Genomic DNA, 72,089 nt, shown 5'->3' with positions numbered 1-72,089 from the left:
AGAGTTCTTGTTGTTTGTTAATTAGTTAGTTAACCCGCAGTGTCAATGGACTGGAGTTACATATGAAATGAATTGCCCTTAATTGTCCTCCTGGGCTCTAGCCAAAGATCCTCCACCCTAATTATGTTGTTGCAGTACCTTTGTGCAGCCAATGTGGACCAATCGATGTGGTATTGATCTTGTGTGAAGGGGACCTGGTGGAGGATATGCGTCATATATGCTGGGTCTTCTAACATACAAAAGTGACGTAAATGACTTATGGTTACCGTGACGGAGTCTAAGTCAGTGGTACTTATTATTATTATTTTTTTTTTATTCCATTCCGCCCCTCATGAATCTCAACAATTGTGTAGCTCTCTTTCATTTGTCTCCCAAATCCCACCCCGTCTAAAAGATAAATAACAACAATAGTATGTTTTATTACAAATGTTTTACTACAAAGTTGGCAATCATAATTATGTTCTGCCAGGACAGAGTGATGGATTTTTCTTTTCAGATTCCTCTCATTATATGGAAATGTATAATTTGTACCAGCAGACCATGCCCACCCTAAATTCTTGTCAAGACTCCCTCGGGGGCCAACATGGCTTCTAGGTTGAGGACCACTTCCAGGACCACTTCTAGGTTGAGGACCACATGTTGAATGGCAAAATCGTCCTTCTGGAATGCGTAAAGAAGAGACCCGAGGTTACGTTCTTGGAGGTGAGAGAAGGAGAACATGCCATTACAGGGGACTGAAGGAACAAAGGGTTCTTAGGGTGAGTTCGGGAGGGAGGAATAGAAGTTCGGACGGTGGGATGGGGATGATCATGCACACCTTGTGATGGTGGGTTAATTAAAGTTTAACACGTTGATACAATTATTATCTATAGAAAATTAAGGCACGATACAGAGCATGTGCCTTCAACCGAAGCAGGAACAACACTGCCTAACACAGCGTGGGCACGATTAATCGCGCGGGAAATACAATTCCATTAGCACAAATCCGCTAGATGGCCTTATACAGAGGTACATACACATATTTATATAGCGTTATATACACAATACACCATATAATATTGTAATCACAATACTTCCGATTACTACAATCTGAAGAGATTCGACTGGAACCAGCCATAACAAAAGGAAGCGATGAGGTGTTATGATATGCAATAAGGGAACAGTGTGGAGAGTGTAGTGGCAGATGTTAACCCCTCTCCCTCCCACCAAAGGGGTAAATTTACTACGGGGGCGAGGTAAACATGACATGTTAGGGGGTAAATACATCATACCTAAGGATTGCAGTTTGCAGTCGAAATATATAGATTCCCTGCCTCCAGTCTTTTTTGCTCCAACTGTAGTTTTCACACGATTTTGTAACATGTTATACTTGGCTGGACATATACACATAGGTGAAATGTAGTTTTATTATGAAAAACATGTTTCGTGGAGAAATCAAATGTTATGTTTTATATAATTTATTTTTTCCTGTGACTTTATGTTAGTTATTCATGTTCCGAGATAAATAGATAAATGTATAAAAAAAAATGTTGAGCCTTGATGGTCCAGTGCAGGAACACCTGTCTGACCCCTGGAGAATGATGCCCTCTGTACCTCTCCACTATGGCCCGACTCGGCTTGGAATAGTGTGAAGGGGACGCACTGTATCCAGCATACTGGAACGGCTGTGGATGTGAATGGAGCCTGAAACCAATGCTTTATCATACTGGTATAAAACACCTCTGATATCCGCCACTGATGCAAACCGGGTTGAGATTGGCAGTTCTAGATCTTCTGATCGCCTATAGTGAAAGGTGGAGGGCATAGTTTATATATAGGATGGTAAAAAGGATGGGTGGGGAGGGAGGTACTATACATAGACGTATACTAAATAAACAACGGGAAATATGGCATACATCTGATAACTCACAGGCCACTTCCAGATGTCCTCTAAGACTGCAGGGTAGAGTTGGGGTAGATGATTTTGCGTAAAGGGTCGGAGGTTGGGCAGGGTATAGTTCTCCCGTTGTGTTACAGACCGTCACAAGGTTGAATAAATAAAAATAAGTAAATAAACAAATAAATGAATCTACCGTAGCACGTGGGCAGAGGTCGAGACGTGGGGAAAGAGGGGGAGATTAGGCAAGTTCTGTAATATGGATCTTGAGATTACGGCTGGCTGTTGCCGAGAGTGCGCCCACCCAAGGTGCAGGAGGAATGAGGAGCCCCGGGAAAGGAAGGCAAACCAGGACTGGTGCGAGAAAGGGGGACAGATTATCCGTGGAGGAAGAGGAGATAGAGGAAAAGGAGAAAGAGAACCTACAGGCGTAGGTGGATTACGAGTAGGAGGAAGAAGAGGAATAGTTAAAGAAAAATGAAGAAACAGAGGAATATAGGATGATAGTGAGGAAGAAGAAAGGGATAAAGTGTTTCGTAATGTTTATTTAGTTGTGTAACTGTTCTTTTTATTTGTATTATATATCTTTTTTCATACAACTTTTTTTTTTTTTTTTTTTTTTTTTTTTTTTTTTTTTTTTTTTTTTTTTAATAAAATTTTTTTTTTTTTTTTTTTTTTTTTTTTTTTTATCGAGATCGGGGCAGTTTCCGGCGAGATATTTGGGTTGTATTTTTTCCTGTAGCCTCTGAAGAGGTTTCATGACGTCATTGTTTACGGTAAATTTAAAACCACCAATCGTGGTTTCGTTCCCACAATCGCTACGTACCTCTGACTCCTAGCGTCTGAAGAACTGATATGAAATACATTAATATGTACATGACTGATATTGATTATGCGATATATTAACTTGATAAGTCGATTATTTTTATTATACACAGATCATTTTACAAACACACAACAACTACAGAACTCATGTAGGGAAATACTGTATTATACTGTAAAATATTATGTATCAGGTTATTTATGTGTAAGGCCAGGACTTGAAATATTTTATTCGTTTATTTGCGTTTTTCTAGAAGATTCTACACGCTGGGCATTTATCTAGTTCATGATTCCATTAGAGGCTTAGGGGATTTGTCATACATAAATGTTACATAAAGAAACGAGGTAACGGAACCTTGACTATAGTCAGCGCAAGGAGAATTGGCCGATAAGGCGGGGCTAGGAGATTTCCCGGTGTTGCCACATGTGGGCATCCATGACGAGAACGTGCATGTGGATGCAATGTTTTCTGAATGCAGTATGAGGGGGGCGGGGCCAGAGATTAGATGTAGCGGCAACGTCGCTCTCTCATGCACATATGCCATATCTAGACTTAAAGAAACGAAACCTTTGTATAGAAAACATTGCTTTGATTTTTACCTCAGTGGTGGTGTGTGACAAAAAATTATATAATCATATGAGGCAACATTATAAAATTATAAAATAGAATTATAAAATAAAATGAAATTATAGAATAATTATATGTGGCACCACAGGGGAACTCCCAGTGCTCCGCCCTAACGGCCAGATCTCAGTGCAACGGTTATAGTAATACGAACGCTCAGGGGTATTGTGGGATATCATGCGGAGTTGAAGTCAGGACTCACCCAGGCCTTCCTCCCTACCAGGGAGAAAAGGGAATGTAAACAAACATTAGGCAGAAAAAATGATACGAATCTATCAGGCTGGGTCAAACAAAGTCTTTGTAATAGGCTATAGATATATAATAGTGAATATAATACAATTGCGAAAGGAATTGTGACCGAGTGCTCTCTCCCAAAGATAAGGCAAATGTGTTAGTAACTAGGTTAGGTGTTGAATTCGTCGTCGTGGCTATCCCTCTCTCTTCAGAGGATGATGGTCTTCGTTCTGGTCTGAGTGTGGTTATTTGTGCACCCGAAGGATCTTCTGCACGTTGTTACTTGCGGGAGATCTGGTTTCAGTTGGAGTTGCCTCTCCTTCCTCCTTCTTCGCTTTTCTTCCATCTCTTCACATCGGTTTGTTTCGAATGTTGTTGTTCCTTCGCGAATGGTGGACCTCCAGAAATTTCGGTCTCTTGCATTTTCTTCCCAGTTGTTGAAGTCGATGTTACACTTTTTCATGTTGGCCTTCAACAGATCCTTGTATCTCTTCTTCTGTCCTCCTTTCTTCCGATTCCCTTCTTTCAGTTGAGAATAGAAAATCTGTTTTGGTAAACGGTCGTCGGACATTCGAACAACATGCCCACTCCATCTCAGTTGACTTTTGATGATGTGAGCCTCAATGCTTGTTGCTTTGGCTGCTTTCAGGACGCTGACATTAGTTCTTCTGTCTTCCCAACTGATGTTCAGGATACTTCGTAGACATCTTTGATGAAACTTTTCCAACGTGTCCAGATGGCGACGGTACGTTGTCCAGGTTTCGGATGCGTACAGAAGTGTTGGGATGACTACTGCGTTGTACACGGCCATTTTGGTGTCGGTTCTGATATCATGGTCTTGAAAGATTCTGTTGCGGAGACGACCGAAGGCAGTTCCTGCACACTTCAGTCGATGTTGACTCTCAGCACTCAGGTCAAGATTTGATGATAGATGACTACCAAGATAAGGGAAATGATCCACGTTTTCGAGGGTTGTTCCTCCAAGCTTGATTGATAGTTCTCTTCTGGTTGGATCATTAGGAGATGGTTGATATAGTATCTGGGTCTTCTTGGAGTTAATGATGAGACCAAGAGAGATGTATGCTTTGTTGAAGGCATTCAGGATCCGTTGAAGTTTCCTCTTCTGAAAGAGCTACAATGCTGTTGTCGTCTGCATATTGGAACTCAATCAGGGAGCAGGAGGATGTCTTGGTTTTGGACTTGAGACGGGCAAGATTGAACAGCTTCCCCTGGGATCGATAGACAATTTCTATTCCTGATGGGAGATCATCCCTGATGATGTGCAGGATGGTGGCAATAAAGATGATAAACAATGTTGGGTCGATTACACATCCTTGTTTTACTCCCGTATTTACTTGGAAAGGATCAGTTGTTCCGTTATTGACCAATGCAGTTGCAAACATGCCATCATGGAGGAGTCTTAGGATGCGAATGTACTTTGGAGGGCATCCATAGGTGGAGAGAGTGTTCCAAAGAAGTTCTCTTGACACAGAGTCGAACGCCTTGGTCAGATCAATGAAGGCCATGTACAATGGTTGGTACTGTTCACGGCATTTTTCTTGGAGTTGACGCAAGGTGAAAATCATATCAGTTGTTCCCCGAGTCGGTCTAAAACCTGTTTGGTTCTCTGGAAGGATTTTCTCAGCCAGAGGTTTTAAGCGGTTGTTCATAATCCTACAAGTACCTTACCAGCAGTTGCCAACAGGGAGATTCCCCTGTAATTTCCACATTCAGATCGTTCTCCCTTCCTCTTGTAGATAGTTATAATGGCTGAATCTCTGAGGTCAGATGGTAACTCCTCATTGGTCCAGATCTTGATGAGGAGCTGGTGCAGTTGGTAGTGGAGTAAGTGTTGAATTATATAACCCCCTAACACACTACCTCTCTAGTACCCCATTATCTCATAGATATTCATCCAGGACGGGTATAGATAATTTCTAATAGTTTAAATCAACTGTGTCTAATGTAATAGTGAATATAATACATGTACATTTTATTCTATTTTATTACAATTTAATAATTAATTGTATAGATCAATAAATCAACAGATTGAAAACTTGAGATTTTCTTTAATTACCCAACCTGGAGTATACATAACATCAAAACGGCCTTAAAGGGGGAGAATGATGTAAAACAGTGGTTATTCAAGAATTACCATATGGGCGAATTATAATTACGTTGTTGGAATTTTGGGTGGTGGCAGCGATTACTATTAAAAACAATTAGACTTAATATCGGATTTCCCAAATCACCATTACAAAGATATATTTGACTGTCATCATCATACGTGGTGCTCTTGGTTAAACACGATTTTATGAAGGTGTGCTATACATTTCGGCCATCAGATCATTGGTATAACAGTGGTGGGATTAACGTCCACTCGTGAATAATAAATATAATAGATGCCCCGGTGGCACTTCATATGTTTATATGCTGGTAATAAAAAGGGATTAGGGAGAAATGTCAATGTAGTTGTATTGGGAGACCTAAATGTTAGGTTAGGAAATGAACCAATTGACGGAGTGATTGGGAAGTATGGAGTCCCAGGTAAAAATTGTAGTGGAGAATTGATAGTGAAGATGTGTCTTGAAAGAGAGTTGATGATAGCAAATACAGTGTTCAAGAAGAAAGTCAAGCATAAGTACACATGGGAGAGGGTGGTGGATGGAAGGGTGGCAGATAGAGCGTTAATGGACTATATAGTGGTGACCAGGAGTATGGTAGGAAGGGTTAAGGATGTACATGTTCTAAGGGGAGAGAGTGGGGGAATATCAGATCATTTTCTGGTGGAGCGTAAATTAAGAGTGGAGAATAGGTGGAGAAAGGGGAAAAGGGCAGAAGGTAGGGAGGTACTTAGAGCAAACTGCTTAAATGAAGAAAAAAAGGAGAATAAGTATAAGAAGAAGTTGAGAGAGGAGTGGGAGAGAGTAAAGGATAGAGTAGAACTAGGAGTGGAGGAGGAATGGGGATGGTTCAAGGAGGGAGTCATAAGGTGTGCAAAGATGGTGTGTGGAACAAGGAGGGCGGGAGGAAAAAGAAGGAAGGGTAGTGAGTGGTGGGATGAGGAAGCAAAGAAAGGTGTAGAAGAGAAGAAGCAGGCATTCATAGATTGGCTACAAATCAGGACGAGGGAACCGTATGAGAGGTACAAAGTAAAGAGAAAGGAAGTTAAGGATAAGATAAAGGAAGCAAAGAGGAGAGCAGATGAGAAATGGGATAAGAGTATGACAGAAAATTTTGAAAATAATAAAAAGATGTTTTGGAAGGAAGTTAAAAGAGGAAGAGGAGGCGAATCAAATAGAGAAGAAAAAGGTAAAAGGTGCAGATGGAGAGATGATAATGGAAGAGAAGGCAGTGAGAGGGAGGTGGGCAGAGTATTTTAGGGAGTTGCTAAATGTGAAGGAGGATAGGGAGGGAAAGGCAGTTGCAGTGGGAAGCGCTAAGAAAATGAGAGTGATGAGTGAGGAAAATGGAGGAGAAATAGGGAAGGATGAAGTGAAAGCAGCTGTTAAGATGATAAGAGCAGGTAAAGCACCTTGGTTGGATGGATCCCGTGTAGAATGTCTGAAAAAAGGAGGTACAGTTATGGTGGACTGGCTGGTGAGGTTATTTAATGTTTGTTTAAGAGAGGGTAGAGTGCCAGAGGACTGGAGGAGTGCCTGTATAGTTCCGCTTTACAAAGGAAAGGGGGGACAAGTGTGAGTGTAGTAGTTACAGAGGGATCAGCTTATTGAGTGTAGTTGGGAAGGCTTATGGGAGGATCTTGATTGAGAGGATTAGGAGAGGAACAGAGGGAGTAATTGGTGAGGAACAGTGTGATTTTAGGACAGGTAGGAGATGTGTAGATCAGATTTTTGTGATAAGACAGATATGTGAGAAAGCTATAGGAAAAGGTAAGGATGTTTTTTGGGCTTTTATGGATCTAGAAAAGGCTTATGACGGGGTAGACAGGAAGGCACTGTGGGAGGTATTGCAGATATATGGGATAGGAGGAAAGCTGTTAAGAGCAGTCAAGAGTTTTTATGAGAGTAGTAGAGCTTGCGTTAGGATTAGAAATGGAGAGAGTGGATGGTTTGAGGTAAAGGTGGGACTTCGTCAGGGGTGTGTTATGTCGCCCTGGCTGTTCAGTCTTTTCATGGATGGGGTGGTGCGAGAGGTGAATGCAAGGGTAGTGGGTCAGGGGTTGGAGAAGATTAAAGAAAATGGAGAAAAGTGGGAGGTGAGCCAGCTGTTGTTTGCTGACGACACTGCACTTGTGGCAGGATCAGAGGAGGGATTGAGGAAGTTAGTGATAGAGTTTTAGAAGGTGTGTGAAAGAAGGAAGCTGAAGATAAATGTGGGCAAAAGTAAGGTGATGAGATGTACAAGGGGAGAGAGTGACAGTAGGCTGGAAGTGAGCATTTAGGGTGAGAAACTGGAGGAAGTGGATAGTTTCAGATACTTGGGTGCGAATGTGACAGGAAAGGGAGGAGTGGAGGTGGAGGTAGAATGTAGATTGAGAGAAGCGAGTAAATGCCTTGGTGGATTAAAAAGTGTAATGAGAAATAGACATCTGGGAATGGATGCTAAGAGGAGGTTATATGAAGGAGTGATTGTGCCAACAGCAATGTACAGGGCAGAATCATGGAACATGAGAGAGGAAGAGAGGAGTTTGAATGTGTTTGAGATGAAATGTCTGAGAAGTATGATAGGCATTACTAGGCTAGATAGAGTGAGAAATGAGAAGGTGAGGAGGAGAACAGGGGTGGTAAGGGAGCTGGGAGATAGGGTTGATGAAAGAGTATTAGGATGGTTTGGACACATGGAAAGAATGAGTGAAGAAAGATTAGTAAAAGAAGTATGGAAGGCGGAGGTGGAAGGAGTGAATATGAGGGGGTGTCCTAGGATGAGATGGATGGATGGGGTGAAAGGGGCTTTACAAAAGAGAGGAATGTCTGTAGAGGAAGGACGGGAGAGGACAGAAGATAGGGGTGAATGGAGAAGGGTTGTGTATAGATGAGGCTGTGATGCATGAGGGGGAGTGGGTGGGGGATGGGGGGTGAGGAAGTATGTATGAGAAAAAAATTGACGCAGCCCGAAGGGATTTCTCCCTGTCTTCTCCTTTTCTGCATGAGGGGACGGAGAGGGGGGGTCGCCGAATTTATGAAGTGGCCTTGCTATGGATGTGCTGTGTCTTGCGAAACTGCTTCTGACCCAGGGCAGTGGACAGGATGCGGGGATGACCCGTCATCCAGGAGGTGCCAAGATAGGAGGGAGGGAGGAGGGTGGAGGGGAGTGGAATATATGGGAAATGAAATGGGTGGGAGTGATTTCTATGCCTTTTTCTTTTTGGCTACCCCCCGTGTAAGGGGGAAAAAGCCTTTGGTATATGTATGTATTTATGTAATAAAGAAATTGTAAGGACATGTCCAAATAATTCTCCAAATAATTCACCTCGTCGTTCTTTCTTGTCTATTCAGATTTTCATATGAAATTTTCATTTTATCTTTTTTCTTTAAGACGTGGAAAGACGTTCAAAACATTAGTGACTAATATTTCTCAGCGCGTAAAATCACAAAAATCTTTCTCAAGAGTTTTCAGAGATGCCCATCATCCCGTATATCAAATAAGCGTGAAGAAAGCAGAAAACATGGGTAATTTCATTATATTTCGATGATGGGAGTGGAAGCCGTCGACGACGACGTCTTCATCCGGGACAGCATCAGTAGCTACACCACTAGAGACAAGACCAGTAGCCACATGTATGAATCAGTCTTTGAGAATGCAACGCACGGGTATCGAGACTGCATAGGTCACAATACTCCTCCAGATTCTTCATTTTCAAAGCCTTTTTTCCTTTTTAGCAATTATTATATAGAAGTAGCATGCAGCACCTCGTACATTATAACCCATGACTAACAAAACATAATTAGGAACATCATATGGTAAACAGAATCTCCCAAGATAGGAAACAAAATATAAAACGGACCGCGCGTGGCAACACGGCGATGTTCTACATACCTTACACCACATTTGAATCTGTATGAGTACATTTTCATACAAGACGGGTATACGCTTACAAAAAACAAAAAACAATTGAGAAAAGATAACACAACTTAACATCTTGATATAAAAATACATACTTAAGTTCAGTTTTAATAAATATTTTCCCTATATATTTCTTATATAATGCTGAATACGAGGGGTAAGTATGACGTCACGATCTACCGTTGGTTGGCGCGAATATTCTCTTGGTTCCACGAAGACAATAAGATAATTCCTGAAATACAGAAATGACATTGCAATATCAAAATTTAAGTTTAATACGATGTTATTCGATTTCCCCTCAAAAAGTATATTTTTACAAATGTCTGTATAGTAACATGTAGGGACGCGCATCCTAGGGAAGGAGGGCGGAGCCAGTCATGACGTCACGTGGCAGTGTTGAACACAGAAAATTGATCCCATACACTTAAGCAGAAACTATAATGAAATGCCATGATAGCATATAAATCATTATCTTAATTTATTGATTAATTTATCTATTTATTTTGGATTATTTCTAGTTATTCTACATATTTAGAATATACCAGTGAAAGCTTAAAAAAATCTGTTCGTGAGATGTTAATATTTTGTAAGAAATTATATTATGAAGGGCTGCTGAAGGAATTAAGACAACACACACACACACACACACACACACACACACACACACATATATATATATATATATATATATATATATATATATATATATATATATATATATATATTATAGATTTTTTTTAAACTGAATTGGATACTATTGACTGTAAAAGGCGGGATTGCATTTGTCTTTTGCAAAGGTCCACCTGTTTCTGCTTTTTGTGTTAATTCTATTGGAAACCGATAAATAATCACGTCATGTCCCTTTCCAAAACATTCCCTTACTGCGCAAGAGCTGAACACAAAACCAAGATCTAAGAATATAATTTAGACCTTGCACAAAACAAACATTGAAACGAGCTGGGAAGAGAAGTAAGGATGACCAGTTCACGCATGCCCGACCAAAACCTTACTAGACCATTTCACACGATGAACCGAGTTGAAAAAACCTCTGCATTACGTCACAGAATTCCATGCAAACAGGGATGTATTTTTTAAGTGTCCCGGAATTTGCTTTATACACTCCATGCATGAGACTATACGTTCGATGTAGTGACGTCATAGCTGTGAACTGGACGTCTCTTCCATGTTTCTCCGTTGAATAGTCACGTAAGTACAAATAGAATGTCACATTTTCATATGATGACTGCCCCGCAAACCTATGAAAAATGCAGAAAAATAGAAAAATAGTTGTGTTGTGGTATATATAAATATATATATATATCTATATATATATATATATATATATATATATATATATATATATATACACATACACACACACACACACACACACACACACACACACACACACACACACACACACACACACACACGAATATATTAACCAATAGACGGAGTGACTGGGAAGTATGGAGTTCCAGGAAAAATCGTGGTGGAGAGTTGATGGTGGAGATGTGTCTAGAGAGTTGATGATAGCAAATACAGTGTTTAGGAAGCATAAGTACACATGCGAGAGGGTGGTAGATGGAAGAGTGGTAGATATAGCGATAATGGACTATATAGTGGTAACCAGGAGTATAGCAGGAAGAGTTAAAGATGTACATGTTCTAAGGGGAGAGAGAGGGGGAATATCATATCATTTTTTGGTGGAAGGTAAGTTGAGAGTGGAGAATAGGTGGAGAAAGAAGAAAAGGGCAGAAGGTAGGGAGGTACTTAGAGCAAACTGCTTAAAGGAGAAAGAAAAGGTGAAGGAGTATAAGAAGGAGTTGAGAGAGGAGTGGGAGGTAGTAAAGGATAGAGTAGAACTAGGAGTGGAGGAGGAATGAGGATGGTTTAAGGAGGGAGTCATAAGGTGTACAAAGATGGTGTGTGAAACAAGGAGGACAGGAGGAAATAGAAGGAAGGGTAGTGAGTGGTGGTACGAGGAAGCAAAGAAGTGTGTGGAAGAGAAGAAGCAGGCTTTCATAGATTGGTTACAAATTAGGACGAAGGAATCGTATGAGAGGCACAAAGTAAATAGAGGAGAAGTAAAGCGTTAGGTAAAGGAGGGAAAGAGAAGAGCAGATGTGAAATGGGGTAAGAGTATGACAGAAAATTTTGAAAGCAATAAAAAATGTTTTGAAAAGAAATTAAGAGAGGAAGAGGAGGCGAATCAAGTAGAGAAGAAAAGGTAAAAGGTGCAGATGGAGAAATGATAATGGAAGAGAAGGCAGTGAGAGGTAGGGGCAGAATATTTTAGGGAGTTGCTAAATGTGAAGGAGAATGGGGAGGGAAAGGTAGTTGCAGTGGGAAGCGTGCTGAGTGAGGAAAATGGAGGAGAAATAAAGAAAGATGAAGGGAAGGCAGTTGTTAAGATGATGAGAGCAGGTAAAGCACCTGGTCTGGATGGATGCCATGTAGAATGTCTGAAAAAGCAGGTACAGTTATGGTGGACTGGCTGGTGAGATTATTTAATGTTTGTTTGAGAGGGTAGAGTGCAGAAGGACTGGAGGAGTGCCTGTATAGTTCCAGTTTACAAGGGGGACAAGTACGAGTGTAGTAGTTCCAGAAGGATCAACGTGTTAAGTATAGTTGGGAAGGCTTATGGGAGGGTCTTGATTGAGAGGATTAGGAGAGGAACAGATGTAGTAATTGGTGAGGAACAGTGTGGATTTAGGACAGGTAGGGATTGTGTAGATCAGATCTTTGTGGTAATACAGATATGTGAGAAAGCTATAGGAAAAGGTAAGGATGTTTTTTGGGCTTTTATGGATCTGGAAGAGGCTTATGACAGGGTAGACAGGAAGGCACTGTGGGAGATATTGCAGATATATGGGATAGGAGGAAAGCTGTTAAGAGCAGTCAAGATTTTTTACGAGAGTATTAGAGCTTGTGATAAGATTAAAAATAGAGTGGTTTGAGGTAAAGGTGGGACTTCGTCAGGGGTGTGTTATGTCGCCCTGGCTGTTCAATTTATACATGGATGGGGTGGTGCGAGAGGTGAATGCAAGGGTAACGGGTCAGGGATTGGAGATGGTTAAAGAAAATGGAGAAAATGGGGAGATAAGCTAGTTGTTGTTTGCTGACGACACAGCGCTTGTAGCACGATCAGAGGAGGGATTGAGGAAGTTGGTGACAGAGTCTGGGAAGGTGTGCGAGAGAAAGAAGCTGAAGATAAATGTGGGCAAAAGTAAGGTGATGAGATGTACAAGGGGAGAAAGTGGCAGCAAACTGGAAGTGATTATTAAGGGAGAGAGACTGGAGGAGGTGGATAGTTTTAGATACTTGGATGCGAATGTGGCAGGAAAGGGAGGAGTGGAGGTGGAGGTAGAATGTAGATTGAGAGAAGCGAGTAAATGCTTTGGGGGGTGAGGGAGTATGTATGAGAAATAAAGGATCGCAGCCCGAAGGGATTTCTCCCCGTCTTCTCATTTTCTGCATGAGTGGACGGAGAGGAGGGTGGGTTGCCGAATTAATGAAGCGGCCTTGCTGTGGATGTGCTGTGTCTTGCGATCTGTTTGTGAGCCAGGGGAGTGGAAAAGATGCAGGGATGACCCGTCATCCAGGAGGTGCCAAGATAAGAGGAAGGGAAGAGGGTGGAGGGGAGTGGAGTGTGTAGGGGATGGAATGGGTGGGAGTGGTTTCTATGCCTTAATTTTTGGCCACCTCCCGTGTAAGGGGGAAGAAAGCCTTTGGTATATATATATATATATATATATATATATGTGTGTGTGTGTGTGTGTGTGTGTGTGTGTGTGTGTGTGTGTGTGTGTGTGTGTGTGTGTGTGTGTGTGTGTGTGTGTGTGTGTGTGTGTGTGTGTGTGTGTGTATTTACCTAGTTGTATTTTACGGGAAGGGGAGCTATGCTCGTGATGTCCTGTCTTCATTGCACACACCACTTTCTCATCTAACTTGTTCCAAATGTCTATTACTCTGTGAGGAAAGCTGTTCTTTTTCAGATCTCTTCTATAACTGTCTTTATCTATTCTCTTTTCGTGTCCTCTTGTATTTCTACTATCCCATTCTATTAGATCCTCTCTATCAATAGTTTCTATGCCTTTCATGATTCTATAAATATTTATCAAATCTCCTCTCTCGCTTATTTGCTTTAATGTATGTAGTTCAAGTTTTGCTAGTCTCTCTTCATATGATAGTTCTGAAAGTATTGGTGCCAATTCTGTAATTTCTCTTTGTATTCTTTCAAGTTTTGTTATATATTTTTTGTAATTGGTGACCATGTCGTCGCTGCATATTCCAATCTTGGTCTTATGAAAGTGACTAGTATTTTCTTCACCATTTCTTCATCCAGGTATGTTAATGCCACTTTGATTGTTCTTATTAAATTATAAGTTTCTCCAAAAATCTTATTTATATGTTTCTCAGGGGACAATTTATAATAATGACTCCCAGGTCTTTCTCATTTTCTACTTTTTTATTTCTTCTTCTCCCAATTTATATGATCCCAATATTCTTTTTTTTTTTTTTTTTGCTTCTGCCAAATTCCATTATACCACACTTCTTAATGTTGAATTCCACCTCACACTTCCTACTCCATTCCCATACTTTATTGAGATCACTCTGTAGCGACTCACAAACTTCTCCAGTATTCATTTTTTTCAACAATTTTGCATCATCCGCAAAGAAGCTCATATAACTTTCAATTCCTTCATCCACATCATTAGTATATATAGCAAACATTATTGGGGCCAGAACTGTTCCTTGTGGAACACCACTTATCACTTCATCTCAATTAGAGTGTTTGTCTCTTATTACTACTCTCATTTTTCTTTCGTACAAGAAGTCTTCCATCCACTTCAGCAGTTTGCCCTGTATTCTTCCTGCAGTTTCTAATTTCTTAAGCAACTTCTTATGTGGCACCTTATCAAAAGCTTTTTTTTCAGGTCTAGAAATGCACAATCAGTCCATCCATCTCTTTCTTATATTACATCTATTAGCTTTGAATAGAAATACATTAAGTTTATGACGCATGATCGCCCCTGTCTAAATCCAAATTACCTTGGATTTAGTACGTTTTTTTTTTTTCGTTTTTTACCCATCTACTTTTGATAATTCTTTCACAATTTTTTCTATCGTACTTGTTAGACAGAACGGTCTATAGTTAGTAGGGTCTTCTTTGTTTCCCCCTTTATATATTGGTACTATATTTGCTCTTTTCCAATCTTTTTGAATTTTTCCTTCTTTCAATGAACTGCTTATAGGCTATGTATTTTGTCTGTTAGTTCATTCCTGCATTCTCTCAAAATCCAGTTTGCTATTTCATCTAGTCCATGCGATTTTCTGACATCGAGATTACTCGAGTGTTTCATTATTTCATTCTTTGATACTTCTATCTCTTTCATAGGGGGGACTTTCTCCTCCCATTCTATATCTCTAGGTTGCATGTTCTCCCTTGTAAACACTGATTTAAAATGCTTGTTCATTATTTCTGCAATTTCTTTTTCCTCAGTGCATTCAACTCCTCCTTGCCGTAGTTTCTCTAATTCTTGTTTGTTTTTCAGTTTGTTGTTTACAAATCTGTAACATAGTTTTGGTTGATCTTTACATTTTTCTATGACATCTTTTTCATATTTTCTCTTTTCTTCTCTGCACACTTGTACATATTCATTTCTATAACTAGAATATATTTTCCATTTTTCAGGTATTTTGTCTTTTTTCCATTTTATCCAAGCTTTATCTCTTTTGTCTTTTAACTCCCTACATCTTTTGTTGTACCAGCACTTTACATATTCTTATTCTTGTTTTTGTCTTGGAACATACTTTTCCACTCCTTTATAATTTTTTGTCAAAATACTCCATTTCTCTTCTACTGTTGTTTCCTCCTTGTGTATTATTTCCCAGTCTGCTTTTTTTTTTAATTCTCTTAATTTGTCAAAATTTGTTTTTCATACAGCAATCTTCCCTTTCTATACTGTTCATTTTTTCATGTATTTTTCCTCATTTAGTTCCAGTTCAACCAATATGTGGTCACTTTTACTTATTGGTGTCTTATATTCAATCTTGTCCACTATTTCCGGTTCTAATGTGATTATTGTGTCCAGTCTCGATGGTTCTTCTCCATTTCTATACCTAGTATTCTCTTGTATCCATTGTGTCATTGTATGTTCTATAATCATATCAAGTAGTACATTTCCCCATAGGTCGTCTCCACCCTTCACTGTCATCTCTTCCCAGCAGATTTCTTTACAATTAAAGTCACCCATTATAACTATTATTTCTCCATCTTCCATTACCTTATTTAATGTTATCCTTGTGTCTTCTAACATATTTTTTTGTTCTCTCTTTTCCCACGAGACCGTTTTAGGAGGCACATAATTTACTACAAACTTCCTGCTCTTCCCATCCCTGTCTTCCACTTCCATTATAATCATCTGTACTCTATTCTTTCCATATGTGACATTCCTGACGTTTATATCCTTCTTAATCAGGAACATAATACCACCCCCTTGTTTTACCTCCCTGTTTCTAATCCAATAATTATATGCACCATGTCCTACACTGTTTGGTGGTAGTGGACCTTTCAATTTTGTCTCTACAATTCCCATTATGTCCGGTTCTTTTTCCTTCGGGTAATCATTCAGTCAGCTCAAGCCTGTTATTAAGCCATCTATATTTGTGTAAGACACTTTTAATTTTCTGTTACTTCCATTGTGTTTTCCGTTTCCCTTCTGTTTTCCTCTGCTATGAACCATTTCTTCACTTTCATATTTACTACTCTCCAATAGAATTTCTCTTTTTCTGATTCTGTTCTGTTCTCGTTTTTTTCTTTAGTTTCTAGTCTTTTTGTCTTCTCACCCTTTCTTTCCTCTTTATTCATTTCTCATTTTATCCATATATTTTATATTGCTGACTGTCTGCTAGTTTTCCCTGTTTTTGCTAAGATATTCTCTGCTGTCGTTTGTAACCTGAATTTAACCTTAATTGGTCTGGTCTTACCTGTATTGTATTTCCCGAACCTATACATTTCTTCTATTTGTTTCCCTATTTCTGGTTCATTTTCTTGAACTACTTTTAATATATTATTTACTTTTTCCTTTTCCTACTTTATTTTTGTAGTCCTATTTAGATTATACTTCTCTTCCACCCCTAATATAATCATACATTTATTTTTATCTGCTAAGTCTCTTACTATATTCTCCTTCTCCCTCATCACTTTAATAACTGTGTTTTCAGTTTGTTCTTTCATCTGCTGTTTCATTATACTTCTAAATTCAATTTTATTATTCTCTTGTACTTTCTTCCAACCACTTACCTCTTTTGCTATGAACTCCTTATTCTCTTTATTACTCCTCTTTAATTCCTCATTCTCTCCCTGTAATTCTCTTAACTGTCTTTTTAATTCTACTATTTCTTTAGTTAGGTTTTGATTCTCCTTCTTTAATTCTTCCAGCTTATCAACTCTTTGAGTAATTAACTTTATTTGGTTAAACTTAGCTCCCAATTTTCATTCATTTCCTTTAGTTTCTCCTCTAAATTTACTAGTTGGGGGAGGTTGTCATTTCCTCCCTCATTAAATCATTGCACTGGTCTCATCTATATTTCTAATCTTTACATTTTTGCTAATCCCGGTCTCCGTTTGTTGACATGGCGTCTGCCTTCCTGGACCCAGTCTTCCCCTTCCTCATGTCCTTCCATTTTCCTCAGTAATCCCTCCCCTTCTCCTTTTTCATCACCTTCCTACTGCACCACGAGCTTTCCCCTTCCCTATAAATACAACACAGGTACTTCCTTGTCGTTGTGATCCTCGAAATTCTTGGATAACTCCGGAGTCCGAACTTCGCTGCCACTTCAACCGACGTGTATTTACCTAGTTGTAATATACGGGAGGGGAGCTATGCTCGTGGTGACCCGTCTTTGTATCTCTCCGTATCAAGTTTTATCTTAAAATCTTGTATAGTGTTTGCACATACTGTTTTGTTGTCTAATTTGTTCCATGTATTAATCGCTCTGTGTGGGAAACTGTTCCTTTTCAAGTTTTTTCTATAACTATCTTTTTTCAGTTGTTTTTTTTCGTGTGTGTGTGTGTATTTACCTAGCTGTATTTTACGGGAAGGGGAGCTATGCTCGTGGTGTCCCGTCTTCATATCTCATTTTATCTAAACTATTTTTAAATTCATGTATTGTTTTTGCACACACTACTTTCTCATCTAACTTGTTCCAACTGTCTATTACTCTGTGAGGAAAGCTGTTCTTTGCAGATCTCTTCTATAGCTGTCTTTCTTGATTTTCTTTCCGTGTCCTCTTGTATTTCTATCATCCCATTTTATTAGATCCTCTCTATCAATAATTTCTATGCCTTTCATAATTCTGTAAATAGCTATCAAATCTCCTCTCTCTCTTCTTTGCAGTGTCTGTAGCTCAAGTTTTGCTAGTCTCTCTTCATATGATAGTTTTGAGAGTGTTGGTGCCAATTTTGTAATTGCTCTTTGTATTCTTTCAAGTTTTTTTTTTATACATTTTTTTGTACTTGGTGACCACATCGTTGCTGCATATTCCGATCTTGGTCTTATCAGTGATTAGTATTTTCTTCACCATTTCTTCATCCAGGTATGTAAATGCCACTTTGATTGTTATTATTAAATTACACGTTTCACCAAAAATCTTATTTATTTGTTTCTCAGGTGACATATTATTCATAACAATGACTCCCAGGTCCTTCTCATTTTCATTTTTTTTATACTTTCTTCTCCCAATTTATGTGATCCTGTTATTCTGATTTTGCTTTTTCCAAATTCCATTATAATACACTTTTTAGTATTGAACTCCATCTCCCACTTCCTACTCCATTCCCAGACTTTATTTAGATCACTCTGTAGTGATTCACAATCTTCTTCCGTGTTCACTTTGTGTGTGTGTGTGTGTGTGTCACAGGGCCGTGCCCTCTAGGGGGGTGAGGGAGGGGCCCCCCGTGGAATTTTATAACTTCCACATTTTCTTGTAACTACTCCATCAAGTTGTGATAGTTATCAGAAAATGTGGAAGTTAAAAAAAATCCAGACGGAGGGGGTGGGGCAGTTACCCTCCCTGCCCCCCACAGGGTACGGCCCTTATATTTAACTGCGCACAAAATTCCTAAATTATATAGCACTAGGGTAATGAACAGGGATCATTGTATAGTGATGAATATATACTTATTATTTTTGTAACTGTAGATTATATATTCAACTGCGCACAAAAATCCTAAATTATATAGCACTAGGGCTCAATAGTATAAAAAAAAAACATGGCCTGAGCGACGGCGCGTGCCTGAGTGACGGGGCAGAGCGACGGCGGAGCACTCCAAACCCCAACGATCAGCGAGCGCGCGGGAGAGGGAGATTTTACAATTGATCCAGCGCAAGTCCCTTTGGAACTGTTGATTAATTTACAAACAACCCACCAAACTTGAAGCGAGTTGTCCTGTTGTACCAGAAATCCCTGAAACCATCGCTGACGTCACAAAGTTCCAAAATTGGTGTTATGGCAGCAATCCGTCAGACTTACACGAATTTTTTTGTATTTCCGTACAGAGAAACAAATTTGTACGAATATAGAAAACATTTGTTTATCTAACAAAAGCCCCCCCCCTTTAGAAGGGAGGTACCCATTTAAGGCATTCACCCATCCCACTTCCATTTGTCTCCTCACCTCCTCGCCAGAAATAATGTAGCAAGACACGGTACACCCCAGTGATCATCCAGCTCCCTTTCCTACAGATTTGTGTTCTCACCCATGGGCGCCCCCACCCCCTACAAAACCCAGGCTGTGTGTGAAACTTTGTTGTCACGTACACTTTCGTTTTCAAGGTTGTAATATATCATTGTATGATTGATGAAAATAAAAATATAACCCATGTAGATACTGTTGATATATGTAAATATGGCCAATTTGAAGTGCATATCTATTATCTTGATATAACCTTGTACCATTGACCATATATGTATATCATTTCTCACACTATCCATCCTCGTCACACTTCTCACATATTTTTTCTGACCTTTCATACAATCAAATAAAATGTTGAATTGTACACGGTAAAATTGTGCTGAGTAAGGACAGCGACATGGATTTGTGCACTAGTCCTGCAACCGCTCCGACTCCAGTGCTGAGTTCACACAAAGACCCCACACTATAAACCGTTTCAGTTTAAAATGTAGGAAGAATCGGGGGTTAACCGCTGGTGCGGTTGACATGACAACACAACATGACTGGGAGGGTTATTTTGCAATGTGAAAGCACACCTAAAATCTTCGACATAACTGGGACAGATTTGTTTTTATATAAAGCTGAAGATCCCTGGATTTGTGGCTCAGCTTATTCACAGTATCTTCTTAATTAAACTACTATATTTTCTGTTTGACAGTTCTCTTCACTAGTTGCTGCTTCGTGGCATGGATGTTCATTACATTCACTCATTCCATTCTCGCTAGCCTCACTGAATTTTGATAGATGCACTTCTGAAATTTTGCAAAACTCTTAGGTAGTGAGAGGAGAGAGCCGAGGAATACATTATGATTATAACGCAACTGCCTCGTAACTGGCTAAATTTTTAATAACAGTCATAATTGCTGGGTTTGGTTGTTTGAAAAATATCGCTGTTTCTAATGATTAATTCAAATTTATTTACAGAACCTGATTCGCTGGCGAATTTGTTATCGATACCATGGTTGTTTGTTGCCCTTTGCCGTAACAACCATATAGAACTGTAATTAGTCTTTGTAAACAATACTGAGATTTATTTCAACCTTTGCTTTCAATCCGGGTTCTGAGCAATACATACCTCGTCACAAGCTGTTGGCAGCATTAGAAATCACTTTATATGTTGTGCATTCACATTGTGTATGATCGTTAATTTTGTCAGAGGTGCCCATGCTAGATAACTTTATTCAGTGTTAACTTCTACGATCTTTGTGTTAGTTTATGGTAGACATTTGGCCGTGATGTGTTAGCTTCTTCGGAAACTGCTGTAGGCTACATAGAAGAGTTGACGCGTGTTTTTACAAGCTCTAACAATGAAATCTCAAAATGCACTCCGTGAAACCTGTTTTAAAAATAATTTAATGTCGAAGAACAAATAAATGTGAACGTCACGTATATTTCAAGATTATTGTTATCCGTCCTGCTGCAGATAGAATAAATTTAAAAGACAAGTTAAATACGCAAATGCTCAATCGAGATCGTTTTTAACTCTTTCAGAGTTCAGAAGCTCTTCTAGGGTGAAGAAAATAGCCTAGCGACATTTGTGATGAACATACTATTCAATTCATTACACAGATAATATTGTTCGTCAGCGAAAGCTGTGGACCGCACCCTTCATCAAATAAGCTGACAATTACTGTGAAGTGCATATTCAATGACTATTTCTGTAGGCGTATCTTGCGAGGAGGTTAGTGACAGCTCTCATTCTCAGGATCAGAAAAAAAGAATAATAATAAAAATAAAAATAATTGCACTCGTGGCCCGGGCCCCAGAAAGGCGTCGTCTATCTCGTGGTGGCCTTGTGGGTTGACGTCGAAGTGAAGACTGGGAGTGAAGACAACTCAGCTGATCGCAGCTTCTACGTCAGGGATTGTAAGTATTTTGTGTGTGAACTTATAAACTATCATAAGGATGTGCATAGCTAGTATGAAACATCCGAGTGTATAGATACTATGTAGCCAAATACTCTACGAATTAATTCTGTTTACACTTTGTAATAGATTGGGTACCATACTGTATGATAGATCAGGGTATTGTCATATCTAGCAAGTTAAGATTTATTGATTGTGGTTTTGTTTAGAAATGTAGAAGTGGTTGTCTCTTCGAATGGGAGAATTAAACTAATAACGTGACTCATGTTGAGCGGGGTCAAAGTATGAAATATTATTGTAGTGTGTTGCATCAAACTGGTACTAAGGAATATTATAAACGATCAGAAATTTACATTGGCTAGTACAGTATTCAGTATGTATGTTAGGCATTGATGCTCAATGATAGTGAATATAATGAAATAGCAAACACACAAGACAACTGGAGTGACGTAGGAGACGGGAGTGGTTGCCATTAGGGCCAGAGAAACTGAGATTGGAGTGACATTTGGTGGTGTCTGCAAATAGTGCCACTGCTGTCTGAGAGGTTGAGATGTTTTATTCCTGCAGACAGTTTTCACATTTCCTTATTCCCCTCAGGGATGCAGCCTTCTGGGGTTTCATTTGACCTTAGGTTTCAACAGTTATCCCTAAGTCCAGCTGGTAGCTGTCACTGGTACAGGGAGAGGGTGAGTTCCTATTCAAGGGGACTCTGAAACTACAAGTTAACAAAAATTAAGTTTTAATGTGTCATGGTGCTAAAGTTGCTTTTTCAGCTGAATTTAATGATTTTTAAAAGTGTCATCATACTGAAAGGGTTGCAGAATCTTGAATGCATTGATACTGCTCTACTCTTGAAAAGTTGCATCACATCATCAAAACAAACAATATATTTTGATAACTAGGGTTGCAGGTCTTCTAGTTGTGCATGAACTATTGTGGGATAGCAGTGAGAGTTAAAAAATGAACCACTGTTGGATTGATAGGTAGCCTACAGACTAATGAGAAAATGTATTTACAATTTGACATTTGCTTAGTACATTTAAAATAAGTCATAAAATGCATGTACATAATTTCCTGAGTTGTAGGGTGATGGTGCATAAATCTGCTCACCATGAATCAAAGAAACGCCCAATGATCAGATGAAATTATTGATTATTCCTACCAGACAAAAACACCAAGGCACTTGACTTTTCTTCACCTCGAACACCTCTTATTGAAACCAAATAAATAGTAGAACATAGAACTATTGCAGGAATAGGGTTTGGATAGCAGAAACACTAATCTTTGGTCTGTAAACAACTTGCAAGAATCATGAGTATTTATGTATTCAATAATTAAATATAAAAAACATCTAAACAGCATGAGATAAGACCTTAAGATTAATAACTGGCTGCATTAAAACAGCAGTTGTAGAACATCTACATTTAGAGACCAAAGTCCATCCCATGGAGCAATATATGAGTGATAAGCATAGTTCTACACAAGATCCCTCAAATCTGCCCACCCGATATGATGTTTCATGAACAAAGTGTATCAAATGCAATATTAAAACAACTTCAGCAGTATTCTACCCAAACATCCACAATAATTTACCCAGTACCTCACAATATGCTTGTACAGAAACGCATTTGGATCACAAATCAAGCATTCTGTAATAAACTGCCAAATTCTATATTTCACAAAAAAAAAAAAAAAAATCGCCAAATTCACTTAAGAGATCATCCCAACAAAGAAATCACTCTCAAGAATTGCATTGGCACACCAACATCTAATGTACTACCCCACATTAAAACGGTGCCAACACAGAATCAGCTTTACAACAGATAGCAGTTGTCCAAGATGGAACTACCACATAGAAAATAAAGAGCGCTCACCATCATTAAAAGAAAGAAGAGAGTAGAAGGTGATATTATGATGGTATTTAGGGAACCTAAGTTGTTGGGTCCTATTTCTTATTCTCCAACTGTCGTACCATTTTTTTTAATTCATGTATAATTTCAGCTTGAGTTGTATCAACCCCTAGGCTTTTCTAAATCTATGCTTCTGTATGGAAAACTGTATTTTATTCACTTCCTTCAGACTTTTTTTTGTGTGTATGACCTCGTGATACTCTGTTGTCCAAAGCAAGAAATGTGTTATTGTTTCCTATCCTTGGGATGATCTGAACACAGCAATCAAGTCCCCTCTTCCTCTTCAGTTATTTAACAGTGGCATTGCTCATGCTTATAATCACCGCTTGTACAGTTCATGTGCATGGCTGAGAATAATTTTGGTTGCTAATTTTTGTAATCTCTTGGTCTTGTTCATATATTTTGCTTTGTGAAGATTTCAAGGCATGTGGTAAAAATAAAGGCAACATTACATTATATATCATTAACAATCAGATACCCCCTTTCCTTTCTTGGCATTAAAATCTGGATTGTGGCTTCTATATTTTGGATGCAGCTGTTAACCCCTTCCATACGGTGCCGCACACGTAGGCGTCATGGGGAGCGAGTGTATTCGCGAGGCTGCCATATCGGCGTCTTGATTATATATATTGTAGTCGCCCCTCCATAATGACATTCTTTCTAATTCTTTTGTAATCGCATTTTCTATGGTTATCAGAATTCACGGGTTGAAGAGAGAACGATCAATATAAGCGGTGACTATATTTTATGATGCGAGTATTATTACGACACGTCGTACGGCTGGCATTGGCTGCTGCCACCGAGATCTAAGTCCATGACGCCTACGTGTGCGGCACCGTATGGAAGGGGTTAAGAGGTGCTATGCTTGACCTCTCAGTGAAACATGTACCACCAATGTGTGTATGAATATCTGAATTCATACTTTCAGACCAAGCTCAAGAAAAAGGAGGAACTGATTTGAAAATATTGTAATCTTATGGTTTTTATTATATATATATATATATATATATATATATATATATATATAATATAATGTAATAAAAATCATATATACATACATATACCAAAGGCTATTTCCCCCCTACATGGGGGGTAGCCAAAAAGAAAAAGGCATAGAAACCTCTCCCACCCATTCCATCCATTTCACTCCCCTCCACCCTCCTCCCTCCCTCTCATCTTGGTACCTCCTGGATGACAGGTCATCCCTGCATCCTGTCCACAGGATATATATCCTCTTGATATTTATTCATGGTTCTAAAAACTGTAGTTAATCACTTCTTTCTGTTATCTCTTCCAGTGAGTATGTTTTGTCGGTCAAGTTAGGGATTGTTTTTAGTTGGCACCCTTTGTACAATAATTTATTTATATGGTACCATTCACTTCTTGTGGCCACCACACCAATTTTGTATATTCCAGTTTGAAGTGATTTTCATTAAATTTTCATCATATTTTTGTCAATGTAGTGAAAGGCCACTCTTATGTTCATTAACAGCTTATGTATTTTCTGTTATGCTATTTATGTACTTCTCAGGTGACAGGCTCTGATCCTTTTCCTCTAATACTGTAATTGCCTTTTTGTACTTTTGTCTTTTTTCAAATTTTGTGACAGCTTAGTCCTTGTAATTTTTTATTCTTTTCATAATTTTGGCATCAGCAGCAAACAGGTTAGCATAGCTCTATCCATTATGTCAAAGATGCACAAGAACATTATAGGTACCATCACTGAGCTCTGCAAGTCCTCATTAGTCACTTTGTTCCAATTCAGTATTGGTTTAAAAAAGAAACTTGGTTTGGATTATATTCTAGTGACAGTAGTACTGTCAGACCATGAGGAAAGGTAACCAAGTAGATGTCCTTTCATTTGTATTTAGATGGTGGCAGATACATTCTTTGCATTGGTTGAGGGAATGGAATTGTAGCAACCTATGGCAACTTTAGATACAAGGGAGAATTAAAATTATCTGCACTTTTGCCATAACATATCTTTATTATTGTCACACTGGATTCTGCACATGCATGCGTATAGTTGGTACTTTTGTGGTCATGTGGTCAAAGTTTGAGCCCAATCACGCCATTTTGCTCTGTCTTTACACTGTAAACATGGCCACTTCACTTGCAGTATAAACCAAGGAAGACTAAAGAACAGTGACCTAGTTTCTCTGGTCAGAAGGTGTGTCAGCAGCTGAGATTATTTGGAAGCTTTTATCACAATATGGGGACAGTGCACTACTGTGAAGAAGTTTAAAAGTGGTCAGACAAGCGAGGTGGTGGTTGACAGGCATCCTGTTCCCTCTTCATGCATCATGCTTGTTTGGCCACTTTTAAACTTCTCAGTCGACTCATACACACTTCTACATGGTAGTGCATACTCCCCATATTGTGCTAAAAGCCTGTGATGAATTTCAGTCCCTGACATAGCTTCTGACCAGAGGCATTGAGTCACTGCTCTTTCTTTTTCCTTGTTGCATACTGCAAGTAGAGTGCCCATGTTTACACTTTAAAAACAGAAAGCAAAAATGGAGCAAACAGGCTCAAACTTTGATCTCATGACCATAACAATACCAACTAGGAGTATGCATGCGCAGAATGCAGTATGACAATAATAAAGATATGTTATGGCAAAAGTGCTAATAATTTTTTACTCTCCCATGTAGATTGAATGACTGGGAAATATAACATATTAATCCTCAAATGTAAGTTTGTAAAAGGTATTTGTATCTATTTTAATTCTTATCAACTCATCATAAGATTTATCATTCTAAAATCAAGTGTTATGACCAAATAATCCTGATGAGAGATTATAAGTATTTTCTTTATAGGACATTGCCAAAACTGCAAATGATTCTTTGTACACATAACTGGAAACCAAATATTATAATTCTAGGAAAGTGTGACCAAGGACTTGAGTAATACTCTGAGGACTTAAGATAAGATTTTGACCAGAAGATGATGACCTCCCTCCAAATCTAGTAATCTATTAAATATTATGTTACTTGGTTACATTGACTTAGGAAATGCATGCATCTTTTGAGATGAAGTAGTGGGATATAATATATATATACATATATATATATGTATAACCGTATTTTCTGGCGTATAGTGCGCGACTTTTTTCCATTGGAAGGGCCTAAAAATGGGGGGTGCCCATTATCCGGTGGTGCCCAATTTCTACGGCTTACAATAAAAATTCTGCGGCTGTGTGTGTAATTTTTTTCACAACAACGTGACGATGTTGGCCGTCACAAAGTCGGGACGGCACACTTCTCCGTGACGTTCCGTGAGAACAAGAAGAACAGCCATGGTGACATGAAAGAATACGCCAGCATGGGCTACCGTATATAAATATTTGTTATAGGTAGGTATCTATCGAATCTTATTTTTCATGTTTAAATAGGCCTAAACACCATGAAACATGATCAATATTCATGATATTTGCCCATGTTCACAGCATCCTAGTTTGAATTTTTATGTTGGCTTTGTTGCTTCACTTTAGGTATGGTAGAAATTCTGTTGCGGCCGTTCATAAACTCGTGTCAAACACCTGACTACAACATCCTCTTTCGGGAGTTATATTAACTAAACGTCACTTCGATGAGAGACTGTCCTATTTCACCACTGTCATTGCAGGTTCAAAGCTAAAACGAAACAGTGTAGTTTGTTTCAGTATTAAATAAAAATGGTAAAGATGAATTATTTCCTCAAGATATAAAATGAACATTTTCTGTAAAAATCCCGAAATTTTTCTGTATATTTTACTTTCAATAAACTTTTTTTTAAATCATATTTCCTACAAACTATTTAAGCTACAAAGTAATGAGGGACCAATGCACAACATGAGTCATACACCGGTACATGTAGTTCCGACTTTTTCTTAGTTGTCCTGATTGATCCCTAAACTGACACTTAATTTAGTGACAAATCAACAGATTTCCCAGCGGTGGCTCTAGCCAATGAAAAATACTTCTCCATGTAACCTCGTTCACATGATATAAATACCGAGGTAAAACTGCGTTATAGACAAATGTGATCGGGCATGCGCGTTATCTGTGTACTATATATACACGTGTGTGTGTGTGTGCATTTACCTAGTTATATGGGAAGGGGAGCTATGCTCATGGTGACCCGTCTTTGTATCTTGCAACATCTAGTTTGCTCTTAAATTCTTGTATGGAGTTTGCACACACTATTGTTTTGTCCAATTTGTTCCAGACATCCACCACTCTGTGTGGGAAGCTTTTTTTTTTCAGATCTCTTCTATAACTGTCCTTTTTGAGTTTCTTTTCATGTCCCCTTGTTTTTCTTTTATCCCTTTAATAGGTCTTCTCTGTCAAGGACTTCCATACCTTTCATGATTCTGTAAATGGCCAATAGATCTCCTATTTCTCTTATTTGTTCCAAGGTTGGTAGTTCTAGTTTAGACAATCTTTGCTCATATATCAATTTTGAAAGTGTTGGGGCCATCTTTGTCATTGCTCTTTGGATTCTTTCTATTTTCCTTGTATTCTTTTTTATACTGGGTGTCTATAGTGTCACTGCGTACTCCAATCTTGGTTTTATCAGTGTGACTAGTATTTTCTTTACCATTACCTCATCCAAGTAATTAAAAGCCACCTTTATATATCTTGGTAAATGGTAGATTTCTCCAACTGTTTTGTTTATCTGCTTCTCTGGGGACATGTCTTTAGTGATGATTACTTGTAGGTCCTTTTTGGAACCAACTTTCTTTACTTCCTTTGCACCAGTTTTATATTGTCCTGATATTCTTTTTTTTTTTTTTTTCCAAATTCCCATTTCTGACTCCTTTCCCTGACCTTGTCCAGATCTTTCTGTAGTGATTCACAATCTTTTTCTGTACTTACTTCCATTAGTAGTTTTGCATCATCAGCAAAAAAGTCCATGTAACATTGTACACCTTCATCCATGTCATTTACACATATAGCAAACATTATGGGAGTCAGTACTGAACCCCGTGGGACTCCACTTTGTGTGCAACAGAAATGCGGGGGACATTTGGAATATTTATTGTGATGTTAAGCGTACAGGAGTGAACCACAGTAGGAGAGCTACATGCTCTCAGTAAGACAGATGGCTATAGACTGACATGGGGGCAATGTTGTACTCCTTACACAGAAGGAAACAATGCCACATCCTACATATTCAATCAATGAGGGCCTTGTGCCCATAACAAGGTCCTTGTACTGGAAAGTGTCTGGTGTTTGGGCACGCCACAACACTGTGGTGCAAACCTTACGGTGCCCTGCTCGTATCAAATGCCAGGGCACCTCAGAACACTATACCACACACTTATCATTTCTTCCCAAGTAGAGTTTTTATCTCTGAGCACCACTTCCATTTTTCTCATATCCAAGAAATCTTCCATCCATTGTAATAGTTTTATGTGTATACCTTCTGTTGTTTTGAGTTTTCTTGATAAATTTTTGTGTGGTACTTTATCGAATGCCTTCTTTAAGTCCAGGAAAGCACAATCTGCCCATCCGTCCCTTTCTTGCATTATATCTATTAATCTTGAGTAGAAACAAATCAGATCTGTGGCACATGATCTTCCCTGTCTAAAACTGAATTGTCTCGGATTTAGTATATTGTTCTCCAGATGTTTAGTCCATCTCTTTTTGATAACTTTCTCGCAAATTTTAGCTGTTGTACTTGTAAGGGAGACTGGTCCATAGTTTGTTGGGTCTTCCTTGTTTCCCCTGTTATATATTGGAACGATATTGGCATTTTTCCAGTCTTGTGGTACCTTACCTTATTTCAATGAGCAGTCTCTTATTTATATACTCGTATTTTGTCCAGTAGTTCATCTATGCATTCTTTTTGTATCCAGTTTTCAATTCTGTCAAAGCTGTGTGATTTTCTGATAGTGTTCATTATTTGGTCCCTTATTTCTTTCTGTGTCACATTTATTTCTCTAATTGAGGGGATCTGTCTCCCCTTCATCCCAAATGTGTATGTTTTCTTTTGTGAATACAGATTTGAAATGTTTTTTTTTTTTTTATAATTTCAGCCATTTCCATATCTTATATATATTCTATGTTTCCTTGATGTAGTTTGATTATTTCCTGTTTATTTTTTAGTTTACCATTTACATATCTAAAGAATAATTTAGGTTGATATTTACATTTGTTTATATCTTTTTCATAATTTCTTTTTCTTCCCTTCACATTTTTACATATTCATTTCATACATACATATACTAAAGGCTCTTTTCCCCCTTACACGGAGGGTAGCCAAAAGAAAAAGGCATAGAAACAACTCTCACCCATTCCATCCCCTACATATTCCACTCCCCTCCACCCTTTTCCCTCTTCATCTTACCACTTTCCATTTTTTTCTTTTTTCCATCTTTTCCAAGCTTTGACTCTTTTATTTATTGCCTCGCTACATTTTTTGTCATACCAGCACTTAATGTACATCTCCTTTTTTTGTTTTGGTACATATTTATCCACTCCTTCAATATAGATTTCTTTTATTGTCATCCATTTCTCTTTCACCTGTGTTTCTTCCTTAAGGAATTTTTTCCCAACTTGCATTTTGAAAGAATTTTTAAAGTTTCCCAAAATTAGTTTTGTTATACATCAAACTTCATTTTCTGTGATTCTTGTTTCTCCCCATATTTATTTCCTCTTTTAGTTAGAGCTCAAGTAGTGTGTGGTCACTCTTTCCAATTGTTGTCTTGTATTTAATTTTATCCACAACTTCAGGCTCTGATGTAAATATTAAGTCTAGTCTCAAAGTTTCTTCATTAATCCTATATCTGGTATTCTCTTTTACCCATTGAGTCATTGTGTATTCAATGGTCATTTCCAGTAGTGTGTTTCCCCAAAGGTCCTCTCCACCCTTCACTGTCATCTCCCAACATATTTCTTTATAGTTAAAATCACCCATAATTACTAGATTTCCTCCTTACAGTATTTCATTTAATGTATGCCTTGTATTTACCTAGTTGTGTTATACGAGAAGAGGAGCTATTCTTGTAGTGACCCATCTTTGTATCTCACAACATCTAGTTTGTTCTTAAATTCTTGTATGGTATTTGTACACACTATTGTTTCATCCAATTTGTTCCAGACATCCACCACTCTGTGTGGAAGACTACTTTTTTTTTCAGATCTCAATAACTGTCCTTGAGTTTTTTTTCATGTCCCCTTGTTTTTCTTTTATCCTACTTCAATAATTATTCTTTGTCAAAGACTTCCATGCCTTTCATGATGCTGTAAATGGCCAATAGATCGCCTCTTTATTTTCTTTGTTCCAAGGTTGGTAGTTCTAATTTAGACAATGTTTTTTTTCATATGTCAATTTTGAAAATGTTGGGACCATCTTTGCCATTGCTCTTTGGATTATTTCTATTCTCCTTATATTCTTTTTTTATACTGGGTGTCCATAGTGTTGCAGCATACTCCAATCTTGGCCTTATTAGTATGACTAGTATTTTTTCTACCATTACTTCATCCATGTCCCCTTGTGTATTTACCCAGTTGTATTATACAGGAAGGGAGATATGCTTGTAGTGACCTGTCTTTGTATCTTTCAGCATCAAGTTTGTTCTTAAATTCTTGAATAGTGTTTGCACTCACTGTTGCTTTATCTAATTTATTCCAGGTATCCACCACTCTGTGTGGGAAGCTATTCTTTTTCAGATCTCTTCTATATTTATCCTTTTTGAGTTTCTTTTCATATCCTATTGTTTTTCTGTTGTCCCACTTTATTAAATCATCTCTATCTAGGATTTCCATTCCTTTCATGATTCTATGAATAGCCAGTAGATCTCCTCTTTCTCTTCTTTGTTCCAGAGTTGGTACTTCCAATTTGGACAATCTTTGTTTGGATGTCAATTTAGAGAGTGTTGGTGCCATCTTTGTTGTTGCTCTTTGTATTCTTTTTAATTTCTTTATATATTTTTTTAGCACTGGGTGTCCATAATGTTGCAGCATACTCCAATTTTGGTCTTATCAATGTAACTAATATTTTCTTTATCATTTCCTCATCCAAATAGTCAAATGCCTTTCATTGACCTTAGTAGGTTGAAGGTTTCTCCAACTATTTTATTGATATGTTTGTCTGGTGACATGTCTTTGCTGATTATTACTCCTAGGTCCCTTTCTGCGCTCACTTTTTTTTTTTTTTTACTTCACCAATTTTATAATTTCTCTGGGGTATTGGCTGCTTGTTATTGTGGCAAAGTAGCATGCAGTTGATACTTTAGGGTCTATATGGGGCGCCCCTACGGACCAGAGCCACACATCATTTTGTCTATGATAGAGGAAAACTCTTCATAGAGAAATGATGACACTTTTATACTACGACTGTCCCTCCGTTATGCTGTCCCCCAACCCCTTGCTGCTGTCCTACCATTTCTCTGAGTATTCATTTTCTGCTGTGGGGGAATTCCCTGTGGTGGGGGAAAAGAATACTGCCACCAAGTATTTCCACTTGGATCGTAAGAGGCGAGAAGAAAGGGACGGGGAGTGGGACTAGGCATCCTTCTCCTTGTAGCCCCACAGGGGACATTCCTAAACGAAAAAGTAAAAGCATAAGGTCTGGGAGTTTTCGGAACAGCACCCTAAGGTTTGGGTCTTTCAATGTGCATGGATGTGGTACAGATGAGAGTAAAAGGGAAGAGATAGGTAGTATGTTTGTGAGAAGAAAGATGGATGTGTTGGCTTTGAGTGAAACAAAGTTGAAAGGGAAGGGTGAGTGTAAGTTTGGGAGTGTAAGTGGGAGGTTATGAGGAGTGAAGAGAGGGCGAGGGAGGGAAGGGATGGCTATTCTAGTAAGTGAAGAGATAGGTAAACGTGTAGTGGAGTGGAAGGAGGTTTCCTGAAGGATAATGTGGATGAAAGTGAAACTGGGAAAGGAGATGTTGGTCTTTGTAAGTGCATATGGGCCTGGCAGTGAGAAGAGTGTAGAAGAAAGGGAGGCCTTTTGGATAGATTTAAATGAGTGCATAGAGGATTTAGGGAGAAATGTCAATGTAATAGTACTGGGAGACCTTAATGCTAGGGTAGGAAATGGTGCAATTGATGGAGTGGTTGGGAAATGTGGAGTTCCAGGAAAGAATTGTAGTGGAGAGTTGATGGTGGAAATGTGTCTAGAAAGAGAGTTGATGATAGCAAATACAGTGTTTCGGAAGAAAGTCAAGCATAAGTACACATGGGAGAGGGTGGTGGATGGAAGGGTGGTAGATAGAGCGTTGATGGATTATGTAGTGGTAAATAGGACTATGATAGGAAGAGTTAAGGATGTACATGTGCTAAGGGGAGAGGGTGGGGGAATATCAGATAATTTTTTGGTGGAAGTTAAGTTGAGAGTGGAGGATAGATGGAGAAAGAGGAAAGGGACAAAAGGTAGGGAGGTTCTTAGAGTGAACTCTTTAAATGAAAAGGAAAAGGAAAAGGAGTACAAGAAGCTGAAGGAGTGGGAGGGAGTGAAGGATAGAGCTAGGTGTGGAGGAATGGGGATGGTTCAAGGAGGGAGTCACAAAGTGTGGAAGGATGGTGTGTGGAACAAGAAGGACAGGAGGAAATAAAAGGAAGGGTAGTGAATGGTGGGATGAGGGAACAAAGAAGGTTGTAGAAGAGAAGAAGCGAGCTTTCACAGATTGGTTACAAAATAGGACGAGGGAGTCATGTGAGAGGTACAAAGAAAAGAAAAGAGAAGTAAAGATAAAGGTAAAGGAGGCAAAGAGGAGAGCAGATGTGAAGTGGGGTAAGAGTATGACAGAAAATTTTGAAAGTAATAAAAAGATGTTTTGAAAAGAAATTAAGAGAGGAAGAGGAGGCGAATCAAGTAGAGAAGAAAAGGTAAAGGGTGCAGATGGAGAGATGATAATGGAAGAGAAGGTAGTAAGGGGAAGATGGGCAGAATATTTTAGGGAGTTGCTAAATGTGAAGGAGGATAGGGAGGGAAAGATAGTTGCAGTGGGAAATGCTAAGAAAATGAGAGTGATGAGTGAGGAAAATGGAGGAAAAATAAGGAAGGATGAAGTGAAGGCAGTTGTTAAGATGATGAAAGCAGGTAAGGCACCTGGTCTGGATGGATGTCATGCAGCTCATGCAGAATGTCTAAAAAAAAGGAGGTACAGTGATGGTGGACTGGCTGGTGAGGTTATTTAATGTTTGCTGGAGAGAGGGTAGAGTGCCGGAGGACTGGAGGAGTGCCTGTATAGTTCCACTTTACAAGGGAAAAGGGGACAAGTATGAATGTTGTAGTTTCAGAGGGATTACCTTGAGTGTAGTTGGGAAGGCTTATGGAAGGATCTTGATTGAGAGGATTAGGAGAGGAACAGAAGGAGTAATTGGTGAGGAACAGTGTGGATTTAGGACAGGTAGAGGTTGTGTAGATCAGATTTTTGTGGTAAGACAAATATGTGAGAAAACTAGGAAAGGGGAAGGATGTTTTTTGGGCTTTTATGGATCTGGAAAAGGCTTAGGATAGGGTAGACAGAAAGGCACTGTGGGTGGTACTGCAGATATATGGGATAGGAGGAAAGCTTCTAGGAGCTGCCAAGAGTTTTTATGAGAGTAGTAGAGCTTGTGTCAGGATTAGAAATGGAGAGAGTGAGTGGTTCGAGGTAAAGGTGGGACTTCGTCAAGGATGCGTTATGTCTCCCTGGCTGTTCAACTTATACATGGATGGGGTAGTGCGAGAGGTAAATGCAAGGGTAGTGGGTCAGGGATTAGAGATGGTTAAAGAAAATAGAGAAAAGTGGGAGGTGAGCCAGCTGTTGTTTGCTGATGACACTGCGCTTGTGGCAGGATCAGAGGAGGGACTGAGGAAGTTGGTGACAGATTTTGGGAGAGTATGTGATAGAAGAAAGCTAAAGATAAATGTGGGTAAAATTAAGGTGATGAGATGTACAAGGGGTGAAAGTGGCAGTAGACTGGATGTGAGCATTAAGGGAGAGCGACTGGAGAAGTGGATAGTTTTAGATACTTGGGTGCAAATGTGGCAGGAAAAGGTGGAGGTAGAATGTAGAATGAGAGAAGCGAGTAAATGCCTTGGTGGTTTGAAGAGTGTAATGAGGAATAGACATTTGGGAATGGATGCTAAGAGGAGACTGTATGAAGGAGTGATTGTGCCACCAGCACTGTATGGGGCAGAAACATGGAACATAAGAGAGGAAGAGAGGAGTTTGAATGTGTTTGAAATGAGGTGTCTGAGAAGTATGATGGGGGTACTAGGCTAGATAGAGTGAGAAATGAGGTGAGGAGAAGAAGGGGGGTGGAAAGGGAGTTGGGAGATAGGGTTGATGAAAGAGTATTAGGATGGTTTGGACACATGGAAAGAATGAGTGAAGAATAAAAACTAGTAAAAGAGGTATGGAAGGCAGATGTGGAGGGAGTGAACATGAGGGGACGTCCTAGGATGAGGTGGATGGATGGGGTGAAGGTGGCTTTGGGGAAGAGGGGAATGTCTGTTGAGGAAGGACGGGAGAGGACGGAAGACAGGGGTGAATGGAGAATGGTTGTATATGGATGATGATGTGATGCATGAGGTGGAATGGGCGTGGGGATGGGGGGTGAGGTAGTATGTGTGAGCAAAATTTGACACAGCCCGAAGGGACTTCTCCCCGTCTTCTCCTTTTATGCATTGGGGGGACGGAGAGGGGGGGTTGCCGATTTAATGAAGCGGCCTTGCTGTGGATATGCTGTGTCTTGCGACACTGCTTCTGACCCAGGGCAGTGGACAAGGTGCAGGGATGACCCGTCATCCAGGAGGTGCTAAGATAAGAGGGTGGGTGGAGTGAATTCAGGGATGGAATGGGTGGGAATGATTTTATGCCTTTTCCTTTTTGGCTACCTCCCTTGTAAGGGGGAAAGCCTTGGTATATGTATGTATGTATTTTTACTTTTTCCAAACTCCATTATACTACACTTCTTGATGTTAAAGTTCACTTGCCACTCTCGACTCCATTTCCAGATTTTATCTAGATCTATCTGTAGTGGCTCACAATCTTCCTCTGTTCTTACTCTCTTTAGTATTTTTGCGTCATCCATCCATCCATTCCAATAATTTTCCTCTGATACCACCTATTGATTCTATTTTTCTTATTAGTTTTTTGTGTGGTACTTTGTCAAATGCTTTTTGTAGATCTAGAAAACCACAGTTTTGCCATCCATCCCTTTCTTGTATTATTTCTAATAGTCTTGAGTTGAAGTAGGTCAAGTTTGTTGTACATGATCTTCCTTGTCTATATCCAAATTGTTTAGTTACCGCCCTTATGCTAGGGTTGCAGCACCCCTTTTTGCTACAATATTTGACTTTTTTTTTTTACTATTTTCACAACTAGTATCTTCATAATTGTGGAGCACAAATTTAACGATCCTTTGTGCTTTATATCAGTTCTACTTGGCTGATTCTGCATGTAAATCTACTAAATGTTTGTTCAGTGATTGTTTGCTTGGTACTACTGTATAGGATTACAACCCAGTTGTATAATGTGGTTTGCCTGTACACCAGTTCTGGCATTTACTGTTGACAAAAATTTGTTTGCTTCTCAAGTTTAAGAAATGTTTCCAAAGGAACCTACTTATGTAAAGCCCATGTATTTATTTCCCATGTGCTGATGTAGTTTGGCCTTAGGGTTTGTTTGTTTTGGCCATGTGTGAGCAGGGTGAACGCAGGGAACCAACCACCACCATGCCAGGAAGGGGACGGGGTATTCAGAATTGCAGCAGTGACACTCTTCGTAGACCAGGGCAAACAGGTAATATATATATATATCTGTATAGACTTTACTGTCCAAGAAAAAAAAAAAAAAAATTGAAATCACCTTTTTATGTTTCTGTATTTTTGCACATTTTATATTTTGCATTGTATATACATGAGGGGACGGACAGGGGTGGGGTCACTGATTAAATGAAGCAGCCTTGGTGTGCAAGTCCTGTGTCTTGCTACATTGCTTCTGACCCAGGGCAGTGGACGGGACACAGGGATGACCTTTAAGAGGGAGGGAAGGGGTGAATGGGAGTGGAGTATATAGGGATGGAATGGGTTGGAATGGATTTCATGCTTTTGTTTTTGGCTACCTCCCTTATAAGAGGGAAAAAGCTATTGGTATCCCTTCCACCACCCTTACCTCTCTCTCATCTTAGCTCCTCAAGGATGATGTGGTCATCTCAGTATCCCATCACTGCCTTGGGTCAGAAGCAGTACAGCAAGACACAGTATAATCACAGTAAGGCTGCTTCACTTAATCAGTGACCCCCCCCTCTCCATTACTTCATGTTGAAAAAGCCTTTGGGCTGTGTCAAAATATCATTCACCCATAAGCACCCTGCCCCTACCTTCCTTGTATAACTGTATCATCTATACACAGCCACTCTCCACTCATCCCTATCTCCTGCTTTCTCTCGTCCTTGTTCATGATTTACTCATGATTTGTGTTGGCCTGTTACAGCTACTGAAACTTCAAGTGTGGAGGATTTGATTGAAAAAATATGTCATGTTAAAAGCCCCGATGACCTCCAAATTCAAACCCTTGCTTCAAATGCTCGAAGTGTCATTATAACAGAAGATGATCTGCGGTGAGTTATAACATCCTTCTAGAGTTAATGTGTTATATTGAATAATTCAAATGGGGATTACATATTTACATTTTAATGATAGTGGTGGATGATATGAATACTTTCAGTGATCAACATCTCATGAGCACAAATAGCACTGTGCCCATAGTTATAATAGAATTATATGTACAAATGCTTCCTGTGTGATTAAAATGAATGTGAAACAGATGTAGTTTGCATTGTCAAAAAAATATACACCTGGCCATCATTTTAATGTATTTTGAAGGCAATGGACAAACTTCAGTGACAATAGATTTGAGTCCCTCCACTATATAATCACAGCATATCAAGAACCTGTGTTCACAATCCATGAAAAACATGATATTTAATTACAGTAGATATGTTTTATTTATTATGTTTATAGGACTGATGCCCCCCTGCCCCCTTTATCTTTTAAATCAAGGGATGAGTATGCAAAATTTGTTGAAGGAATAATTATTATTGATAATGTGTATACAGTCGTACCTCGGTACTCGACCATAATCCGTTCTGAGGTGGTGGTCGAGCACCGATTTGTTCGAACACCGAAACCAATTTTCCCCTTATCACTGTCTTTCTTTGGACCCATTATTAAGGGCTAGAGCAACACGAAAAAGTTTAAATCTGGGAAGAAATACTCGAACAAACTGCGTACGTCTTACTCCGCTGGCGGTCTGAGTCGAACTGACGCTTACACGCTGTTCGAGCTAGTCGAGTACCGAAAATCTGTTCGAGGTCCGATGCATTTTCTACTCGAATTTTTTGGTCGAGCACCGATTTGGTCGAGTATAGAGGCGGTCGAGTACCGAGGTACGACTGTATATGTACTAATGGCCTCATTCCCATTGTATGGTGGCGGCAAGTTCAAAGCATGACTTGATACTTCATTGGAGAAAAATACAGAAAGGTGATCCCTAGTCTCCTCACTCCACCTCATTCAATTGGCTTTTATGAATCTATGAAGAAGGAAGTGCATTTATTTATTTATTTTATTTTTTATTTTATTATAATTTATTTTTTTACCAATAGAATGTATGCATTGTTATGAATCTGTGAAGAAGGCACTGTGCTTGTATTTTTTCTCCATAGAATTGGTGCATCATCATGATGAGCACTAATTGTTGAATTGGAAGAATTAATTAGAAAAGTACAGTAGTTGAATATTGCATTTTATATACAAATTCAGCTCATATGAATCTGTGAAGAAGGCACTATGCTTTTATTTTTTCTCCATAGAATTGGTGTATTATCATGATGAGTACTAATTGTTGAATTGGAAAAATTAATTTAAAAAGTACAGTAGTTGAATATCACATTTTATATACAAATTCAGCTCATATCCAACATAGACCAAAGCAGCTTAATGGGCTTATGAATATTTAATGGAATTAAATAGGATTTTGTATGCCAATTAGTGCTTTCTTGACCTGATGTGTTGTTCCACTACCTTCAGAAATCGAGGTCAGCTTGTACACAACGTATATGATAAAAAAATTTCTTGATAAAAAAAAATTATGGTTGATCATTAAACAAAATCAACTTACATGTAAGTATATAGATTCTTTGTGGTAGCTTTCCAATACTAAAGGGATTTTGACTCTGATCTGTAACTTTTGACTTGGTATGACACTTAATCTTCCCAAAATATGACTGTAATACCCTTTAAGAGATGACACAACAATAAGAATTTATGAAATTAAAATTGATTGTTTATTTTTCACATTAACCCCTTCCATACGGTGCCGCACACGTAGGCGTCATGGACTTAGATCTCGGTGGCAGCAGCCAATGCCAGCCGTACGACGTGTCGTAATAATACTCGCATCATAAAATATAGTCACCGCTTATATCGATCGTTCTCTTTTCACCCGTGAATTTTGATAACCATAGAAAATGCGATTACAAAAGAATTAGAAAGAATGTCATTATGGAGGGGCGACTACAATAAATATAATCAAGACGCCGATATGGCAGCCTCGCGAATACACTCGCTCCCCATGACGCCTACTTGTGCGGCACCGTATGGAAGGGGTTAAAGGCTTTCTAAGTACAGTGTCTATCAAAATTCCAATGTGGGAAAAATAGTACTCCTTGGCTTGGTACAGTGAATACATTGAGGCATGTTCTCATAAATGTTACTATTTAATGGTACACTGGGTTCTTTTTACACAAGAAGATGAATCATCCTTTCTGTATTCTGGGTTGTATCATGTTACTGATTTGTCATATCCAACAAAGTCTTGAAAGGTATTGTGAAATCTATGTATTTAGAGTACCACAATCATTTGTAGGAGTATGTGTATTAATGATACTAACTCTACTACAATTTTCTGAGTTAATAGTTTTACTGTAGGAAAATGTGCATGAATGATACTAACATTAAAAAAAAAAAATCTTCATTTTGTAAGGAATAATTTTATTTGATAATTTTATTGTAATATCCATTCTCTTATCAAAAGTAGCACCCAAAATATATTATTCACACTGTGACTATCTTGTAAAGGAGGTGTGGAAGGAGTGAACATGGCGGGGGGGACCTAAGATGACATAGATGGATGGGGTAAAATGGGCTTTGGGGAAGAGGGGAATGTCTGTTGAGAAAGGATGGGAGAGGACAGAAGACAGGGGTGAATGGAGAATGGTTGTATATGGATGATGTTGGAATGCATGAGATGGAATGGGTGGGGGATGGGGGATGAGGGAGTATGTGTGAGAAAAAATTGACACAATCCTAAGGGATTTCTCCCCGTCTTCTCCTTTTCTGCATGAGGGGACGGAGAGTGGGGGTTGCCGATTTAATGAAGTGGCCTTGCTATGGATGTGCTGTGTCTTGCGACACTGCTTCTGACCCAGGGCAGTGGACAGGATGCAGGGATGACCCATCATCCAGGAGGTGCCAAGATAAGAGGGAGGGAAGAGGGTGGAGGGGAGTGAAGTGTGATAGGGATGGAATGGGTGGGAGTGGTTTCTATGCCATTGTTTTTTGGCTACCTCCTTTATAAGGGGGAAAAAAGCCTTTGGTATATGCATGTATGTATGACTATCTTTAAGTCAGATGTGGTCCTGTTCACCTAAACCATGAAGATTTTTTCAAAACATGTCTCCATTTTATACCAACTTTGATTTTGAAAGTTTGTGGTGACCATAGGCATGGAAAATAATTGAAACATTATGGGTGTCAAATCAAATATCCTGCTAACAGTTTGTAGAAAAGTAAAGATATACCATACCATTTTCCAACAGTATTTCCCCCTTAGAAGAATGGTAGCCAAAGTCAAAGGCATAAATCCACTCCTACCCATTTCATCCCCACATACTCCACTCCTATTCACCAGCCTTCCCTCCCTCTTTTCTTGGCTCCTCCTGGATGATGGGTCATTCCTGCATCTTGCCCACTGCAGTGGGTCATAAGCAATGTAGCAAGACACAGCACATCCACAGCAAGGCTGCTTCATTTCTGTCCCCTCATACAGAAAGAGAGATGGGGGAGAAATCCCTTCAGGCTGCAACAAAATATTCACACATACTCCCTCACTTGCCCCAGCCCCTACCCACACCCTTCCATGCATCACAGCATCATCCATTCTCCACTCATCCCTATCTTCTGTCTTCTCCCTTCCTTCCTCAACAGACATTCCCCTCTTTCCCAATGCCCCTTTTACCCCATTCATCCATCTCATCCTTGGTCGTCCCTCTTGTTGACTCCTTACACCTCTGCCTTCCACACCTCTTTTACTAATCTTTCTTCACTCATTCTTTCTATGTGTCCAAACCATCCCAAAGATATGACAAAATACACAGCAAACTCATGGAAGTTGTGGGCATTTTGGATGTTGTGTGAACCTTGTGAATTGTGGTACTCATACAAGGTACAACTTGTAAGCCCACAGTTGTTGTATTAATTGCTTGAGTAATTTTTCTGTTTCTCATCTTTCTCTGTTCCTCATTTACATTTTCCAATACTGTATAGATTATTTTCATTAATACTTTGTGTATTATTCACAAGAGACTTTGTTTTTTCAGAAATTTTGTGGCAAAACTATGTCATGAAGGGCTATCAGATCGTGCCAAAGCACCTGTAGTTGCAGCATTTTGTGGGGAAACTGGTCATCTACGAGTAGGAGAAACCAAGTTACGGAATTTGCTTATGGGTAGAGTCCAAGCGGAATATGTAGGTAATTGTGCTTTTTGTGGCTAGTTTTCTGGCAACTATTACAATTGGAAAAAAAAAATTGTATGTGTGTGTAGTGTGATACTGAGCAACATAAGATTTAATAATGAATTTATTATTGAATACCAACACAAAAAATTAATAGCATTTGTTAACTGGCATAACAGGAAAGGATGAACTTCTTAGGTCTGATCCAGTCCGTTTTGTGACATCAGCCATGTTCTTGGGGGAAGTATACAATTATGTTACTTGTGAAAATGGATCTCCATTCAAGGTAAGAATTGTTGGTAAATTTGTAGTATAATTTTCATAATCTAAATGTTTGATAATATTACTGATAAAACTGACCTTGGGTTCCTTGCAGGGTCCATGGCCACAGGTAGTCTGATATTGGATTTCATTCCAAAACATATTTTTATTCCTTTTAAAATTCTGATATAGACAAGTTGTTAGAATAAAATCTTAACAGTATGTCTTGAACCTCGTCCTTGGGTGATTGAGGACGAGATGGATGGATGGCGTGAAAGGGGCTTTGATATTTTGATGTAGTCCAAAGGAATTTGTACACATTTTCTCTAATTTTCACATAAGGGGATTGCCTATTAAGTGAAGCAGCCTTGCTATGGATGTATTGTGTCTTGCTGACCCATGATATTGGGTGGGAGACAGGGATGACCCTTCATCCATGAGGAGCTAAGATGAGAGGGAGGAAAGGGTGGTGGATGGGAGTGGAGTGGATGAATGACTTTTGAACCAAGGGTGTAAAATAAACCTTCGTGCAAAAAAAAAAAAAGTACCGTATATTTCCGTGTATAAGGCGACCTTTGTATAAGACGAGGTACAAAATTAGAGCAAATTTTTATTAATTTATCTCATATCGGTAGTATAAGACGACTGCTAAATTACAAAAGCATCAGTGTATCAAACCTACCGTATAAAAAGAACCGTTTTGATTACGTTAATCAGCTGTTTATTCCGCTTTTTCTCTTTTCTTTCTCATTACTTAATTGTATCCTTATACCAGATAAATTACTTACTGTATCCTTATAAATTCAAAATAAATGAAATAACAAAGCAAATCATGTATCACGATTTTCTGAGAGTACACGTCAACTAAAAAAAAATGATTTGTTTACGTTCCTGGTTCGACGTAGCTCACTCCACCGCACACAACGGTTGGCACACAACAATCTTGCGTTAATCAGCTGCTTGCCCATATCAATCATGGAGCCACCAACTAAGAGAAGAAAATACGAGGCAAGTTTCAAATTCTAAAATATGGTTGGCACGAAGCAATACTGATATTGCTGTTATTCCAGGTGGCTTAACTTCTGTACTTCAGCCACTTGATGTAAGTTTAAACAAACCGTTTAAAGATAACGTTAGGTATCAATGGAACGAGTGGATGACGAATGGAGAGAAGTCATTTACAAAAGGTGGAGCTATGCGTAGTGCATCACTTGATGTTCACTGCGAGTTTGTTATTAAAGCTTGGGAAAGTGTTAAGGTCGAAAGTATCGTAAAATCTTTTAAAAAATGTGGAATCTCTAATGCCATGGATGGCACTGAAGATGATTTATTGTATGAAAGTGATGACGAAGCCGAAGTCGACTCACCGGAACCGGACTGGGATCCCTACGATGACGGCATATTTGAGGAATCTTGTGATATGTTCGAACAACTTTTCGAAACAGAGAATGATGATTGTGACGAGTTTGAAGGGTTTTATATAAATAAAGAAATAAAGTTTTATAATGTTTTAAGTTTTAGATGTAATGTAATGTAATTTCATTGAAAATAAAGGTTTTAGAAATACGTTTGATGCGTAATATTGATGATGATTAGAAATTAAGTTTTATAATTTTATAATTTCTAAATTTTCTATGTTTTAAATGCAACTACTGTAATATATTTTTTTTATTGATAAAAAACGTTTTATGTACTGTAATCCAAAATTGTTATTTTCAGTCTTAAAAATTACTGAAAAGTTAGCGAAAGAAAAAGGTTGCTATGAACGCAACCAGTGCTCGATGTTTACATTTTTTTCAGCTGTGTTATATGTGTTTACGTAGAGTAGTTAAAAGTACCGTAATTTCATTAATATAGAATTATTCCTCGAATTTATTAACAATTGCCATTTACTATAAAGATATGCCAATGATATATTTGGTAAATATGGTTTAATTACCTTTATTACCAATTCTTATCATAATGTGAATCATTTCCTGTGTATCGGTGGTTATCGGCAGGCTAGCCTACCAAGTCATCTCACGTAAAATTCAAGGTCTGATTTTTATAATGGTAGTATAAGACGACCCCCAATTTTAAGGGGTGAATTTTTGGATTTTAGGGTCGTCTTATACGTGGAAATATATGGTAAATAAATAAATAAAATAAACAATATTGGAAATGAGCAAAAAACTGAAAAATCAACAATGAGTTGTACAGTTGGAAATAAGACTGGCTTGAAAATGAAAGGATAATAAGGATTGAGGTGTTTGGACATGGACAACTTGTCACCTGATTTTCAGGTTTCTTGGGTTTTAAGCTTCATGAGTGGGTGGAAGATTCACTTTTTGTTTTTATAAGCTCGCTGGCTGAGCGGGTTAAGGCGTCGTTACTTGCGGCGAAGGTCGAGGGGATGGCAGTTCGAATCCTGCCACTGGTGAAGTTGAACCAAGGACATGGTTAATTAAATTCCATGCTACAAAGTCCTCTGTGAGGCACACCGTCCTAGCCTTCCAATAGGGGGGAGTTTGTGACGTTAAACCATATCATCATAAACCATATCATTTTCATAAAGACTGTCCCTTGTTAATACATGCAAAGGATTACAAAGGTGGAGCATGCCGACAGGAGACCTTTTGATCCATATCTAGGTCAGATGCGAAAAAAAAATCATAATAATAAAATAAAAAATAAAAAAATATAATAATGTAAATAACAAATAAAATACATAAATAATGCATAGGTATAGTTAAATAATAAACAAACAGGTAAATAGTAAATAATAATAAATTGACATATAACTAATAATAAATGAAAATCAGACAGACAAAAGATAACAAAACAAAAACAAATAATATAAGATAAATTATAATCATTACAGCATCTTACTTAGGTATTTATCTAAATGATTCTTAAAGCTTCGAACTGAACTACATTGCACTACCTGTGCAGGAAGTTTATTCCATTCATTAACTACACGGTTGGCAAAGTTGTTTCTACCCACTTCCAAATTGAATCTATTTCCAGACAGTTTGAGACCATTGTTTCTTGTCTGATTTTCATTCAATGTGAAAATTTTGTCACTTTTGATGTTGTCAATTCCCTTTAGAATCTTAAAGACCTGTATCAAGTCACCTCTGGGTCTACGCTTTTTTAGGGAAAACAGATTCATGTGTTTTAGTCGATTTTCGTATGATTTATTTTTGATATTTGGAATCAGTTTTGTGGCTCGCCGTTGTACTTTTTCCAGTCTGTCAATGTCTTTAATGAGATTCGGTGACCATACGGAAACAGCATATTCCAAATGTGGACGAACTACTTATATAGCTTGTTAACCCCTTCCATACGGTGCCGCACACGTAGGCGTTATGAGGAGCAAGTGGATTCGCGACGCTGCCATATCGGCGTCTTGATTATATTGTAGTCGCCCCTGTGTTTTTACATTCTCCCTAATCTGCTCTTAATCCCATTCTCTGTGGTTTTCAAAATTCACGGGTGAAAGAGAGAATGATCGATATAAGCCGTGACTATATTTTATGATGCGAGTATTATTACGACACGTACGGCTGGCATTGGCTGCTGCCCGCGAGATTTAAGTCCCGTAGTGAAGTGGTTAATGAGTGATGGACTTTTGAAATCAAAAGATCACGCAATCAGTCCCAGAATCTTATTTGCTTTCTCAGAGGCTGAAATACACTGCTTAGATGATTTGAGGTCGTTACTGATAATTACGCCGAGATCTTTTTCACTATCCACTTTTGTTAACGAATTTCCAAATAACTTGTAATCGTACTTACTGTTATTTTTACCTATGTGCATTACCTTGCATTTACTTGTGTTAAATTTCATTAGCCACTTTTCAGACCATTGCTGTAATTCATCTAAATCTTCTTGAATATCTAATTGGTTTGAGTGATCATTTGCCACTCCGCACAGTTTTGTATCATCAGCAAATTTGGAAACAGTAGATTTTAGTCCATGTTCTATATCATTTATATATACTATGAATAGAAGTGGCCCAAGAACGGAACCCTGAGGAACTCCACTTGTAACATTTTTCCATCCAGAAGTTTTTCCATTTAAAACAACTCTGTTTTCGACCATTCAACCAATTACTAGTCCAACTTAATAGGCTACCACTTATTCCGTGTAAAGCTAATTTAGTAAGTAGTCTTTCGTGTGGGACGGTATCAAAAGCTTTTGCAAAGTCTAGATATATTAAATCTATATTGTTTTTTTTTTGTCATAATTCGAGATAACTGTGTTGTAGAATTCGAGTAAGTTAGTCACGCAAGAACGTTTCCGTCTGAAACCATGCTGGCTATCATTTATCAAACGGTTACTTTCTAAATGATGTTCGATAGCATCTCTGATGATAGTTTCCATTATTTTTCCTACGATTGAAGTCAAACTTATAGGCCTATAGTTGGTTTCTTTTTGTCACCTTTTTTGAATATGGGAGTAACGTTAGCTAGCTTCCATTCTCTTGGGACATCTCCGGATATGATGGATTTCTTTTTCCCCCCTTACAAGGGAGGTAGCCAAAGTCAAAAGCATAAATCCACTCCCACCCATTTCATCCCCACATACTCCACTCCCATTCACCATCCCTCCCTCCCTCTTTTCTTGGCTGCTCCTGCATGATGGATCATCCCTGTATCTCACCCACTGCCCTGGGTCAGAACCAATGCAGCAAGACACAGCATATCCATAGCAAGGCCACTTCATTTAATTGGCAACCCCGTCTATTCCTTCATGCAGAAAAAGAGAAAATGGGGAGAAATCCCTTTGGGCTGCGTCAAAATATAATTTACACGACTTATTAAAGTGGGACAGAAGAGAAACAAGAGGACACGAAAAGAAACTAAAGAAAGACAGCTACAGAAGAGACCTGAAAAAGAATAGCTTCCCACATAGTGATTGATGTCTGGAACAAACTGAACGAAGTAACAGTGAATGCCAAAACTACACATGATTTTTACAATAAACTGGATGTGGAGAGATACGAAAACGGGTCACTACGAGCATAGCTCTCATCCCATAAAATACAACTAGGTAAATACATACTCCCTCACCCCCCCATCTCCAACCCACTCTTTTGTTAATACAACACAAGAAACAGTGTTTCATCAGAGAGAGATCTGTAGGAGTGTTCAAGAACCAGTACTGACTACTGTGGGGCTGCAAGTTTATAGTAAAACTCATGGCAACAATTACTATTGAAGCAACAATTTATTTTTCACATACAGCTTTGTTTTATGTCTATACATGTATGTGTGTGTTTTTCTTTTGTACTCTAGGTTTTGTCTGAACCTGTGATGACCTATTTGATGATGGTAGTGCAGCTCCATACAGGAGAAGAAACTAAACCAACCCTGGATGATGACATGGGTGTTGTTGCGAAACAGGTAATAGTATATGTATACATTTTATATATATATTTTATCATCTTGGTCATGAATGAAACAGGTAAAAACCCAAATGATACATACATATACCAAAGGCTTTTTCCCCCTTTGAATTTAACTATGTGGAAAACCCAGAGCCTCAGAGTAGCTGACAACGGACAATACAGAGCTGCCTAGTGTAGGCCTTATGGTCTCTTGCAGTCTCCTTCATTCTTATGTACAACAGTCCTTGGATTTCCCACAAATCTTTCTGGGAAGAAATTTTGGATTGTTGCCTGTGTTATATTAATGTGGGATTGTTTCAATGTCAGTGGCTGAAAGCAGTCCACTTATCCTCAACTCTCAATTTCCCTTCTACCAAAAAAATCCAACACTTCCCCACTTTCTCTCTTAAACAGATCTCCATCATAGCTCTCCACTATAATTTTTATCTGGTACTCCAAACTTCCCTACTACTCCGTGTATTGGCTGATCTCCTACTCTAGCATTGAGATCTACCAACACTATTATGTAGAGATTTACCCTACTACTCCATCTATTAGCTGATCTCTTACTCTAGCAATGAGATCTACCAACACTATTAAGTAGAGATTTCTCCCAAAACTCTGTGAGCACTCATTTAAATCTGTTGATAGGGTTTCCCTTTCCTCTTCACTCTTACTACTACCAGGTCCATAAGGAAAGATACTAGTAAAACATATGAACAATACCAACTTTACCTCCCTTTGCAGCCTTTAATCTGTGAACTATGAAATTCCAAACATAAGTTGCTCCATATATAAGACATCTATATTCATACTATCTATATACCAACAGTTTCTTTCCCCTTATAAGGGAGGTAGTCAAATAAAGGGATGCACCTACTGCCACCCATTCCACTCTATATTTATCATATTTACTTATTTATATTTCTATATTTAACAATTCTAAAAATGTGGAAAACTCAAATCATACAAAATATTAATTACTTCAGACATAAGTACAATTTTAAGATATTTTGAAACGGCGCAAGAGGAGAACAGAGGTGGTAAGGGTGTTGGGAGAGAGGGTGGATGAAAGAGTATTGGAATGGTTTGGACACATGGAAAGGATGAGTGAAGAAAAAATAGTAAAAGAGGTATGGAAGGCAGATGTGGAGGGAGTGAACATGAGGGGGCGACCTAGGATAAGATGGATGGATGGGGTGAAAGGGGCTTTGGGGAAGAGGGGAATATCTGTTGAGGAAGGATGGGAGATGACAGAAGACAGGGGTAAATGGAAAATGTTTGTATATGGATGATGTGATGCATGAGGTGGAATGGGCAGGGGGATGGGGGGTGAGGTAGTATGTATGAGAGAAATTTGACGCAGCCCGAAGGGATTTCTCCCTGTCTTCTCCTTTTCTGCATGAGCCGACGGAGAGGGGGGGTCACTGATTTAATGAAGCGGCCTTGCTGTGGATGTGCTGTGTCTCGAGTCACTGCTTCTGACCCAGGACAGTGGACAGGATGCAGGGATGACCCGTCATCCAGGAGGTGCCAAGATAAGAGGGAGGGTAGAGGGTGGAGGGGAGTGGAGTGTATTAGGGATGGAATGGGTGGGAGTGCTTCTATGCCATTGTTTTTTGCTACCTCCCTTGTAAAGGGGAAAAAGCCATTGGTATATGTATGTATACACACACACATGTGTATATATATGTATATATATATATATATATATATATATATATATATATACACTATATATATATATATGTATATATATATATATATATATATATATATGATACATACATACATATACCAAGGCTTTTTCCCCCTTACAAGGGAGGTAGCCAAAAAAGAAAAGGCATAAAATCATTCCCACCCATTCCATCCCTGAATACACTCCACACCCCTCCACCCTCCCTCTTATCTTAGCACCTCCTGGATGACGGGTCATCCCTGCACCTTGTCCACTTCCCTGGGTCAGAAGCAGTGTCGCAAGACACAGAACATCCACAGCAAGGCCGCTTCATTAAATCAGCGACCCCCCTCTCTGTCCCCCCATGCATAAAAGGAGAAGACGGGGAGAAATCCCTTCGGGCTGCGTCAAATTTTGCTCACACATACTACCTCACCCCCCATCCCCCCGCCCATTCCACCTCATGCATCACATCATCATCCATATACAACCATTCTCCATTCACCCCTGTCTTCTGTCCTCTCCTGTCCTTCCTCAACAGACATTCCCCTCTTCCCCAAAGCCACCTTCACCCCATCCATCCACCTCATCCTAGGACGTTCCCTCATGTTCACTCCCTCCACATCTGCCTTCCATACCTCTTTTACTAGTCTTTCTTCACTCATTCTTTCCACGTGTCCAAACCATTCTAATACTCTTTCATCAACCCTATCTCCCAGCTCCTTTTCCACTCCTGTTCTCCTCCTCACCTCCTCATTTCTCACTCTATCTAGCCTAGTAACCCCCATCATACTTCTCAGACACCTCATCTCAAACACATTCATTCTCCTTCTCTCTTCCTCTCTTATGTTCCATGTTTCTGCCCCATACAGTGCTGTTGACACAATCATTCCTTCATACAGTCTGGTCTTAGCATCCATTCCCAAATGTCTATTCCTCATTACACTCTTTAATCCACCAAGGCATTTACTCGCTTCTCTCAATCTACATTCTACCTCCACCTTCACTCCACCTTTTCCTGCCACATTTGCACCCAAGTATCTAAAACTATCCACTTCCTCCAGTCGCTCTCCCTTAATGCTCACATCCAGTCTACTGCCACTTTCACCCCTTGTACATCTCATCACCTTACTTTTACCCACATTTATCTTTAGCTTTCTTCTATCACATACTCTCCCAAACTCTGTCACCAACTTCCTCAGTCCCTCCTCTGATCCTGCTACAAGCGCAGTGTCGTCAGCAAACAGCAGCTGGCTCACCTCCCACTTTTCTCCATTTTCTTTAACCATCTCCAATCCCTGACCCACTACCCTTGCATTTACCTCTCGCACTACCCCATCCATGTATAAGTTGAACAGCCAGGGCGACATAACGCATCCTTGACGAAGTCCCACCTTTACCTCAAACCACTCACTCTCTCCATTTATAATCCTGACACAAGCCCTACTACTCTCATAAAACTCTTGACAGCTCCTTGAAGCTTTCCTCCTATCCCATATATCTGCATAACCTCCCACAGTGCCTTTCTGTCTACCCTGTCGTAAGCCTTTTCCAGATCCATAAAAGCCAAAAAAACATCCTTCCCCTTTCCTATAGCTTTTTCACATATTTGTCTTCACTTCATCCTTCCTTATTTCTCCTCCATTTTCCTCACTCATCACTCTCATTTTCTTAGTGCTTCCCACTGCAGCTATCTTTCCCTCACTATCCTCCTTCACAATTACCAACTCCCTAAAATACTCTGCCCATCTTCCCCTTACTGCCTTCTCTTCCATTATCATTGCTCCATCTGCACCTTTTACCTTTTCTTCTCTACTCGATTCGCCTCCTCTTTCTCTCTTAATTTCTTTCCAAAACATCTTTTTATTACTTTCAAAATTTTCTGTCATACTCTTACCCCATTTCATATCTGCTCTCCCCCTTGCCTCCTTTACCTTGTGCTTTATTTCTCTTTTCTTTGTACCTCTCATATGACTCCCTCATCCTATTTTGTAACCAATCTGTGAAAGCTTGTACTTCTCTTCTACAACCTTCTTTGTTTCCTCATCCCACCATTTACTACCCTTCCTTCTATTTCCTCTTGTCCTTCTTGTTCCACACACCATCTTTGAACACTATGTGACTCCCTCCTTGAACCATCCCCATTCCTCCTCCACTCCTAGCTCTACTCTATCCTTCACTTCCTCCCACGCCTCTCTCCGCTTCTTCCCACTCCTCTCTCCGCTTCTTCTTGTACTTCTTTTCCCTTTTCATTTAAAAATTTCACTCTAAGCACCTCCCTATATATATTATATATATATATATATATATATATATATATATATATATATATATATATATATATATATATATATATATATATATATATATATATATAATGTGTGTGTGTGCTGGCTCAAAGCATCTTTGCTTCATAATAAGCAGTCACTAACCCAAAGGTTCAAGTTCTTGCAGTGGAGCTTATATATATATATATATATATATATATATATATATATATATATATATATATATATATATATATATATATATATATATATATATAGTTCCGAGTTTTTTATTTTATTTTATTTTTTTTATCCCTGACTGGATTTGCTCTATGCTTCAAAAGAAGCATGGAGTGAAACAGGTCAGGAATAAACTAAAAAAAAAAAAAAAAAAACTAGGCCCATGACTTCTTTTTTCACCTTTATTAACTTGTCACAATGTTCCAGCATATACTGTATATCATATATATATATTATATATATATCATATATATATCATATATACCCCGTCTGGGGTATTGGCTGCTTGTTATTGTGGCAAAGTAGCATGCAGATGATACTTTAGGGTCTTTATGGGGCGCCCCTACAGACCAGAGCCACACATCATTTTGTCTATGATAGAGGAAAACTTCATAGAGAAATGATGACACTTTTATACTACGACTGTCCCTCCGTTATGCTGTCCCCCAACCCCTTGCTGCTGTCCTGTACCATTTCTCTGAATATTCAATTTCTGTGGTGGGGGAAAAGAATACTGCCACCAAGTATTTCCACTTGGATCGTAAGAGGCGAGAAGAAAGGGACGGGGAGTGGGACTAGGCGTCCTTCTCCTTGTTGCCCCACAGGGGACATTCCTAAACGAAAAATAAAGGCATAAGAGGGTCTGGGAGTTTTCCAACCAGCACCCTAAGGTTTGTGTCTTTTAATGTGCGTGGATGTGGTACAGATTAGAGTAAAAGGGAAGAGATAGGTAGTATGTTTGTGAGAAGAAAGATGGATGTATTGGCTTGAGTGAAACTAAGTTGAAAGGGAAGGGTGAGTGTAAGTTTGGGAGTGTAAGTGGGAGGTTATCAGTAGTGAAGAGAGGGCGAGGGAGGGAAGGGGTGGCTATTCTAGTAAGTGAAGAGATAGGTAAACGTGTAGTGGAGTGGAAGGAGGTTTCCTGAAGGATAGTGTGGATGAAGGTGAAACTGGGAAAGGAGATGTGGGTCTTTGTAAGTGCATATGGGCCTGGCAGTGAGAAGAGTGTAGAAGAAAGGGAGGCCTTTTGGATAGATTTAAATGAGTGCATAGAGGATTTAGGGAGAAATGTCAATGTAATAGTACTGGGAGACCTTAATGCTAGGGTAGGAAATGGTCCAATTGATGGAGTGGTTGGGAAATGTGGAGTTCCAGGAAAGAATTGTAGTGGAGAGTTGATGGTGGAAATGTGTCTAGAAAGAGAGTTGATGATAGCAAATACAGTGTTTCGGAAGAAAGTCAAGCATAAGTACACATGGGAGAGGGTGGTGGATGGAAGGGTGGTAGATAGAGCGTTGATGGATTATGTAGTGAGAAATAGGATTATGAGAGGAAGAGTTAAGGATGTACATATGCTAAGGGGAGAGGGTGGGGGAATATCAGATAATTTTTTGGTGGAAGTTAAGTTGAGAGTGGAGGATAGATGGAGAAAGAGGAAAGGGACAAAAGGTAGGGAAGTGCTTAGAGTGAACTCTTTAAATGAAAAGGAAAAGGAGTACAAGAAGCTGAAGGAGTGGGAGGGAGTGAAGGATAGAGTAGAGTTAGGTGTGGAGGAGGAATGGGGATGGTTCAAGGAGGGAGTCACAAAGTGTGGAAGGATGGTGTGTGGAACAAAGACAGGAAATAGAAGGAATGGTAGTGAATGGTGGGATGAGGAAACAAAGAAGGTTGTAGAAGAGAAGAAGCGAGGTTTCACAGTTTGGTTACAAAATAGGACGAGGGAGTCATATGAGAGGTACAAAGAAAAGAAAAGAGAAGTAAAGAAAAAGGTAAAGGAGGCAAAGAGGAGAGCAGATGTGAAGTGGGGTAAGAGTATGACAGAAAATTTTGAAAGTAATAAAAAGATGTTTTGGAAAGAAATTAAGAGAGGAAGAGGAAGCGAATCAAGTAGAGAAGAAAAGGTAAAAGGTGCAGATGGAGAGATGATAATGGAAGAGAAGGCAGTAAGGGGAAGATGGGCAGAATATTTTAGGGAGTTGCTAAATGTGAAGGAGGATAGGGAGGGAAATATAGTTGCAGTGGGAAATGCTAAGAAAATGAGAGTGATGAGTGAGGAAAATGGAGGAGAAATAAGGAAGGATGAAGTGAAGGCAGTTGTTAAGATGATGAAAGCAGGTAAGGCACCTGGTCTGGATGGATGCCATGCAGAATGTCTAAAAAAAGGAGGTACAGTGATGGTGGACTGGCTGGTGAGGTTATTTGATGTTTGCTGGAGAGAGGGTAGAGTGCCGGAGGACTGGAGGAGTGCCTGTATAGTTCCACTTTACAAGGGAAAAGGGGACAAGTATGAGTGTAGTAGTTTCAGAGGGATCAGCTTGTTAAGTGTAGTTGGGAAGGCTTATGGGAGGATCTTGATTGAGAGGATTAGGAGAGGAACAGAGGGAGTAATTGGCGAGGAACAGTGTGGATTTAGGACAGGTAGAGGTTGTGTAGATCAGATTTTTGTGGTAAGACAGATATGTGAGAAAGCTATAGGAAAAGGTAAGGATGTTTTTTTGGCTTTTATGGATCTGGAAAAGGCTTACGACAGGGTAGACAGGAAGGCACTGTGGGAGGTACTGCATATATACGGAATAGGAGGAAAGCTTCTAGGAGCTGTCAAGAGTTTTTACGAGGGTAGTAGAGCATGTGTCAGGATTAGAAATGGAGAGAGTGAATGGTTCAAGGTAAAGGTAGGACTTCGTCAGGGATGTATTATGTTACCCTGGCTGTTCAACTTATACATGGATGGGGTGGTGCAAGAGGTAAATGCAAGCGTGGTGGGTCAGGGATTGGAGATGGTTAAAGAAATTGGAGAAAAGTGGAAGGTGAGCCAGCTGTTGTTTGTGGACGATACTGCACTTTTAGCACGATCAGAGGAGGGACTGAGGAAGTTGGTGACAGAGTTTGGGAGAGTGTGTGAAAGAAGAAAGCTGAAGATAAATGTGGGTAAAAGTAAGGTGATGAGATGTACAAGGGGTGAAAGTGGCAGCAGAGTGGAAGTGAGTATTAACCCCTTCAATACGATGACGCGAGAATGCCGATGTCGGCGTCTTGACTATGTATATTGTAGTTGTACCTGCGTGACCCCCATACTCTGTAAACTGGCTTCATCATATTTTCTATGGTTGTCAAAATTCACGGGTGAAAGAGAACGAGCAATACAGTGATAACTTTATTTTTTATAATGCGAGTATTATGATGAAACATCGCACGTCTGGCAGCTAATGCTGACCACGAGATTTTGGCCTGGAGTGAAGGGGTTGTGGGAGAGCGACTGGAGGAAGTGGATAGTTTTAGATACTTGGGTGCAAATGTGGCAGGAAAGGGGGGAATGGAGGTGGAGGTAGAATGTAGATTGAGAAAAGCGAGTAAATGCCTTGGTGGTTAAAAGTGTAATGAGGAATAGACATTTGGGAATGGAGGCTAAGAGGAGAATGTATGAAGGAGTGATTGTGCCAACAGCACTGTATGGGGCAGAAACATGGAACATAAGAGAGGAAGAGAGAAGGAGTTTGAATGTGTTTGAGATGAAGTGTCTGAGAAGTATGATAGGGGTTACTAGCCTGGATAGAGTGAGAAATGAGGAAGTAAGGAGGAGAACACGGGTGGTAAGGGAGTTGAGAGATAGGGTTGATGAAAGAGTATTAGGATGGTTTGGACACGTGGAAAGAATGAGTGAAGAAAGACTAGTAAAAGAGGTATGGAAGGCAGATGTGGAGGGAGTGAACATGAGGGGGACATCCTAGGATGAGATGTATGGATGGGGTGAAGGGGGCTTTGGGGGAGAGGGGAATGTCTGTTGAGGAAGGACGGGAGAGGACAGAAGACAGGGGTGAATGGAGAATAGTTGTATATGGATGATGATGTGATGCATGAGGTGGAATGGGTGGGGGGATTGGGGGGTGAGGTAGTATGTGTGAGTAAAATTTGACGCAGCCCAAAAGGATTTCTCCCTGTCTTCTCCTTTTCTGCATGGGGGGACGGAGAGGGGAGGTTGCCGAATTAATGAAGCGGCCTTGCTGTGGATGTGCTGTATCTTGCGACACTGCCTCTGACCCAGGGCAGTGGACATGGTGCAGGGATGACCCGTCATCCAGGAGGTGCTAAGATAAGAGGGAGGGTGGAGGGGAGTGGAGTGTATTTAGGGATGGAATGGGTGGGAATGGTTTTATGCCTTTTTCTTTTTGGCTACCTCCCTTGTAAGGGGGTGGGAGCCTTGGTATATGTATGTATGTATGTATGTATATATACATATAATTATATATATATATGTATATATATATATATATACATATATAAATGTATATATACCTATATACATATACATATATATATATATATATATATATATATATATATATGTATATATATAAAATATATGTATATAGATAATTTCAATTGATTACAAAATCATTCCATTACAGTTACTGCAGAGAGGACATATGATGTATGCTTGCAAGCCTGCTCTCATGATGGATCTGATATCTGCAGTCACTGAAATCATGTGTCGTCACAACCTCTCACAAGCCTCAACTTTGAATCTCTTGGCTGCCTTAGCAGAATTGTGGCCACAGGTGTCAGGCTCATACAATTCCAGGACAACTCATGCTACTCTCGCGGCCAAACTTGGAGTGTCTCTCCAAATTTAAAACTACACTTTAGTTATCTGGTTAATTACATGCAGTTCTTCCCCACAGGTCTTGCTCATGTAATAAGTCGAACAGTTATATGCATACACTTGTATTTGTACAAATACTATTACAAGTCATTGTAAATGACTTCACATTGCTTCCACTTCTATATCAAAGCCTTTCATGCACACACACAAACCCTCTTGTTTTCATACATGCAGTGAACACATGCACTCACAAAGGCATATGCACACGCTGGCTTTTCACTAAATGGATGGAAAGATGATGAAAAACTTGCTCAGAATCTAATCCATCCCAGATTAGAATGTGCAGTAACAATGTCCCCGCACAAAGTGAAGGACATAAACAAGATTGAGAGAATAACAAGGGCAGCAACCAAATTGGGCCTCGATCTAGCAGAAAAGACGTGCAAGGAAAGATTAGAAATACTGGAACTACCATCATTGAAATCAGTAAGATATGCGACATGATTGCAGTGTTCAGGTCATTTAAACAAGATGGAGAAGCTCTCTTGGTTGGAATGGGAAAGGATCCTGGGGTCATGGGAAAAAGATAAAGATAAAAAAACAGTGTATTCCTAGAAAATATCAAGAAACTGTATATCATGTAGATGTGTTGACTTGTGGAACAACTTAAAAGAAAATTAATCCAGTCAAAAACCATAAACAAATATAAAGTTTTGTTTGATCATTGGAGACAAGTAGAGGACACTAAAAATATAGCTCTTTTCCTTCTATTACATTAAAAGGTTAATATGCCATTATTGTCCATGAACTTGTGCATTCATGTGATCATATTTGCATGTGTTGTATACACAAAAGCTGGCAAGTGTGCATTTACATATTAATGTGCACCAGTGCACTTATATATACTCAACCCTCTGTTAGGTGGCTAATGCCATTATTGTCCATGATAGCAAAAGACGTGATAGAATTATGAAAGAACAATGGGAATAATTTCAACTTGTCTGATACCCAAGAGGTTAAATTTTATTTATTTATTTATTTATTTTTCTCCTATCTAAGTACAAGGGCTTCTTACCCCCTTATAAAGGAGGTAGCAAAGCCGAAGGCAAGCACCCATTTTTTCAACTGTGCTACCTAACGGGTGGAACTAAGACGAGGTAAGGTGAGAGGGACAATGCTTGCTGGCCAAGTGGGTAAGGGAGTTGCTACTTGCAACCCTGCCACCAGCAAGGTTCATTAAATTCCACACTACAAAGTCCTCTGTAAGAAGCACTGTCCTAGCCTTCAGATAAGGGAGTTTCACGATGTTAAACCGAATCAAAGATGAGAAGGGAACCAAGGTGGTGGTTGGGAGTGGAATGGGTGTGTACCTTTGACTTAGCTACCTCCCTTTTAAGGGGGAAGAAGCCTTGGGTATATAGATAGCCACCTAATAGTACTGTATCATGGCAGGACTGATTGGCCAGACAGTCTAGGGAATGACAACAATGTTAAGTTTTTAAGAGTTAATTTGGACGTCTCAAGGCATTAGAGGAAGCTACAGGTGGGGCAAAATGCATGTAGGCCCTAATATGCTCTTACTGCTTATACAGTATACCCCACGCACAGTAAACTAGTTTAATTTATATTTGTTGGTGATGCTTTTCTTTTCATTGTACCTTTTCAAATTGGTTTCACATTTATGAGTCTGATAAACAAGATTTCATTTGAGTCTTAACCACTTTATTAAGTGCCACCTGTAAATGCTGAGTGGAGGAGGGTGTTGAGGGTCTATTGTTCATGTGGGAAGAAAAAAAATTCTTTGTCATAAGAAACCTACTACAACTGTTGTGTACAGAGATGCTGGGTTTGGGTGTTGTTGGGAAGCAGATTTCCTGTCTGTATTATGTCCAGATTTTCTCTAGTTTTCAAAAAGTAATAAATTTCAAATCATAATTTAATATTTTCTGCATTAATTTTTTTGTATGATTTAGTTATTACATATAGAATATGAGTACTAGAAAAAAATATTTTGAATATTCTATATTTTTGGCTCTTATTCCTTAGTTGCCATTCCGTCATAGTTCTCAAGTAGTTTGTATAAAATATTAAGGAAATGATAGATGGGTAGCAGAAAGAAGGAATAGAAGAAGATAAAAAAAAAAAATAAGCATTCTTTATCTGATAATATAGTGATATTAGGACCATGACGAATATATTCGTATCTGGTTGTTTTCAACCATGTTGATGGTTTTATGTGTGTGATAAACATGAATTAGCAATTTTTAAGGTGAGCATGATCCCAATGAAAGTAGCAAATCCTGCAGTAACAGAGGGTTGAGTGTACACATATTCAGTCAGGTATTGTCACAACTTTCTATAACCAGAAACTTCTCTCTTCATGGCAGCTGGCAATGGTCTACAGACCCAAAGATAAGAGGAAGAGGAGGTGAATAGTTATCTGTTGTCAGCTTTCCTTGTGTGAAAAGGCAATAGAAGAATAACAGAAGTTGATTACAAATAGTTTTGTTCCTAGTTTGGAAATGGTCCATCCACTTTGAGCTGCACCTATACCTGGGGTGGGGTATTGATAGGCTTTGGAGACGGATGGCAGGGAGATACTCCTTACCAATATCCATCCAGCAGGGGCACCATTTGCAGGCACATTGGTTCCTACACACATACACCTTCCCACTTACTGACACTATAGTTTGGTAATCATCTTGGTGCTTTACAAATTGAACCCCTTCCATACCAAGTGGTACTTTGGCTTTTTTCTTGTTGCTGCCAGGCTATTTTGTTCATGTCTGTGGCACCCTCTCGGTAGTGAAGGGGTCAAGATTTGTCATAAAAGGTTTTTCTTGGGGGGTATAAGTAAACATAAATGGTCTTTCAATATAAAAACCTTCCATAACCTTGAAATGATGTTTGTGCAGTTTCTTTGGAATAAAGGTTAGATACCATAATTCAGGCAGGGACTGCTGTGCTTTAGAAAGATTTGATATTAATTTACACCTCATTCAGAGGAAGTGATATTTTACAGAATCTGCCAATTGGTGTCTGTAGTTTATTTGCATACATTTAAATTGTTCTCAAGTTTTGGTAATGCAGATTAGTTGGGGTAGCCTTTGTGTAGCCTTGTATTCCTAAACTTCAGGCTACAAGGAAATAGGGGAGTCGTTCCTGTTCTGAACTTCCAACATTTTTGTGTGTAGTGTATGTAATTTTATATAATTTATTTGCATCCCTGTTTGCCACTCATATAGATGATATAACTGTTTATACATAAATACATGCATATATATATATATATATATATATATATATATATATATATAATGTGTGTGTGTGTGTATGTATAACTGGTTTATAAGTGAGGTACAGTGGCATTAATTTGCTTTCACTATTTCAGAGGGTCTTTTCAAAACTGCTGGTCCCTGTGCAATTTATTGTCTGGCTTTTGTCTGCAACAGCTCCACCTAACATTCTCAGCTCTTGTATGTTGCAGTATTACATGTTTTAGACTCAGATTATCCTTCCCAAGTGTGTCTAGAGGACCTAATAATATTGTATTTCATATAGAGTGATAAGATGTGTGATAAAAGTAGGAACCTTAGCCTCCATTTGTGCTGAAAATGTCAGATGTTCATATAAGCTATCGGGAGTTTTACATTACATCAGTCTTGATACAACTGCGTGGGTTGAAGCGAGAGTTTGGTAGGGTTGTGTAATGCACATCAAAATGTAGCACAGAAATAGTGGAGAATCACAAGCACTATCTTTCAAATAAAGGTATTTATTTGATAATTATAGTGCAATGTTCTGGAATTACTGCTACTGTCAGGCTTATTTGGAGAATTGTTCTCCAAACCTGTATGATTTTTACCCAAGAGTAGACATAGGTTTATATGCTCACCTTTTTATTGTTTAGGAAAGAATGGTTCTTCTAGCCTTAATCAGTCAGTCAGTCATCTTGAGTTTCTGTGAACGGAAATATGCAGCCTCAAGACAGAACACAACAGTATTCAGGCTCTTGTGAGCCTTACAGGAAGAAATATTGGTTTGCAGTTCCATATTGTCCAAGTGTGGATCTTCTTAATAGGAAGAGAAAAGCAGTTGTCTTGCATGAAAAAATGGTGGAAAAATATGGAAATTGATAGATTGTGGACCTGATCCAGAGACTGAATATCAGCCTCAAACTCAAGATAAGGTTGTTGATGAATTTTGGAGATTGGTAGGGGGAAGATGGTATTCATTAATGCCAATTCCACAAGCAGGTGACAATTGTTGGTCACATATACATAGCTGGGGGGAGGGGGAAATAGTCAAATGCGGCAGCTGTTCTCTCTCTCTCTCTCTCTCTCTCTCTCTCAAAAAAAAAAAAAAAAAAAAAAAAAAAAAAAAAGAGCACCAGACACCTTGATGGTTACTACTTGAACTACCAGATGGTGGTATAATGATAATTTTCATTCCTTTAAAATGTTGAAGGAAGAATAGTTGTAGCAATCTATGGATTAGTAGTAATAGTACAGTCAATATTTAGTGAATGAGTTGACCACGTGCTAGAGAACAAGCACAAACAAGTAGCTAACTTGTGACTATGCCTTGTTAGCTTGGACATTATATTATGGGAGATTATATTCCCCATGGTTAAGAGCCCTTCTCAAAAGGTCTAGTTATTGATTTTTTAATTTTCCTTTACTTGTTTGCTAGTGCTTGATTGTGTTCATCTGCTAGGTTAGGTGATCTTAATGTTATGCCTCAATACTTCCAGGGGTATCAAAATGGGAACGTCCTTGGTGGTATCTAAAAAGACATCCTAGGAAAAGAATAAATAATATGAAATAAAATAGATTAATGAAATAATCATAATAGTGTATGGCAACATGATTAAAGAAGGGGTACCAAGTTAACTTGGAGTTGCATGTGGGGATATCAGGACTTGAAGACTTTATGAACCATTGTGCTCTGTCTCTAGGTCCAGAATCACCCACATGGAAATGGAATGTAATGATTAGAAGAAACAAATGTTAGAGAGAATGATGGTACTTCAGGTTGTACTTTTTTTCTTCCTCTTGTTCTTCCTTTTTTTAACACTAAATATAACTAGTCCATGGCATACATGACAAAGCAGACTGCAACTTAAAAGATAAAAGATGTCATGTTACTGGTCCACATTTTCCTGCAAGGGCATAGCCGGAAATATTTAGTGGGACAGTGACTCCCCATGCGTAAATTTAAACATCTCCCCACAAGTACCATATTTACTTGTGTACAAGTCGCACCCACATTTTGTGTTAAGATTAAGTGCAACATTTTTTCTATCAATTTAAGCCTAACATATTTAATAGAAATTGCTGTTCATGTAAATGGCTTTTATTCATATATTCAAATTTCATTAGCAGTGTGTAACTAAGGCACACTATTGAAACCATTTGTAATTAGTGGTATTTGTAGGAACATTATCATAACAGCCAACTTAACTAAACTGCAGTATTTTCTTAGCTGATTGATTTTACAGTTAAATGGATCTCTTAGTAAAAAAAAATAATAGCAAGCTTTAGCTGTATCTCTAAAAAAAAAGTGCATAATTAAAAAAAAATCATTACAATCAATTTATCTAAATACTTTTTTTTATAGTTGAATAGTTTAGTAAAGAAATAAGCAATTTTTCACTATTGTTAAAACAGCATAATTTGAAGACACTTTACCAATATTCTTTTTATACTTTGATATGTAGATTAATTTATTCAAAAAGGTGGCAGCCAAAGCAATTCAACCATGTGGATCATCATATTGCAGTTACTTTCTCAGTGTTATTCTATAAGGAAATAAAAATGAATGATTCAAATGTGATGGAAGCTGGCAACAGTTAACAGACATTAATAGGTAGCATGCCATGACAATTTTAGCTTAGCCCCTTGTCTAAGTTGCACCCCCAGCTTTTTCAGTCAAAATCATTATAAAACAGTATGGCTTGTATACAAGTAAATATGATAAGCCTTAAAAGTATGTGTATAGAAGGTTTTTTTTTACTTAGAACTGCATATTCTTTCAGTTCTTTACCTTGGATTAAACAAGCATTCAACATACAAGGTTACCAATCTGTTCTCTTAACACAGCAGTTTGGTTGGTTGAAGGGCAGGAGACCTGGTGCTCAGAGCCTGGGGCCAGTCGTACTGGCTGTGCCACTGCTTTCCAGAAAGAAAGACCAGTCTAAAAGGGGTACTTTGTAACAAGGACATGGGGGCAGGGCTTTTGTCCCTTTAACCTGTACCTGAACACACGTGCCCCAATACCAAAAATTCCAGTAAATCTAGAGTTCACATTGACAACACAAAGAATTGGGATTAATTATATTTGAAAGAGTAATATTTATTTTGTTATATTTTTCTGCTTTTAAGAGTTATTTAATTGTGTATCTCTGAGTTAGAATTTATTTGCACAGTTAGTGTAGGAATAGTATTAATGTACTAGGAAACATGGAATGGTGATAAATTGGTCTTTGCTACCTAGCAGGCAAGGCGAACTGCCATTTATCATACTCAAGTTTTGATCTGAATAAGATTTTTATAACTGATAAAATTTTAGAATTATATTTATTTTCTCTGTAAATATGGATAGGAAATCAGAAGTCTGTTTTTTTTTTTTGTACCAGTATATTTTGAATATAGTTGGGGAATGTGTAATGGATATTTTGGTAAAATTGTGTAGTTAGTATGAGGAATGGCTGAAGAGGGTAAGGCATGCATATAGCTTGTATGCAGTTGAACTGCAGAAGTGTGCTTCCCATGCATCTAGGGATGTAAAGAAATTTTTCAGTTACAATTCTTTTCAGTTCAGTTGAGATTCCTAGGCTCAAGATTATATATTTTAAACTGCTGTATAAGGCCAAGTCTTTCATGCATATGCAAACCAAGCAAAATGGATTATGCACTTAGAGTTCATGTGCACCTAATAAGGCTTATATGAAACCAGTTGCAAGATATTTTTTCTTTCATTTAAAAGAAGTCATGCATTACATTAGCACTTCAGTACCATGTCTTGCAAGTTGAACTGTGAAACTACACTACAATAAATCAGTTGAGGGAAGGAAACTTCTCCCATTGGGCTAGTAGGTGATTACTTCATACTGTACTTGACTTTATTACATAAAGATGTGTTACAAAGAAACATGTTTACAGTAGAGTCCCCATTCTTTGTCTGTGTATATCAGATTATACAATACCCCTTGCACTGCAGAAATGATTCCCTCAGCTGAGTAAAATTTTATACCTGTTATAGTAGCTACAATGAATACTATAGTACTAAAGTGCTGCAAAAAAAAAGTTAATCAAGATAGGTTCAACATAAGTTTAATCCTTTCATTGTAGAGAGGTTTTCCTGAGCTCACCTGAGTAAAATTATAGTGGCAGCTGGAAATAATACTAACATACTGTAAATTAACAAAAGGGTTGAAGCAAGCTAAATTTGTGCATGGTTGTCATATGGTCTAGTGTCCAAGCATGTGACTACAGTCCATAGACAGGGAAGTCAATAATAATGTTGGCTCATTTCCATTTCAATGGACTAAATCAAGAGAAGTAGTTAGTGGTTTTGGGGGATGGTTGCATGTGCCATAATCAGTATAACTAGCATTGCAGTGGTCCTTTTGTAGGCGCCATAACTCTTTGTACGGTGAGTATTATATGATCAGACTAATTCAAATTCAATTTAGCAATCATCATATGTAAGAAGTCATTGAAGCTCTTGTAAAATAAATGCTGTATCTATACTATGATTTTACATTCTGGGAATGATGACAAATGTTGCTTTTTTGAATTACACAAGAGATGATGGAGCAGTTCAGGTGAGCTCTGGCAGCATTGCACTCTTGTGTATTATGAACCAGTTAGCTATAAGCCCAAAGATGGGGGATGGAGCTTTGTTCCATGAGCCTGTCAATGAAGAAGTAATTAAAAGTAAAATGGCTTCTGTCAAGTTGATACTTTTTCTTTAGTATGTGTCAGGGTACCAAGTAGGACATCATTGTTTGATTTGCAGTTCCAAGTGCTTCAATGTTAACGAACTGGAGATGTTGAACTAACAGGCCACTCAGCATACAGGTATATTTCTTAAGTTTTGTTCCAGTATTAGGATAGAAGCATCGGTAAACTACAGTCTATAACAGACCCATCCAGTATTAACAAGAACAAGATGTGTAAATTGTCTCCATGCCGGAGTTGAACACTTGGAAAAGGAGAAACTACTGGGTACTCTCATAGCTCTTGTTTTTTGCACCACATATATTGGGCATGAAACTGAAATTAGGTTGTGTTCATCAATTGTCTTTGTAAGTCAGTTAGGCCTGTGATTAAGAAGTTGCTCCATGAGATAAAATCATGGTGGGTGGCTTCTTACAAGATGTACTCAAAGTAATGGCAGCTAGGTGAACTGTATTTACTTTCTGTGTAGGTATTCATTTTGTAATTGTATACTCTTGCAGAGAAGTCTAAAGACTGCCATTGGTTTGTTAGAAATGAAAAAAAATAACTGAATACATTCACTCACTTGTCTTGGGTTTTGTATTACTGGAAACTTGTGTCATTATGGTTGCCAGTAACAAGTCACCAAGACCTCCCATAAAATACTCGAGAAAGAAATGTTATTCTGTTGTATGCAATGATTGAGTATAGGGCTGTTTCTATGTTACTGGCTAGTAGGAGGAAAGCAGTTGCTGGTTGTATGTTCTCTGAATATAAGGGTGGTGGAGAAATGGTGGAAGCAGTGTGTAATAGAGATTGTAAATCTTGTGACTGATTGCTAGCTCCTCTGGCCTACACCGTAGGGTGGAGAAAAGGATGTTGTTGCTCTGGAGAGTCGGGATGGGAAGATGATCCTCTCCAACACTCTACCTGTAGGCATCCATCACCAGTCCCATGGATAGTTATAGACCCTGTCAGTACCATGGCATACTGTATAGACTTCACTCTGGTAGTGTCAGATAATTTTATTAAGCAGAGAAGGCAAACCTGAGCCAGATTGAAGGCTTTTTTCAGTTAGGTCAGTGATGACCCTTCATCTGAATAAAATTGCCTGTCATTTACTGTTGAAAAAATATATGCTGTGCATTATGGTAGTAAATGGTTTAAGGAAATTTGGTTAGTTTTATTGGTTTCCTGTAATTGGAGAAATTGTTGAATTACAAAGAAGTGATAAATATCTGTTTATGAAAATGACAGGCAGGGTATAATGTTATATTGTCCATATGAAAAAAATTCTGCAGTCATCCAAGTCCAGATGTTTCAACTGATCAAAATAAAATGTAAAAAAAAAAAAAAGTTCTTTCCTAATTAAAATTACATTATCCTAACAAGAGTTGTAAAACTATACCTACAATAGGCAGTGGCTTCAGTGGACTACGCTGCACTGCAAGGTCAATGGTCATGACCCAAATGTAATATTTTAGGATGTATAGTTGCCTTTGAATGAGTAATATCTATATTAAAGGCCCACCAGAACCTATCTGGGCAGTACAGGAGCGGTGAATGCCCAGGGGGAGATGTCTACTTTCTGCATACAGTTTTTTGTACATGATTGTTGTGCTGCAAAAGGCACCCTCAACACTCCAATGGGAGCATATAGGGGTACTCGGAGGGTTGTGGGTGTGGTGGAGGAATAGGCTTGGCATCCATAGTTGAGTTGTTACTTGAGTGATTCATCAAGGATGTTGATCCCCTTTGTAAACTTACATATCCACAATACTCTATCAAGGGGTTGAGACACTACTGGAAACATTTTCATTGATCTCTTACATGCAAACTATGACCCTGTCCATTACCAGATTTTACATTTCATTCCTCTCAAAATTAAGCTTGATGTAACCATCACAGAAGGCACAGTGCACCTTGTTCTACAGGTATACTGTGCTCCACACTAACAATGTATAGATAGCAATACAGTATTTCTTTCCTGGGTGATTTATGGCACTGTATGGGGCAGAGACTTGGAATTTAAGAGAGGCACAGGAAAAGTAGAGATGAAATGTCTGAGAAGTAGTAGGTGATACAAGGTGGGATGGAGTGAGAAACAAAATGGGGAGGTGAGCAGGGATGGAAAAAGAGAGAGTAGATGGGACTGGTGAAAGACTATTGAGATGGTTTGGACACATGGAAAGAATAAGTGAAGAAAGGTCAGTAAAAAGTGTGGAAGACGGATGAAGTGAGCTTGAGGGGATGACCAAAAATGAGATAGATGGAGTGAAAGGGCCATTGAGCAAGGAAGGGAGATAGAGAGGAGTTGAGAATGGCTGTGTAGAGATGATACAAGGGAGGGAGGGGTTGGGGAGATAGGGAGTGGCTATTTGTGAATGATATTTTGATGCAGCCCAAAAGGATTTCTCCCTGTCACCATTTTTTCTGCATGAAGGGACAGAGACGGGGGTCACCAATTAAATGAAGCAACCTTGCTGTGGATGTACTGTGTCTTGCCACATTGCTTCTGACCCAGGGCAGTGGGCAGGATAAGGGATGACCTGTCATCAATGAGGAGCTAAGGTGAAAAGGAGGAAAGGGTGGTGGATGGGAGTGATATGGGTATGTAATTTTTTGACTTGGCTACCTCCCTTACAAGGGTGAAAAAAAGCCTTGATATATAGATAGATAGGGTGGCTCATGGGCCCACCGAGAGCCTATTCCTGATTACCTACAATTGCCTTTTGCCAGAGAGAGAACAAGAGAAAATAAGTTAATAATTCAGGCCTCAAGTTTCACTAACTAGAAATCTACAGCCCCACATTGGCTGGCAATGGTCCATTGGCTTTCCTTTTTGGGAAGAATCTTTAGACAACTCTGTTGTTACATCGGACCATTTCTGTCACCGGCTCATTACAGTAGCAGGGTAGCAAGCACTTGTCATCCCTCCTAATTTGAAAAGGTGGAAAAAATATATCTGAAGCTGGGCCCAGGCCAGACTCCATACACTTGCAGATAGAGGAGAAAATCAGATTTGTTCAGAAGGTGGGTGGGAAGGCAAGGATTACCCACGAGTTTCATCTTGGAAGCCCACCAATAACTGGTACCTATCACTGGTCCAAGGGAGATAATGATGGGGAAAGAGAATAATTTTTTTTTTTTTTTTAACTTTTTTATTTTATTTTTAAATATCATTCATAACAACCCATAACTGTCATGGAGTAAATACTCATTCTGGATAATATGGGCATGATTTAAAAATATGTAATGCCAGACAGACAACTTTGTTTTAAGTTGGCCAACTATACCTCAGCTAAAATCACACATTACTCCTCTTCACCTTTACAAAGTACCAGTATGCAATTTCCTAACAATTTATTAATACTGCAGAAACAAATCCCAAGGTCCTGAGGTCCAATTAAATTACCAACTATTTCCAAAAGTAACTTATGCTTTCAAAACTGCCAAAATCTGAAAATATTGTTTTGTAACATGTTTTAGGCGGATATCCACACTTCACAGGAGGATTTAATGCAGTATTTGAGTGCTTCAAATGTTGTGCACACACAAACACACCATAAGTGAATTCAAAACTAGGTATGATAACTGAAGAAAAAGAGAGATCAGACCCCTAAATCATAGCTCCTTTGCTGTACATTACAAATGGGTAAATATATGCATGCATATATGCACATTCACACATACACTCATGTTCAAAAAGACCACAGTGAATCACACACATTGCTACTTGGGCATGTGATCAGGAGTGGAGGTGGTTTGAAGCTGCCTGGTGCCTGAAATTCATATTAAAGACATATATACTACCGCTTTTCTTAAAATCCTATGTAAGGAGGCACCATCTTACCCTCTCTGAGGGGGAGGGGGGTAAAAAAAAAAAATATATATGTATATATATATATATATATAATATTATTTATGTATATATATATATTATATATATATATATATATATATTCCTATCAAATGCTAAAGCACAAGTGGCGTCAATGATTTTAAGAGAATATTTCTCTAACTGTATTTCCTTTTCTCTTCATATTTCAAACTCTTAAGGAAATAGTAATAGGCTTCAGAATGAAGCATTTTTATATTTCCTTCAGAGTTTGAAATATGAAGAGAAAAGGAAATACAGAGAGTTAGAGAAATGTTCTCTTAAAATCATTGACGCCACTTGTGCTTTAGAATTTACCGGTAATAGGAATTGTTTACGAGAAAGACTTTGCCCAAAACATATATATATATATATAGTATATATATATATATATATATATATATTAGTATATATATAGTATATATATATATATATAGTATATAGTATATGTATATATATATAGTATATATATATATAGTATATATACATATAGTATATATATATATATAGTATATGTATATATATAGTATATGTATATATATAGTATATATATATATATATATATATTAGTATATATATATAGTATATATAGTATATATATATATATATAGTATATATATATATATATATATATATGTAGAATCCACTTGGAAGAGGAAAAACAAGTTCATGACTTTGACCATCCTATTGACTGGGAAAAGGCTTCAATAATTGTGCAGTGTAAAAATATAACAAAGAAATACTATAGAGTCAGGAATCATCAAATACAATTATGACCAACTCATTAATAATAAATTAGGATTATATAAATTAGATCCATATATTGTGAATGATATAAACAATACATATTTCAAAAGTTAATGTGAAAATGTCTCTGTTTCCACGACCTCGCTGAGGGACCCAACCTGCGCATTCACGTTTTGGAGAGGGAGGTAAATGTCTCACTTGTTCTATTTATACTCTGTATCTTATCTTGTTTGTACTCACTTTTCTGTATTCCTTGAATAATGAGAATATATCTTGAAAGTGCTCGGACTCCATGTGTATTTCCTCTTCCTATTGGATTCTGCATATTTATGATTCACGTGTGCTTTATGAAAATTGTGCGTATATATATATATATATAATATATATATATATATACATACATATACCAAAGGCATTTTCCCCCTTACAATGGAGGTAGCCAAAAAAACAATTCCCATCCATTCCATCCCTAATACACTCCACTCCCCTCTACCCTCCACCCATCTTGGCACCTCCTGGATGACGGGTCATCTCTGCATCTTGTCCACTGCCTTGGGTCAGAAGCAGTGTTGCAAGACACTGCTTTTGAATATATATATATATATATATATACACACACACACACATATATCACACACAGTACTCTCAAGCTTCAAAAAGCACAACTGATTCCTGAATGTCAGCAAACAATACGAGTATAAGGCTAATGCCTCCAGACACCACTCCTGACCAATTATGTTGTAGCAGCTATGGTAATGTGTTGTATTCAACAATATATGAAATATTTTACCTAGTCATACTAACATGATTTCTGTGTTCAGTGAAGATTGAAAATGCATGTATTTACCTAGTTGTACCTAGTTGTATTTACCTAGTTGTATTTTACGGGAAGGGGAGCTATGCTCGTGGGGTCCCGTCTTCATATCTCATTTTATCTAAACTATTTTTAAATTCATGTATTGATTTTGCACACACCACTTTCTCATCTAACTTGTTCCAACTGTCTATTGCTCTGTGAGGAAAGCTGTTCTTTTTAAAATCTCTTCTATAGCTGTCTTTTTTTATTTTCTTTCCGTGTCCTCTTGTATTTCTGTCATCCCATTTTATCAGATTCTCTCTATCAGTAATTTCTATGCCTTTCATGATTCTGTAAATAGCTATCAAATCTCCTCTCTCTCTTCTTTGCTCTAGTGTCTGTAGTTTAAGTTTTTGTAGTCTCTCTTCATATGATAGTTTTGAGAGTGTTGGTGCCAGTTTTGTAATTGCTCTTTGTATTCTTTCAAGTTTTTTTATACATTTTTTTGTACTTGGTGACCATATCGTTGCTGCATATTCCAATCTTGGTCTTATCAGGGTGATTAGGATTTTCCTCACCATTTCTTCATCCAGGTATGTAAATGCCACTTTGATTGTTCTTATTAAATTATAAGTTTCTCCAAAAATCTTATTTATATGTTTCTCAGGTGACATATTATTCATAACAATGACTCCCAGGTCCTTCTCATTTTCTACTTTTTTTATTCCTTCTTCTCCCAAATTATATGATCCTGTTATTCTGTTTTTGCTTTTTCCAAATTCCATTATACTACACTTTTTTGTATTGAACTCCATCTCCCACTTCCTACTCCATTCTTGTACTTTATTTAGATCTCTCTGTAGTGATTCACAATCTTCTTCAGTTTTCACTCTTTTCAGTAATTTTGCATCATCTGCAAAGAAGCTCATATAGCTTTCAATTCCTTCATCCATATCATTAATATATATAGCAAACATTATTGGGGCCAGAACTGTTCCCTGCGGGACACCGCTTATTACTTCATTCCATTTTGAGTGCTGATCTCTTATCACTACTCTCATTTTTCTTTCTTGCAAAAAGTCTTCCATCCAATTTAGCAATTTACCTTGTATTCCTCCTTCATATTCTAATTTCTTAAGCAACTTCTTATGTGGTACTTTGTCAAAAGCTTTTTTTAGGTCTAGAAATGCACAATCAGCCCATCCATCTCTTTCTTGTATTATATCTATTAGCCTTGAATAGAAACATATTAAATTGGTGACGCATGATCGTCCTTGTCTGAATCCAAATTGCCTTGGGTTTAGTACGTTGTTTTTTTCCAAGTATTTTACCCATCTACTTTTGATAATTCTTTCACATATTTTTGCTATTGTACTTGTTAGAGAGACTGGTCTATAGTTGGTAGGTTCTTCTTTATTTCCTCCTTTATATATAGGTACTATATTTGCTTTTTTCCAATCTTCTGGAACTTTTCCTTCTTTTAAGGAACTGCTTATTATGCTAGATTATTATGTAGATTGAGAGAAGCGAGTAAATGCCTTGGTGGTTTAAAGAGTGTAATGAGGAATAGACATTTGGGAATGGATGCGAAGAGGAGACTGTATGAAGGAGTGATTGTGCCAACAGCACTGTATGGGGCAGAAACGTGGAACATAAGAGAAGAAGAGAGAAGGAGTTTGAATGTGTTTGAGATGAGGTGTCTGAGAAGTATGGTGGGGGTTACTAGGCTAGATAGAGTGAGAAATGAGGAGGTGAGGAGAAGAACAGGGGTGAAAAAGGATTTGGGAGATAGGGTTGATGAAAGAATATTAGGATGGTTTGGACACATGGAAAGAATGAGTGAAGAAAGACTAGTAAAGGAGGTATGGAATGCAGATGTGGAGGGAGTGAACATGAGTGGACGTCCTAGGATGAGGTGGATGGATGGGGTGAAGGGGGCTTTGGGGAAGAGGGGAATGTCTGTTGAGGAAGGACGGGAGAGGACAGAAGACAGGGGTGAGTGGAGAAGGGTTGTATATGGATGATGTTGTGACTGCATGAGGAGGAATGGGCGGGGAAGTGGGGGGTGGGGTAGTATGTGTGAGTAAATTTTGACGCAGCCCGAAGGGATTTCTCCCCGTCCTCGCCTTATATGCAAAGGGGGACGGAGAGGGGGGGTCGCCGATTAAATGAAGCGGCCTCGCTGTGGATGTACTGTGTCTTGCGACACTGCTTCTGACCCAGGGCGGTGGGCAGGGTGCAGGGATGACCCGTCATCCAGGAGGTGCTCAGATGAGAGGAAGGGTGGGAGGGGTGTGGAGTGTATTTAGGGATGAAATGGGTGGGAGTGTTTTTATGCCTTTCCCTTTTTGGCTACCTCCCTTGGAAGGGGGAAAAAGCCTTGGTATATGTATGTATGCTTATTATGCTATGTATTTTGTCTGCCAGTTCATTCCTGCATTCTTTCAGAATCCAGTTTGCTATTTCATCTGGCCCATGCGATTTTCTGACATCAAAATTACCCAAGTGTGTCAATATTTCATTCTTTGTTACTTCTATTTCTTCCATAGGGGGGACTTTTTCCTTCCACTCAATCTCTTCAGGTTGTATATTTTCCCTTGTAAACACTGATTTAAAATGTTTGTTCATAATTTCTGCCATTTCCATTTCCTCAGTGTATTCAACTCCTCCTTGTCTTAATTTCTCTAAGTCTTGTTTGTTTTTCAGTTTATTGTTTACAAATCTGTAGAATAGTTTTGGTTGATCTTTACACTTTTCTATAACATCTTTTTCATATTTTCTTTTTTCCTCTCTGCACTTTTGTACATATTCATTTCTATAACCAGTATATATTTTCCATTTTTCAGGTCTTCTGTCTTTTTTCCATCTGTTCCAGGCTTTGTCTCTATTGTCCTTTAACTCCCTACAACTTTTGTTGTACCAGCATTTTACATATTCTTTTTCTTGTTTTTGTCTTGGGACATACTTTTCCACTCCTTTTTTGTAAATTTTTGTCAAAATATTCCATTTCTCTTCCACTGTTGTCTCTTCTTTGTATATTTCTTCCCAGTTTTCTTGTTGGAAGAATTCTCTTATTTTATCAAAGTTTGTTTTTTCATACATCATTCTTCCTTTTCTATATTGTTCATTTCTTTTCATATATTTTTCTTCATTAAGTTCCAGTTCAATCAATATGTGGTCACTTTTACCTATTGGTGTTTTATATTCAATCTTATCTACTATTCTAGGTTCAGATGTAATTATTAAGTCTAGCCTCGATGGTTCTTCTTCATTTCTATACCTAGTGTTCTCTTGTATCCATTGTGTCATTGAATGGTCAGTAATCATCTCAAGTAGAGCATTTCCCCATGAGTCATCACCACTCTTTACTGTCATTTCTTCCCAGCAGATTTCTTTGCAATTAAAGTCTCCCATCATAACTATTCTTCCTCCGTCTTCCATTATTTTAGTTAATGCTATCTTTGTGTCCTCTAACATACTTTTAT

At 38.5% G+C, this 72,089-nt stretch overlaps 2 protein-coding genes across 7 annotated transcripts; one reads left to right on the top strand and one right to left on the bottom strand.

Annotated features, from left to right (window-relative positions):
- Nucleotides 1-549: 549 nt before the first annotated feature.
- LOC143021149 (uncharacterized) lies at nt 550-5,227 on the bottom strand. Its single transcript, XM_076178439.1, has 4 exons — nt 4,913-5,227; nt 4,142-4,680; nt 1,569-1,683; nt 550-660 (listed from the first exon to the last, which is right to left on the bottom strand). The coding sequence occupies exons 1-4, from the start codon at nt 5,225-5,227 to the stop codon at nt 550-552; spliced, it is 1,080 nt and encodes a 359-aa protein (XP_076034554.1).
- Nucleotides 5,228-21,013: 15,786 nt separating this feature from the next.
- Nucleotides 21,014-59,584, top strand: LOC143021220 (CBP80/20-dependent translation initiation factor-like). Of its 6 annotated transcripts, none has more exons than XM_076178577.1 (8): nt 21,014-21,191; nt 21,788-21,876; nt 35,704-35,827; nt 36,521-36,647; nt 40,689-40,840; nt 41,004-41,110; nt 46,365-46,472; nt 55,048-59,584. In XM_076178577.1, the coding sequence occupies exons 2-8, from the start codon at nt 21,790-21,792 to the stop codon at nt 55,270-55,272; spliced, it is 930 nt and encodes a 309-aa protein (XP_076034692.1). In that variant the 5' UTR covers nt 21,014-21,191; nt 21,788-21,789; the 3' UTR covers nt 55,273-59,584. The 6 variants fall into 6 exon arrangements, with proteins under 6 accessions (XP_076034692.1, XP_076034695.1, XP_076034697.1 ...); XM_076178580.1 differs by having other exon boundaries at nt 21,019-21,191; nt 35,734-35,827; XM_076178582.1 differs by lacking the exon at nt 21,788-21,876 and having other exon boundaries at nt 21,026-21,191; nt 35,734-35,827.
- Nucleotides 59,585-72,089: the final 12,505 nt, after the last annotated feature.

Source organism: Oratosquilla oratoria, chromosome 41, assembly GCF_046742065.1.
Source record: "Oratosquilla oratoria isolate Oo_2021 chromosome 41, ASM4674206v1, whole genome shotgun sequence".
Taxonomy (NCBI): domain Eukaryota; kingdom Metazoa; phylum Arthropoda; class Malacostraca; order Stomatopoda; family Squillidae; genus Oratosquilla; species Oratosquilla oratoria.
Note: the sequence above shows the minus strand (reverse complement) of the source record. Positions and strands in the feature narration are given on the sequence as shown.

Bases quoted from the DNA above. Each gene is read 5' to 3' on its own strand.
- LOC143021149 (XM_076178439.1), bottom strand. From the start codon at position 5,227: ATGAACAACCGCTTAAAACCTCTGGCTGAGAAAATCCTTCCAGAGAAC. The intron at 4,681-4,912 runs GTAAATACGGGA...TAGCTCTTTCAG, and splicing joins GAACAACTGATCCTTTCCAA to AAGAGGAAACTTCAACGGAT. The intron at 1,684-4,141 runs GCATGTTGTTCG...CATTGGTTTCAG, and splicing joins AGTCAACTGAGATGGAGTGG to GCTCCATTCACATCCACAGC.
- LOC143021220 (XM_076178577.1), top strand. From the start codon at position 21,790: ATGCAGCCTTCTGGGGTTTCATTTGACCTTAGGTTTCAACAGTTATCC. The intron at 36,648-40,688 runs GTGAGTTATAAC...TTGTTTTTTCAG, and splicing joins ATAACAGAAGATGATCTGCG to AAATTTTGTGGCAAAACTAT. The intron at 46,473-55,047 runs GTAATAGTATAT...ATTCCATTACAG, and splicing joins TGGGTGTTGTTGCGAAACAG to TTACTGCAGAGAGGACATAT.